The sequence below is a fragment of the Gopherus evgoodei genome, chromosome 8, assembly GCF_007399415.2.
Source record: "Gopherus evgoodei ecotype Sinaloan lineage chromosome 8, rGopEvg1_v1.p, whole genome shotgun sequence".
NCBI lineage: Eukaryota > Metazoa > Chordata > Testudines > Testudinidae > Gopherus > Gopherus evgoodei.
Window position 1 is genome coordinate 110,502,439 of NC_044329.1, and position 69,646 is coordinate 110,572,084.

The window sequence follows — 69,646 nt, forward strand, 5'->3', positions numbered from 1 at the left end:
AGGATGAAATGAGACAGGGGAGAGAGCAAGGGCTGTGCGGGAGATGGAGCAGCAGGGCCGCCCAAAGGGGGGACAAGTGGGGCAATTTGACCCCGGGACTCACAGGGGCCCCCACAAGAATATAGTATTCTATAGTATTGCAACTTTTTTTTATGGAAAGGCCCCCCAAAATTGCTTTGTCCCAGACCCCCTCAATCCTCTGGGCAGCCCTGTGGAGCAGTGGGTGGCAGGGAGTTAATTCCTTCCTTCCTCCAAGGGCACCAGGCTCTGGGAACTGAGACGTCCCAGGACACCAGGGAAAGGAGCGGTCTAGGCTGGCGTTAACCCTCTGTGGAGAGACGTACTGGCCCCAGGAAGGAATGGCGGAGTTACGGGGAACATTTCATTAACATTCACTCAGCCTCAGCACTGGAAGGCCAAGCAGGTTCACTGGACACACCCCAAACCTGCAGCCCTCTCCTGGGGAACCGACCAGCTCCCAAGGGGACCTGCGCCAGCGTGGCCTGGATCTCCCATAACCCTCAGGCTGGATTCTCCCCTAGCTCCCACAGCTTCAGTGGGTGCAAAGATCTGAGTGGGGACAGGGGGAAGAAAGGGGTGCAAGATGCTGACTCCAACTGGCCTTATCAGCCATACCAGCACTAGAGGTAAGGCAGGGCTGTGAGATGAGAAATATCCAAGGAGCACGTGCTCAGAAATCTCCGCTTGGCAAGGAGCTCCCATCCCATAGGTTGTTGCTTTGTTTTGATTTGAGCATTTATTTATATCCCATCAATGCTTTCCTCCAGGGGTTTACTTCAGGGTAAGTCTGAAACACGCAGCAGCAAACTAGTGATTACTCAGCACCAAGGCATGATCAATATCCAACAGGGTGTGGAAGTGAGAGGGATTAGAACAGCAGAGATGATTGGGCGATACAGTTTCCTTCCAGAAGGGTTTGAGGAACAGAAGAGTCTTTTAAACCACAGCACCTGGATAGCTCAGCCTCTTCCCCTGCCCACCTCACGGAAGTAAAAAATGGTTAACAAGATAATGCATTTAGTTTTCTCAATGCCAGTTAAATATAAGACCCGCAGGGGCTGCAGAAAATATACTTAATCTGCATATGTAAATTAAACAAAGAAATTGCACATCAGGCTTTAATGGGATCTAACACGTTTCAAAATATCTTCATTAACATGTACTGACTAGCAGGTCCATACCCCGAGGGCGATCCGTGAGGATTCCAGCAGGAAATGCAGCTGGAGGACACATCCAGGCAGGAAGGTGAGAGCATTACCGGGACATGGATGCCACGCTAGAAAGCAAACCCCAGAAAGCTCCTGGGATGGCTGGACATTCTTTGTGCATCTGCCTGCAGCTGCAGTGCTGGTCATCCTAGCTTGACATGTTAGGTTTCCACCAGGCCTGCTTCATTACACTGTGTTTTGTTATTCCCCCCTGGCAGAGAGAGAGCATTGTGACTAGTTTAGCAGTGTGGTATCCTCACTCAAGAGGCTGGAAACTATTTTACATTCCATTTCAACTTTCCTTTTTAATCTCAGGGGGCGTTAGTTCAAATCCACCGTGCTGAGAGAAACGGGCTTCTTCCTGGCATTGAACAAACATGGTCACTTTCCCCCAAAGGGCACTCAACTCAGTCATTCAATAAAGACGTGCTTGAGGGATGCCAAACTTGTCAGAGTCTCAAAGGCAGAATGGGTGTCTGAACAGAGCAGCCACTTCATGGGCTGAAGTCACTCTGCTGGCACCCTGCCTTGGTTTCCCCACTTTTGGGGCTCACTCACTCACTCAAGCTACTCAACAAACTCTTCTCTGGTTCAGCTACTGCCCTGCTCCCCAGCCTGGGTTTTTTAAAAGAACAAAACCATTTCCCAAAACAAAGTTTCTTAAAATCCCCATTAAGTCTGCACTCCCCATCTTTTCTATGATGACAGGGGTGACAGGGTGTCACCTAGGCTATCCCTGTCTGCAGCCTCTTTCTGAAGACTCAGGACTCCCTGCGGGGAGCCTACTCACTGCCCCCACCCTAGTTCTCTCTCCCTGGGCAGCCCCCTCTGTGCAGTTCCCTGCTGTTCTTTATCGGGAAACCAGCCCCTCCTGACTCAGCTGGTTTTACTGATTAATCTCCACACCCCAGCCCAGGTGTGACAGGCAGGGCTAATTAGATGAGTTATACAGGCCTGGTCCAGCTCTTAAAGGGCCAGACTGCCCCAGCACAGTGCAGAAGAATTCAATGCCTTCAGGGTTGCCGGGTAGAGAAGTGGAAAGGTTGGCTGGAGTTTTTCTCCTGTGTTCAGTGAAGCGAAGGGAGGTGAATTGGGATCACCAAAAATCATGAGATTGGCTTTAAAATCATGAGATTATGTAAAAATAATTGATTTGGGGTTTGTTTTATTTGCCTTCTGCTTTTTGAGCCTTTAGGGTGTGCTGGGGGTCACATTTTGAAGCTTTCTCCTCAGCCACGAGGGCTAAAAAGTTACTTTTTCTTAAAGAATGGAGGCGGAAACCATCATAGATCCCCCTGACTCCAGGCGCTGGGTCTTTAAGGAAAACAAGAATTGTCATGAGACTCCTGACAAAATCATGGGAGTTGGCAACGCTGAGGAAGAATATGCCCTAGTGCTTTAGTGCTAACGCTGTGGATGCTGCTAGCATGTTTTCTCTCTCTAGGGCCTTGTCGGTTTAGCTGAGCTCATTTTTAAGCCATGTGTGGACACAATTACTTCAGTATAAGAGGGACTTATTTTGCTTTTGCTTATTCCTGTTCACACTTGAATTAAACTGATACAGCAGTTCTCTGGCTGTGGGTTGGGACCCCAAAGTGGGTCACTCATGACCCCATTTTAATGGGGGTGCCAGGGCTGACATTAGACTTGCTGGGGCTCAGGGCCAAGCCCCACTGCCCGGGGCCAAAGCCCAGCCTGAGGACTTCAGCCCGTGGTGGCGGGGCTTAGGGTTACAGGCCCCCTGCCTGGGGCTGAAGCCCATGGGCTATGGTTTTGCGCCCACCCCCCTCTGGGGTGGTGGGGCTTGGGCTTTGGCTCTGGCCCCCCTGCCCAGGGAGGGCTCAGGCTTCGGTCCCCACCTCCTGGGGTCATGTAGTGATTTTTGTTGTCAGAAAGGGGGTGCAGTGCAGTGAAGTTTGAGAACCCCTGAGCTAATACAAAAAACAAACAGCAACAACCACAAGACGGTTGGCCTGGAATAAGAGGTTTGTACTAGTTGAATGAAATCAATTGAAATTCTCAGTTTAGGTTATACTGGCACAATTTTAAATCATTGCTTAAAACCAGGGTTCAGCGTAGGGTGGAAATTGGGCTGGTCACCTATTCCAGCTCTGCTCCTAACCCCAAAATCCACCACAGCCCCAGAGGAGCTGGATGCTTCGGCTACAATAGTCAGCAATGAAAGTGTTAATGTTCCAATGTTCACTGTTGTTAGGCTCCAGAATAAACCCACATTCACACCCTTAGAACCATTGTCTCTGTCTCCTTGCAGAATGGAGGGGGTGTCAGGTTACCTTCACAAGGTTTCTTTGCAACAAGAAAGGCTAGAAACTTTATTTAAAAAAACAATCCAAATCTTAAATTCTGCTGAATCTTATGGGAGCAAAGAGTGGCACAGAGCAGCAGCCTGATCTCTCTCTGCATGACCCTGCTTGGAAAGCCTTGAGCATGCACTAAATGCACACCACGGCCTGCCACACACGCAATCAAAACCAGGCATTTTCCAGGGCTGGGTTCCCTATAACCAGAGCCATCTGCCCGGGTTCCCTCCAGCACGGATGGAAGCTACAAGCATTGCCTCTGCATTAGGATCAGTTGGTCCTCCCAACGCCATCCCACAGTGCAGCATTTCATGTGTGGAAATGATGCAGAGGCCCCTGCTCCTGGCAGCAATGCCTGGCGCTACTGGGGGGAGTTGAGCAGGAAGCCCAGGATGCATCTGTGCATGGATCTCTCCTGAATCTCTGCTACAAGAGGAGTTAGCAGGCAATGCCCATTTGATGTTAGTGACCATGTGCCGTGCACCAGGCAGGCGCGTGAGGACAGCAGGATGATCTGGGACTGTTGTGAGGCAGAGTGCTGGCTACACCTCACCAGAGGGACTCTTAAATTCAGGACACAACTCTACAGCTGGAAGAGGCATGGCTGGTGTGACCCTCCCTGTGAGTTCCCTGTTCTCTGCCTGGCGATAACCCCCAATCCATCACCCTGAGGAATGCGGTTTATGAGCCATGGGGAAGTATTTAAAGGGAGAACATAAAGGCTCTGCCGCTGCCTGCACGCTGGTGGGACAAAAAGGGACAGGCTGGACTCCTGGTGCAGGTAAGAGGTTCTCCCATCAAGGGGAGCAGCAACTGGTGTGGGTAGGAGCGGGGGTCAGAGGACTGTTCGTTTGTGAATGTCACCCTTGAAGTAGTTCTGGACTAGCAGTGTCTTGTAGGGGAGCGTGTGGGAGAATCAGCTGTTACTACTAACCGGCTCTTGGAACAGAAACAAATAGTCTGTATTCTCCATGCTAGTGTCAGAGCCGAAGCTGCACTGTTTTCCTTAAATGGTTTTAAGAGGGACTCTGCGAAGCAAGGTGGGAAGGTGGAGGGATCACCCCCTTGTTTGGGCTGCATCCCCTTCCCTGAATACTGCTAAACCATCCTAGGCAGGGGCTGACTTTTACCCTGCCTGAAGAGCAGGTGCTCACCCAACTGCACGATACGGCATGGGTATTCCCCAGAGCGAGACCCCCCCAAGTAGGGGCTTCTGTGCCCGCCAGCCTCCCTCCAAACCAGGCCCTGCACCAGCTGTGGGTTTACATGTGAAGCAGGGAGAGTGTCACTTCAATAATGGCCAGGCTGCAGCCTAGAGCTATCTATTATAGCCGTGTTACGTGGGACAGTGCGAATCCAGACCTGGGGTGTGTGGCTGTAACTCCGCTGAGCACAGCCCAGTTGTATCTGATCACAGCTGGGCTGAACTGGAACCAATCTGTACTAATAAAACTGGCCTTATGAAGAGACGCATCTGCTCAGCTGGTACTGTCTGCTAACAACAGGTCCTGCCGTGCAGGTGTGTGCACTCACCTGGGTATCGATCAGCTGGTGCCATCTAGTAACGGTGCTCTGGGTGTGCATGCTCTTGCATGTGTATGGTTTCCCCACCAACATCATGGTGGGTCATCACGAGGGATGGAACACAGGACCCTCAGCATACCTCTACCAGCTGAGCTAAAAGATGTAGTAGATTCTTAGCCTCTTACGTGGAACAACGACTAGAGGGCGACAGAGACGTGTGCACCTAGCGTGGCTTACATGTGCACCACCCACTATATGGGATGTATCGGGTGGTGTGCATCGAGGCGCACGCCTGCCCCTTGGTGGCTGAACGAGCATGGGCTCGCAGTTGGCTGACGAGTGTGGTGTCTGCGGCCATGGATGATTATGAGGCCTGCACTGGAGATGTGTGCTGGCTGCTGGATCCCAGCCTGATGGCCCGAAGTGGGCTCAGTCTCGGTCTGTGACCTCCAGCCATGGCACTTGAGACAACAGAGCTTCCTACTCACAAGTGGAGCTCCAGCGAGGCGGAGGGGAAAGCTCACTCTAATGCTGTCTCTCCCTGCTGCAGCCCAGAGGGGGTGGAGGCAGGCAGCCATGACAGTCTCCTACACGCTGAAGGTGGCCAACGCCCAGTTTGGGGGCTTCTCCAAGCTGCTCTTCAGGTGGAAGGGGAGCATCTACAAACTGCTCTACAAGGAGTTCTTTGTCTTTGTCATGCTGTACGCGATGCTGAGCATCACTTACCGGTGAGTATGTGGACTTCCCCATGTGGGCTGTCCGCGCTCCAGGGACAGAACCCAGGACCTATGGAGGATAGATTTCATGAGCCAGCAGCAGTAGTAGGCTGTTCCTTCTCGTGCAGCAGTCAGTCTGTTTCACTTGCACACGGACTTGCTGGAAATACCCGTGTCCTTTACCCACTTGCTGTTGCTGATTCTCTTCTATTAACCCCGTTTCTGCTGATGGACAGTGCCTGCCATTAGAGTATCCATCCACTTAACTGGAAAACATCTGGAAATATTAGTCTCAGGGAAAACCGGTCACTGGGAGATCCTGCAGGGCCCCATCAGTGAAAGATCCCTGGCTTGGCACATGACAGCCGGAGTGGAAATAAACCACAGAGAGCCATCCATCACAGGCTGGCGGGGGTGGGGGTGTCACTTGGGGAGCGAGAGAGCAGGGAGGAGGCAGGGCTCCTGTGAAGGGGCAGTGAGAGGAAGGGGAATCTAAAGATGAGCACAGAGGAGTTGGAGGCTCCAGGCAATAACGCACACCGGGGTGAGCGCCTGATCCCGGCTCTTTGTGTCCCCGCAGGCGGCTGCTGACTGAAGAGCAGAAGCGGGTCTATGTGAAAGTGGCTCAGTACTGCAACCGCTCCACGGACCTCATCCCATGTCCTTCGTCTTGGGTAAAGTGCCCCCTCCTGGGTCTCCCTCTTTCTTTTCCATCCTTAGTGCCCAGTTAAGGCTGGAGCGAATGGATCAGATGGGCCAGGGCATGGCTCGTGGAAGGGACCCTGATTCTTTGGCTCCAGGCCCCAGAAACACATGGGCAGTTAGCCCAGTTCCAGTCCAGGTGACAATAATCATTTGCACCTTTCACCCCAGGATCTCAAAGCACCGGCCACAGGAGGGGCAGCACTATCATCCCATTATATTATAGACCAGCAAACCGAGCGCCCGGCACAGCATATCAGAGGCAGACCCAGGGCTAGAACCCAGGCATCCTGCCTCCAGCCACTTGACCACACTTCCTCCCACTACAGTCCATTCGGCCTCTCTAGTCCCCCTGCAGCATTCTCTTTCACATGCTCTGCTGAGCTGTTACGTAGCACTGCTGTTCTGCCCCAGAGGTGGCTGCATTTCAGCGACCCCTGTGGATAAGTGCAGCACATTTAGGATCCTCTGGGGAAGAGAAGTCCTGCAAAAACGTGAGAGACGGTTGTATGTGTGAGCAGAGGGCACGGATAGAAGGGAGGGGTGGGAGAGGGCACCGAGCAGGAGTGGGGAAACTGGAGAACGGGAGCGAGGGGTTAATGATTAGACAGTTACCGGATAAAACAAGCCCTCACCCAGCCAAAGCTTCCCCTGCTGGGAGATGTTTGTGGGAATGCAGTGGTGCCCCTGAACAGCTCTCCCCACCCCGCTGTGCCTTGGGAACGGTCTTATCTCTGACATGACTGGCACATTATTTAGTGCCCGCGCCCCTCCCTTGTGCAGGAGAAATGAGGAACTTCTTTGCTGCTTTCTGAGAGGTGACTCCTGCAGCTGCTAACCTGATGAGCTTGGGTGGCTGCCTGCCCTCGGGCTGCCCCCGGGTGCCCAGGGCTGATATTCACCCCTGTGCAGAGAGCTGGCTGGCACAGGGTGTGCACACCAACAGGGTGAATTACTTTCACCCTGTCTGAGCATCCCTGAAAGGGATCAGCTGATGGATCTACCAGCTGTTCCCTCAGGGATTCCGGTCTTTTCACTGCTCTTTACAAAATCTCTTCTAAGGAATTCAGCCAGAGTCTGGCTAAATCCTTGAGCCGTTCATTCGAGCCCAGCTGTAGGTTATCGGATGTCAGTCCTGAGCCTTCCGCTATTGCCAGGGGAAATGAGTCAAAGGAAAAGCACAATGTCCCTCCAAACAGCTCAGCTCCTCTTTATCTCTCCTGCCACAGAGAAATCCGTCTCCTACAGAAACCAGACAAACATGGTGACCGGGTGTCTTCCCACTCCTGTCTCTTTTCTAGCCACGAACCGCTCGGAGCCCGTCTTCTGGTTACCTACCTTGTGCAATTTATATACAGCGCTCTCCCCACCAACCTTACAAACTTGTGCAGCTCTGTACTTACAGCTGCATGCAACCCTTAGTGCACACAGCCATGGAGGCGGGAGACAGAAGGTTTCTGAGAGGCAGAGGGCTCTGGCTCTGAGAGTGGGTAGGTGGGTGGGTCAGTCATGTTGCTTCTCTCGGCTCTAGTCTATCCCCCTGCTCTTCCTTCCCAGGCCTCTTCTACTTTCTGTGCTCATGGGTTAATTAGCCTTGTCGTGATCTCCTGCCCCTCCTCCGTTAGGCCCAGCTTTGCCACAGCAATGGAATTAATTGGTGATCCAGTGATCAGAGTGCTGGTACAGTTAGTCACAGGTGGAAACTGACAGGTCTCCTGCCTGCCGAGGGGAAAATCTGTCTCTTCTTTACAGTGTGTAGAAAGGGTGGAGCATTCCTGGCCCTGCCCCCAAACACCAGCTTTGTTTTTGCATTGGGAATATGAGCTATGCGAGGTCTGCTTTGCCCTGGCTTCCGTGTGGACCTTTTGGTTCTTACGTGAAGGGGGAACAAAGAGAGTTTTCGCCCTGCTGTTGCTCAGGCTTGGCTTAAACTTGGATTCGAAGGGCTGATGTTAACATGCGGGCCGACACCTTCCAACTAATGCATTGGAGAAGTCTTCTAGGGTGAAGGCCTCAGACATGCTGAACAGGTCACGTTAAGGCCAGTGGAGGAGGGATAGGTTTTCACTCACCCAGTTTAGCAGATGTTGAAGGCAATGGGACAGATTTTCAAAGAGCTTGAGAGAGGGACCTAGTGGGATTTTCAGAAGAACTTGTCAGTCTCTAGGTGCCTAGATTCCTTTGGAAATGGGGCTCCATGAGCCTTATCTGCACTTGTTTTTTAAAACCTGTCCGTTAGCACACGTGAGCTCCCGCACACTCACATCCCATCTAGACAAGGCAACACAGCAACGTCCCCCACTGCAGCTCTGCTGGCCCCTCACGCTCAGCACAACCTGCACGTCATCAGATGCCATCCCTAGTTAACGAACCCATTTGCTCCTGTCTCTCTCATTGCTGGGCCTCCCCAGCTAGTAACCGTGCCCCCGTGGGCTGTCTCCTTGGGCAGGTTTTTACGTCACGCTGATCGTGAACCGGTGGTGGGCTCAGTACACTAGCATCCCGCTGCCTGACCAGCTGATGTGCGTCATCTCCAGCACCGTCCATGGGAAGGATGAAAAGGGGAGGATCCTGCGGCGCTCGCTCATCCGTTACGCCAACTTATCCTCCGTGCTCATCCTGCGCTCTGTCAGCACCAGGGTGCTCAAGAGGTTTCCAACCATGGACCATTTGGTAGAAGCAGGTGAGCTCATCTCAGGGCCTGAGCAGAGCACTGATGCATTGGTTAGTTTCCAGGCTACAGCCAGCAACTATCTGCTAAGGAGCAGCCAAGGCTGGAGTTAAGATCAGTGTGCAGGGAAAGCCTAACTTGGCAGGGTGTTTTCTTGCACAGACAATTTCCTGCCCCCTCCCATCCCAAGGGACCCACTTCTCCCTCTGCTTTGTACCCTCATGAGGCCTGATTTTACTCCTGCCAGCAACCTGGAGCAGCGCAAGGCAGTCTGTGGCAGCTGCAGACTCGAAGCAAGCAAGGACTGTAAGCTGAACCCAGTGCCCCCCGTGGCTGAGCAGAATGCTAGCCACAGGGGCACCCTGCCCCTGTTAGCCCAGGGAGCAATGGGGAGGGGGTGGGGCCTGGCAGAAGTTTATGGCAAAACTAGCCTTGACTTCCACGGGGCCAGGATTTCAGGGTGGGATTGGAAATCTCGGTGCTCCTGCTGGGAATCAACCTCCCATGTTACAGTCCCATCTGAGGCCATGCTGCCTGTTCTCCACCAGGAATAAGAGCGCGGTCACTCCTGAGCCTATCCCAGCAGCAGGCCATGACATGCTCAGTGGTGGCCTTGGAGTCTCCTACTCCTGCCACTGAACGTAGACTCTAGGGAACATTTCTCCAGGGGTCTGGAATCTGTGACCCTGGAGCGACTCCTTCCTGGGCAACTAGGAGGCCAGGTTAATAGTGAAACCACATCTAGTTCATCACCAGTTACTGAGGCAGAGGGATGGAACTGGTTCCAGAGGATCCCCATGGCTGGCTGAGTCACAGAAAGAGGGCTGGACAGCTCTGGGGGTGGTGCTGGGAGGCAGAGCTCAGATCCAGCCCAAGTCCGTAGTAACTGGGAGTTGCTATCAGCTGATGGCTGCCTGGTGGCCTGTGTGAAATGAGCTTTGGTCTCAGTCCACTTCCTGATAAGAACAGGGGTGCCCATCACAAAGCCCACCCCACAGCCAACTCCCTTGCTGGCAGGGAGATCAAGATTTTTACGTCACGCTGATGGTGACCCAGTGGTGGGCCCAGTACACCAGCATCCGACTGAGAGATCAAGGACTGAGTGGGTCATGGAGACTGATCTGCCTCCTGGAGAGGGTGTCCCCCATCTCAAGATGAGTACACCTTGATTGGGGACTGTGTGGGGAGCTTGCCCAGCTGCTGCCCGTGCCGTATCTGTTCTGAGGATTGAGGGCTGCTGCAACCAGGCCAGACAGTCTGGGCCCTCTCACCAGTGCTGAGCAGGGGCCAAGAAAGGGGTTGAAAAATCTCTATCTTACCTGCCATCTCCCACACTGCAGGCTTCATGACACAGGAAGAGCGCAAGAAGTTTGAGAGCCTCCACTCGGACTTTAACAAGTACTGGATCCCCTGCGTGTGGTTCACCAACCTGGCTGCCCAGGCGAGGCGAGATGGGCGGGTCAGGGATGACGTGGCCCTCCGCTTACTCATAGATGTAAGTTTCGGGGGACTGGAAGGTCAAGGGATGGGAGAGGTGTGGCTCTGGGGGTTTGTTGCTGGGATCTGGGGAGTCACCTGCTGGTGGGGGGAGCTTGTCCAAGGCTGCTGTTACCCAGGTGATAACCCCCCCCTTTCCCCTCTCTGCATAGGAGCTGAATCTGTACCGTGCCAAATGCAGCATGTTGTTCCACTATGATTGGATCAGCATCCCACTGGTGTACACACAGGTCAGTGAATGCCTGGCCTTCAGCTGACCCTCCATTCCCAACCCTCCACTGGGATCTGGAGGTGGGAACCACATGGCCCATGGAAAATGGCCCCTCCAGCCTGCCACATCTCAGCAAGGCAATCAAAGCGACAGCTCCCTTCCCTGCCAGCCAAACACCCTTCACATGTAAGCCGCTTCAGGCTAGTTCTACAAGGTAGAGATGACCTTTTACATGCAGCATCTTCAGAGCACTTGTGGGGTCCTGGGGGCTGACCCATGGTGAGGTAGATCTATGTCTTCCTAGATACAACTTGAATTTCTCTATCACTTTTCTTCCCAAAGCACTTGGCGCTTCACCCACCACTACACTGCATCCACCTCTGGGGTGGGGTGCAGCAGCTGTTTAACAGCACACAGCAACATTGGACAAGCGGGGGTTCAAACAGGGAGGGAAGAAGGATCCTGTTTCCTAATGAAACTGTAGGAAGAGTGTAGAGTGGCAGCATGGAATCACCCCGAGTCGGAATTTGGCCAGGACACCAACTTACATAGCACAGCTACTCTTGTGAGACGTGCCACAGACTCTTTCACACTCACCAGTGGTGGGATCTGAGTGTTACTGTCATCTATCTCCGTCTGTCAAACTCTATCTAGTCTCATTTTCCAAAGCAGTAGTTCCAGCTTTAGGATTTCCCATGTGCACTGGGAGTAGCCAGTGGCTCCTCCCCACCCGGCTCTGGCTAACGAAGTGCCTCTGCTGCAGGTAGTCACAATCGCTGTCTATTCCTTCTTCGCCTTCTGTGTGATCGGGCGGCAGTTTCTGGAGCCCCTGGACCCAGAGCAAGATCAGGACCAGGATCTGGATCTGTACGTCCCTCTGACCACCCTCCTGCAGTTCTTCTTCTATGCCGGCTGGCTGAAGGTGAGCACATTCCTGGCGCAGAACCCTGCTGGGCACCAGCTTGGTGGGAGATCTGACCTTGACCCCGGTTGTCAGACTCCCATGCAGCCCCTGTCCCCCCTGTGAACATGACATGGGGCACTGGGGGATGTCAGGGGAATCAATGAGGGGCACTTCATTTCTAGGTCACTGTGACGCTCCCAGGGGCACCCACTGCCTGCCCTTAGCATGAAGCAGTTTTGTCTGTCTCTGCCGGGGTTCAGCTCCCTGAAACCAACAACCTCTGGCCCCACAAGCCCCTGCTTCTGGGACTCTGCAGACTCACCCTCTCTGTGCAGGCTAGTGCTAGGTTACACACAGCCACCCCCAAGTCCTCACGGCGCTCCTTGCAGTGTGCAGCACCGGCCAGTGTGCAGCACCTGCCCCTGGACGCTTCTAGGCACCAGGTTCACTGTCCCGGAAAGAGAACAGTGCGCACGTCACCTCGATGAATCCAGTGAGCAGTCGCACTTCACTTAACACTATGAGTTATTTCTAACACAAATACGTTTATTGGCAAAGAGCCGAGGTCCAAAGAGCCAAATGAATCATGAGCAAGAATAGCAGCAGAACTTTTACGTGGAAAACAGCAGGATAACAGCCTTAGCAGAGTCAAAATTTAACTTTAACAGCTCACATCCTTGTCTAAAGTAGTTTCTCATCTTCAGCGATATTTCCCAGCGTGCCCAGGTCAGATATTCAGTATATAGGCACAATGATTAAAATCGCATCAGTGTATGCATTTCACAACGATATGAATGACCAACATGATCCTGGCTTTCACTGGAGACCTTGCAAGGCCCCAGGGATGTCCTTAGGCACATGCAGCTGCGTAGGGCACCACTGCCCCAAATTTCATGGTGCCCTAGGCAGCTGCATGCTGCATATGCGGCAGCACCAGCCCCAGCGACCAGCCCTATCCCTCGGCCGGCCCGCCCCTGCAAGGGGCAGGGCCATCCCTAGGGGGATGTGGGGCCCTGGACAACTCCCTCCGTCCTGTCTCTTACCTGGTCCCCCGCTAATCCTCTGGGCCAGTGGGGCCCCCAAAAGTTGCCCCCACAGCTCCTGCCTCCCAGACTTTGGGGGGCAGGGTTGGGGGCTGCATAGGGCACCCAAATGGCTAGGGACGGCCCTGCAAGGCCCGTGGTTTAGGGATAAAGCCTATGAAAGCGATCTGTTAGGCGCAGCGAGTGTTTCAGCCCTTAGGAGCTGCTGACACTGAGCTGTGAACCCTTTGCCAACTGCCAGCAATGAGCCTGTGCCTCACAGTCACAGGTGTGGATACAACCCAGGTGAGTGAGTCTTTCCGATCCGATGGACTCAGTGAGAGATGAATTGGGATCTTGGCCCAAACCTCGTGAGAGAAGTGTCCCCCTCACGCAACTTAATTCTCTCTGACTGGCCCCCTCGTATGGACCCTTTGAGCAATGACAGAATGGGCCCCTGGGACTGAGCTCCCCTCTCTGCCCTAGAAGGGGTCTCTCCAGCTCAGGGCAGATGTCTCTCAGCATCAGGGAAGATTACAGCATTGCTTCCCATCTGTACCTCTTCTGCGGGCAAGCAGAGGCCTCCAGGGCTGCGAATCCCTGCTTAAGAGGCTCCTTTTCGATAAAGCCTTCAAGTGAAAATCCACCACCGAAATGAGAGGAGAAACAGAAAAGACCAGAAAGCAAGTGCCCATGGCTCTGAGACTGGCCCTTCAGCTGGACTTGCACTGTGTGCGTTCAGATGCATAGTCCACATCCTCATCCACATTTGTACTATGATCTCTTTGTGGAAGGGACAGGGTATGTACAGACTACGCAGCCCCTAATGCGCCAGTGGCCATTCATAGTAACAGCTGTCAGCACAGTGCGTTTCACAAGCATCAGAGACCCCTTAGCCTGGTGTCTCATGGGGTTTTCTGCCTTCATCCTCCAGGTCGCAGAACAGATCATTAACCCATTTGGAGAGGACGACGATGACTTTGAAACTAACAAGCTGATCGACAGGAACTTGCAGGTGTGTCCGTCCCTCCAAAGAGGCTGTGGTGTAGAGACAGGTGTGCTGGCCGGGAGCACATCTTCGACGCCTCAGGGGCTGTTCCATCAAACTGGAATAATCAGGGCTGCACAGAGATGCTACAGGCCAGGATTAGGGGCTGGACAGGGGGCCTTTTGCCTCCAAGTCAGATTCAAATCCAGCCCTTGTATAGGCGTTCCGAGGTTCCTAGATCCAGCGAACTGGGGCTCTCAGCAGGCAGATGTCCACATCACAAAACTGACATCACAAGTGATCCTCATTGACATTGCAGTGGAGAAGACACAGAATGAATGGGCTGTATCTGAACTTCAGCTTTGGAGTCTCTCCAGAACAGGGATGAAGCTGAGCCCCAGGGGATGGCGCCCGTGTGACAGGGAGAAGCTAGCGCTGCTAACACCCATCTGGTGGGTGGCAGACATGAGCCTTTGGGATTAATTAGGCTGGTACCATGCACCAGCCATAAAAAAATCCACAGGATAAATGGAAACAAATAAAGGAGAAACACTAGGAAAGTGTGGAGCCGGAGGATTGTTCCGTCACAGAACGCTTCTCCCTAGTGCCCAGTTCTGCCCCCATTGCATTTGGCTGGAGTGGGTACAGGATGAGACCCTATGCGAATGCAGCCTCCAGGTCTAACTCTATACTCAGGCAACATCCTCACTGGAGTGAGGGAGAGTTTCGCCTTCGATGCACAAAACATGTGTCAGGGTCAGCCTCGTGGCTGCCTTCTCTCGCAGCACCCCTGCATGGGCACTGCTAACAAACAGACAATAGTCCCAAGGGGTACGCAAAATAGAAGGGTCTCTGCCCCTCCTGCGATCCCCTTCCGCCTGCTCTCTGAGTGCTGACCCTCCCCGCTTCCTCCCGGGATACCCAGCTCCTACCTGAGCTGCTGTTCCTCAGGGATCCCTCCCTGGAGTCTTTCCCCCAATCTAGATCCTTATTCCCAGTCTCTCTCCAGGCCACCTGCCTAGGGTTTGGCCCACTCCCAGGCCTGCCACAGCAGCCTCTTTCCCTCCTGCTACCCTCTTCCCTCAGAGCCAGTCACAGAGGACAATCTCCCCCCGACCCCCCAAGCCCTTTCTGGAAATCAACGAATGCTTCTCCAGCTGGCTCTGAAAAGTGAATTGAAACCCCTGATGCCAGAGCATCAGATCAGCTGATCCCTCACAGGCAAGACCACGTCCCACTCCCCTTAAAGACCCAACCAGCCTGTGGCATGCTCTGTTCCTCCTTTTGAAGCTGAGCCTGCCCTTTGCCACCCTTAGGTGTCCCTGCTCTCCGTAGATGACATGTACCAGAACCTGCCTCTAACAGGGAAGGACAAATACTGGAATGAATCCACAGCTCAGCCACCTTACACCATCGCCACAGCTGCCGAGACCTTGAAGCCCTCCTTCCTGGGATCCACCTTCGATATGCGGTAAAGGCAGCGGGATCATTCCGAACAAAAACAGCAGCTTTCCTGAAGCAGCAGCTATGGCCAAGAGCCTCTGGGATTGCTCTGAAGGGGGGTTTGGACCTGAAAAGCCACTCTGAAAAGGGCCGTGCGGGCTCCCCTTTCTTGCCTCTCAGTCATACCAGATCAGATTTACTCAGTTTACAAGTAGGAAGGTGATTTTTCTGATAACTGCTTGTGTCACAAACTGATCCTGGAATCTAAGAGGCAAGCTGGGGGGTGGGGAGTTCTAGCTTGTTCCTCATCCATTTATAAAGATCTGCAGGTCAAATTCTGCCCTTAGTTACACCTAAATGAACCCGTTGTCTGCAGGGGTAACTGAGGGCAGAACATGAAGACAATTGGGTGCACTAGGGTAAGTGAGGGAAGACTCTGGCCTGAATAATCTGAATTATTTACCAAGCTGCATGAACTGGGAAGAACCCAGCCTGCAGTAAGATTGCAGGGCTTGTAGTCAGGGAAAACATCTCTTACGTTACCAAGCAAATTTGGTGCAGAATCATCTGGTTCTGCATGAGCCAAAAGAGACTCCAGCTCCCTCGGCGCTGAGCTAACAGGAGTAAAAACCGTCGCGAGGCAGCAGCTCTGGCTCCAGGATGCACAGGAGCAGGGCTGTGAGGGAGACAGGGCTACTTCGAGTAACAATTTTTCTTACACTAACCCCATTCAATTGTGTTCGGGAACTTGGTTTGTGAGGCGAGGGGCGACAGCAGCCCTCGCACCAGTTGCCAAAGCCAAGCTTGGATATTAAAGCAGGGGATGCTGATGCACTGGCCACGTTTTAGTCAGGGACACTTCAGCCCCCTTGCTGAGGCAAAGCTCCCAGGAGCGTCCAGGGCAGCTTGGTTGAAGGTCGGTGCTGGGTGGGGCCTTGTGATCCCAGGAGCCTGTCCCCGGCACGTCACATGCTTTGGCCAGCAGCTTGTCCCCAGAGCGCACTTTTGACACTGATCTGAAGCCCTTTCAGATCAATGGGGCCTTTTCCCCTGCCTCTTGACTCAGACCTCGTGCCCTAATCCCATGCTCCTTCCCCAGGATGAGTGATGACCCGGAGCAAAGCCAGCAGGGAGGCCTCACCCAGCCTGCCCCGCATGCACACACCCTTGCTCAACCGCTTCCTGACTGCAGCCGCCTCCCCCGCTGTCAGCCTGAAGAATTTCGGGAGGAGCAACCGGGCCCACCACCACCTTTTGCGCCTGAGGGGAGGGCGGCTTCCCCTCTCCCAACCCCCGCTGCGGCGAGGGCCCCGAATTAGTGGGCCGCATCGAGGAGGAAGAGACAGAAGATGAGGCCAGCGAGCCCCCCACGCCTGGCACCCGCCTCAAGGCACCCAACCGGCTGGAAGCCTCACAGGGGCCGCGGAAGGAGAACCCCAGATCCGAGTGAGGCAGCCCTCCGACGAGAGCATCGACATTGACCAGTCGGCTGCCTAGAGGCAGCAAGCTCAGCATGCCGTGTCACGCCACTCTCAGTGCGAGCTGCGCCCCCGGGCCCTGTCCTCTAGGCCTGGCAGCTCATGTGATGGTGCCGCCAGCTAAGGGCCTGATCCAAAACCCACTGAAACGAAGGGAAAGACTCCCCCCGGCTCAGTAGGCATTGGAGCAGGCCCCTAGGGCCGGAAGCCAGACTCTAGTGATCAGCTTCAAATGCTGCAAAGGGTTCGATAAGGATCATGCTCTACAGAAAGCCCCGTCGCCAGTTCCCCGTCACAATCCTTCTGGTTGCCACAGCCCAGCTGTTTTTCACCCACTGAATCTAAGAACCAAACTGAGGGACACAGGAGAAATATTCATACCAGAAACTTAAAATGCTGTGAGACGCCTCCCATGAGGGTAAATAAATTTCTCCCTAGCCTCAGCTGTGTGATCCTTATTGCGGATGTCAGTCGCTTTCAACAATACAAACTCAGGGACATCACATGTGTGTGGCACACGAGGGAGCAGTGAGGCTAAAATAAGACAGGGAAGGAGGGATTCTCGTCTTAATCATTCAGTCTTTCAGCTAGAGCCATCATTTGACTGACTTGCGCCTCCCTCACGCCTGCCTATGCAGTTGTTAGGTTTGAGAGGGTAAAGTCAGAAGGGACCACTATCTAGCATGACACCTGGCCCGCCCACTAGCCTCACAACCAAAACGAGACCAACGATTACAGCCCATAGATTTAAAACAATTTAAAATTTAAATTTAAAACAAACTTTTAACCTGGTTTAAGCGATTTTGTGTTTTTGTAATGGGGTGATGCAGTGATCAGAACAAGGTTCCATGAAAACACACAGTGATCACGGATGAGAAATCAAGCCTTCAAAATTTGGAAATGCAAAGTTCAGGATGAAAATCCTCCCCCGCTTAAAAGGAGCTATTTTTCTAGCATGGAATACCCACCCCCCAAACCACATATCACTACACGGGTGATATGGCAGAATCTTCAAATAGGATTTTGTAAAGTCTCAATGAAATCTACAAAAGACAAAGCCACGTTTGAAGAAAACTGGCTCATTCATTTAAAAGCTACAAACATTTAAAGGTACAAGAGAAAATATTTCCATTTGGTTCCTAGTATAGAGCATTTCAGGGCAGCTGTCTTTTCCCAGGCTTTGTGTACATGTACAGGGCTATTTCAAGGCTCTGTTATTAATAAACTAGCATCCCCTACAGTTTGCAACAGGGTACACACATTGTGTGACTTTGGGAACCGCATAGGTAGTGTGCCCCCTACAGCCTGCTGCTACAATAGCAACCTCAGCCTGGTCCCTTCCAAATTTCCAAGCCCCAGCCTCTTTGGAGACTTGTAAGCCCACATGTTGGATCAGGTCTCTCCTGTATACCCTCCTATCACGGAGTGTGGGGGAGTCAGGGCCCTGCAGCCCGGCTTCCTGTGATTCACCCTGACTCTCAGCCAGCCAGTAATCAGGTTTATTTAGACGACAGGAACACCAGTCCAAGACAGGCCTTGCCACTACATACAACAGGACCCCCTCAGTTAGGTCCATCTTGGGGTCCCAGCCCCAGGAGCACCACAACCCCCTTGGGGGTCAGAGCCCTGTCTGTGCTTCCCTCCATTCCCCAGCCACCTCCTGAAACCCTCTCACTCTCCAGCCTTTGTTCAGCTTCCCGGGCAGAAGTGTCACCTGGCCTCCAACCCCTTCCTGGGTTCTCACATTACATGCTCAGGCATTTTCCCTCCAGCCAGTCTCCCATCCCCCAGTGCAGATCGTCCTCCCAGGCCAACACCCCCCACTTAGCATTCACAGACCACAGTCCCAGTTCGTCAACACCTTCCATCTCAGTGAATGAAGAGACCAGTTAATCAAGTGCCAACTTCACATTAATTCAGAGATTGCAAGGCCAGCAGGGACCATTGTGATCCACTAGCACAATGGTTCTCAAACGGTGGGTCAGGACCCCAAAGTAGGTTGCGAACCCCATTGTAATGGAGTCACCAGGCCTCGCATTAGACTTGCTGGGACCCGGACTGAAGTCAAAGCCCAAGGGCTTCAGCCTTGGGTAAACCCTTGGTAAATTGTTCCAATGGTTTATTATTCTTACCGTCAAATATGTAAATCGTATCTCCAGTCTGAATTTGTCTAGCTTCAACTTCCAGCCATTGGACCATGATAGACCTTTCTCTGCTAGACTGAAAAGCCCATTAATATTTGCTCCCCCTGGAGACAGGTTGTAATCAAGTCACTGCTTAAATCTTCTCTGTTAGACTCAAAAGAGCTCAATTTATTTAGCCTATCACTACCAGACAGGTTTTCTAACCCTTTAAACATTCTCATGGCTCTTCTCTGAACCGCTCCAATTTATCAGCATCATTCTTGAATTGTGGGCACCTGAACTGGACACAAGAGTCCAGCAGTGATCACACCAGTGCCAAAGAGAGAAAACAACTAACCTCTCTGCTCCTATTCAAGATTCCCATTTATACATCTCAGGATCACATTAGCTCTTTTGGCCACAGCATCACACTGGGAGTTCATGATCAGCTGACTATCCACAACTGTCAAATCTTTTCCAGAGCCACTTCTTCCCAGCAGTCCCCCCATTCTGTACACATGGCCAACAATCAAATGGGCTGTGTCAGTGCAGCCCTCTCCAGCATGTTTCAGACCGGGAAATAAGCAGAGGAATGAAGTGAAGCGCTGTGGGGGTATTGTGGGCAGATGAATTGCTGTGTGATCTTAAACAAATCGTTGCCTGTTTCCCCATCTGTGCAATAGGGAATATCCCATGAATGTTCTGACCCATTTGCACTTGCATAGAAAAGAGATGGGGTACTGGCGCTGACATTTTTCCAGGATGCCTTTTATTACCTTAAGCCCACCTCTGGCATTTCTTTGGTGGGGGGAAGGTGATTCATGCAATATGCTGAAGAGTGCTTGTGTAAACTGTATGGCAAACCTGTAGGCCAAGTTCAGGTCTGCTGTAGGCAGGCACAAGTCCCACTAACTTCACAGGAGAGGTACCCAGTTACCTCAACAGTAAATTTGATCCTCCATTGCCTGCCACGTCTCAGACAGCTGCAGCTAAGGGAAAGATGGCCGAATATGCTGTCCTACTAGAGTTTAGACACACCAAACCAGCTGCACTTCTTATTCTCTCACATAGCAGACAGTAGCAGGCTGGGGTTTACATGAGACACAGTCACTTCTTTTGCACATACACTAAGTCAGAATCCTTTTTCCTTCCACACAACAGGACTTGGTTCTTGTGCACCTAAAAGGACTCTAGAGAAATAAGTTGTACAAACACCTTTTATACTGCATTAAAAAGCAACATCTTAAGCACATACACAAACGTTTTTGGTTTTAAAAATACAGGTGGTTTAAGCCCAGTGTATACATTTGCACCTATTCCAAAGAAAAATCTGTGTAGAGAGAATTAGTAGTTCTCTGAACTAATTCAACCTTTGAAAGGGAAAATAATGTAACCAAGGACTAGTCTACTGAAAAACAAGCTGGGGTGTGAATTTAAAGGGCAATAGCTTTCTAGGCTATTTCCCCATGTAGACAAGCCCTAATTTCTTGAGGGTATGCAAGTGGTTACTCCACTCTTCTCTGCCACTATTTCCAACTGGATTTGAGGACACTCTTCACTGCCAGCAGTTTCCTCTACAAGCTATCTGGGCATCCTCTGTTAGAACAGCTCAGCCCTGCTCGTGACTGTCCACTCCCTCCTAGTTAAAAGTATTACTTCTCATTTTGTGGATGGCCGAGCTACATTTGCAATCCTGACCTTCAGGGTTTAGCAATAAGGACGTATGTGCTCCATGCTATGGGGTGCTCCCAGTGCTAACAGAGGTTTGTACAAAGACCAAGAGCGTTGTTATAGTTTATAGGTAAAAAATAAGAAAGTGATGCCAGTAACTGTTTATATGGCCATGTTCACATGCAGTTATTCCCTCTGTGTACATATGTTACTGCAGTGGTCCCCGACATGGCGCCCGTGGGGGCATCTTAATGCACCCGCATCCTGGTCCCCAGGAGAGCACCGGCCAAGATGTCGCCGAATTTCAGCAGCATTTCGGCTGTGATGCCTCTCGATGATGCCACTTGCCCTCGACAAGCGGCGTCATCGAGAGGCGTCGCTACCAAAATGCTGAAATTTTGCGGCATTTCGGGGGTGCTCCACCACCGCAGTGGGGGCACCAGATGAAAAGGTTGGGGCCACTTCATTACTGTAACTAGCTACACAACTAACATGGGGGAGTTATATGAAGATCTGCGATGTCCGGTATCACATTGAGACAAAGATAAAATACCTCCTTGAGAGGAATAAAGCCAGAGCCCATCTTAGAGCTGTTTCAGCTTGTCTGCAAGCAGGAAAACAATACAAGCAAGCTACACTGGTTTAGTAGCTTCTCTAGCCACAGGGGCTGTGACTTCTGGCACATGGGCTAAATAAAAGCTTTATGTAGCCCAGACATTTGACACCAGATGTGCGCCTTCTCCACTGCCCCTTAGTGGATGGAATAGCTCACCACCAAGAAGGTGGTGGTCACCTTGTTAGGACACAAGAGCAAACCCAAGAAATAAGGAGAAAGAAACAGACTTGCAAAGCATAAAACACTTGTTGGGTGAATTCCAGTGATGTATCAAAGAAGTCTGCACCTTTCTTCAATTCAAACACTGAGTTGCATTTCCAGCCTGATAACCTACAGAAGACTTAGACAAGCTCAAGCAGACGACTTGTTTAGTTTGATGCAGATGAGAATCTTGTGTCTCACATTGTTGTTTCTTCAGCCAAATGACCTTATTAGGGAATGAAAACCAACAGGCAGGGGTGCATCTTTTCACCATGGAGAAGTGACACCAGGGCACCCTGAGGATCTGTACCGGGACCAGTGGTATTCAACATACTGACAAGTGATCTGAAAAAGGGGGTGAACTCCGAGGTGGCAAATCTGCAGACAATATGAAATTACTCAAGACAGTTAAGTTGAAAGCTGACTGCAAAGAATTACAAAGCAGTCTCACTAAACTCGAGACTGGATAACAAAATGGCAGATGGAATTCAATGTGGTAAGTGCAAAGTAATGCACATTGGAAAATATCCCAAGTATACATCAAAACGATGTGGCCTAAATTAGCTGTTTCCACTCAAGAAAGAGACCATGTGTGGATATCCACAAGTCATATTGCATATTTCTCTGAAAACATCCACTCAATGTGCAGCAGCAGTGAAAAAAGCTAACTATGTTAGGAACCACTAGGAAAAGAACAGATAAAAACAGAATATTGTAATGCCAATATAGAAACCATGATACGCCCAAGCCTTGGATACTTTGTCCAGTTCTGATAACCAATATCAGAAAAGATGTTAGAATTGAAACAGGTAAAGAAGGGCAACAAGCGACTGGGTAGGAACAGTTTCCATACAAGGAGAAATTAAAGGCTGGACCTTTACGTTTAGAAAAGAGACAGCTAAGGAAGGATACGACAGAAGTCTATAAAATCACTTTCTCTACGCCATTCATGAATAGGGGTGTGTTATTTACCACTTCACATAACACAAGAACCAAAGGTCACCCAATGAAATTAATAAGCAGCACACACAAAGAAAAGTACTTCTTCACACAACACAGTCAAGCCTGTGGAAGTCATTGCCTGGGGATGTTTGAAGGCCAAAAGTATAACCAGATTTTTAAAAGAATTAGGTAAGGTCACAGAGGATAGATCCCTCAATGGCTACAAGCCATGAGGTCAGGGATGCCACCCCATGCTCTGGGTGTCCCTAAGTTTCCAGGTGTCCCTAAGCCTCCAACTGCCTGAAATGGGACTGGATGACAGGGAATGGTCACTTGAAATTGCCCTGTTCTGTTCATTCCCTCTGAATCATCTGGCATCAGCCACTGTCAGAAGACAGGCTACTGGGGTAGATGGACCATTGGCCTAACCCAGTACAGACATTTGTACGTTGGAAAATAATTTTGTTCAATCATGTTCAGAGTCTGGCACCTCAGATGCACAATTGACAGCAACCTCCTCCTGCCCACTGGATGGTAGGCGAAGGGAAGTTTGTACCCAACTATCTAAAGAGACAGACCACTGAAATAGTCTGGCCCCTCTGCTAGAAGGGAGTTCATCTTGCACTGTAATGAGACTCAGGTCAAGGAGGAGACCAACCAGCCACTCAGCAGTGCAGCACCAGCTCTAACCCAAAGGCTAACTTGAAATAGAACCAACGAAATTGCAGAGTAACTTCTCAACCAAGCAGGAAACCGTAAATGTTGGTTAAATGTACTAGTTCAAAAATATGTACTGGGTGTGCGGCGTTCGGAGGAGCACTACAGAGCACTTACAGCTGCAGAATATTGAGTGAAACAGCTGAGTAAGATTTTTAAAAGTTACATTTGAGAGTTCTGTGGCACCTTATAGATTAACAGAAGTTTTGGAGCATGAGCTTTTGTGGGTGAATATCTGACGAAGTGGGTATTCACCCACGAAAGCTCATGCTCCAAAACTTCTGTTAATCTATAAGGTGCCATAGAACTCTCTGCTCCTTTTACAGCTCCAGACTAACACGGCTACTCCTCTGCTACAACTGAAGTTACAATTTCCAGATAACAGTGATGGGGGTAGAGAAAAAAAAAAAAAAAAGGATGCCTGGCTATCGATTCTCATGTCGCAGTGTCTAAGCTGTTCCACAAACGGATGTCTGAAAGGAAAACAAGTCAGCAGGTCTCTCTTAAATAAACCCTGTTAGCCAAAGCTCTCTGTATAAAATGTAAATCAATGTACAGATCGGAACCAGTGTCCAAAATGGGAAATGTTTCCAAATGGAGATTTTCCCAGCACCCAGTAAAAAGATCCCATTGGTGCCGTATTGGGTTAGCAGCTACAGGTTATTAACACCTCCTGCAACGAATCAAGTCCAGGAGACAGAACAGACTAGATAGACCACAGGTCTGCTCCAGTCCAGCAATCCCCATTTACAGCAAACATACCCGTGTATCAGAAACACCCCTTTACATCAGCAATCTACAACAGCTAGAATTACATCAATGGTGCAGACTACGAGCTGCTGCACAAACCAAGCCACTAACAATACCCCTTTCTCCACACTTGTGTTTGCCCCATTAAGTCGCTCCTACACATTTCCTGCTAGGTGCTATCTTAGCCATTAAGTCGCTCCTACACATTTCCTGCTAGGTGCTCTCTTAGCACTGGGGCTTGCAGGTTCGCGCTTTCCTAGGGCTGAAAGCATGGAGCAGGCAGAAAGTCCTGATTATAGCCCCTTTGCTTTCAAGTCTTTGCAAGGGAAAGGAGCTTCCCAAGCCCTGCCTCGCTCCACACACAAATAAGCACACTACCCTTTTATAACAAGACTCAGGGGGTTTTATTCGGTCTTTCAGTTGTGTATCGTACATTCATTTGCCTTTCCTGGCCCTGATCTTCCTCAGGTAGAATTCTAGTTCCTTGCCTTCCAGAATATAGCCGTCTGCTCGGCCACACTGTCCAGGTCTGGAGGAGATGCAAGCTGCAATGAGAAGTCAGTCATTAGGTCAGGGGAAAAAAAACCAGGAGCTACATACATTGCTACAGACTCTCACATCACAGTGTCCATTCAAACAAACTGGACTCTTTCTTACCCTCTACGGTCAACCTTTCTTGGCCTCTTCAAACAATTCAATGTGTTAGTGAGCATCTCCCTGAAAGGATCCTACTCAGGCACAGCTGTGGGGCTATGCAAGTGTGAGGGGAAGATATGCACCAGTGAAGTCCTCTTCAGATTTCCAATTGTCATCATTTAAATTCAGTAGCAGAACTGGACAGTGTTCTCATCACCAGAAGACTTCAGAACACCAGGCCACCCATGCACAACAGCAGATGGGCTTAACAAGCAACACCTTTCACCCAAGAAAGCTGCTCACCGCAGAGAGGATGCGCAAGCAGCCTTCGGCCTTGTCTTCAGCACAGTACTGAAGACACTACTAAGCCAAAGGAGAGCTTCTCCCATTGACTTAGCACTGTCTACCCCGGGGTTACATTGGTATAGATTTTTCACACCCCTGAGCGACATAGTTAGAACGATACAGGTCTGCAGTGCAGACTCGGCCTTAGGCTTTTCACAACCCTGGCAAGTCTGACCAGAGAAAGGCTTATAGAGAATGACCACCAGCCAGGGCTGAGCAATTCCAGGAGCTGAACAAACATGCCAGCTGTGATGTGGGAAATTTTTCCTTTCCGCCAAGGCCAAAACTGCTGGACCCTCCAGAATCCAGACACACGAAAGGAAAGCTGTGGCTAATATCCAGTAAAAACATTTTACAGCTAGGCGTGGAAGGATTTGTGTTTTTAAAATCAGTAGATGTCCATTTCACCATACAAGCACAAGCTGATGAAACAAACATTTCCAGCGACATTTCCAGCTAGTGCTATTTTAGAACTCTTAACAGTTTGATTTAAAGATATTTACTTGGTAGATTTTGACACATGATGCTCATAATTTGTGTTTTAATGAATCTCACCATCTACAGTCATTAAATAATTACTACTGGCTAACACCCCCATAATTTCCTGCAACTGTGAAAAATTTAAAATAGATAAAAATACTTAAAAACAAACACAGATAACTCAAAATTATAAAAGTCGAGTTCTGCCAAGCCTACTTACAACAGATGAACTCCCCCATCACTTTCAATCTGCACCTCTGCATGGCTTTATCAGGCTGCTAATTCAGACAGGATTTCAGAAACACTAAGAAGAACAGCTTCTGCTCTGGCACCTTCTCTTTATGCCTGCATAGTCCACCGAGTTCTCCCTCCCTGGGGACTTACCAAGCAGCTTTCCCTGCTGGAATTGTTCCTCCAGGAGGCCGCTGATCTTGGCGTTCTTCTTCCGCTCATCATATTTCTTCTGGATCTTCTTTGAACGCTTTTTGTTTAAGATTTCCTCCTCTTCAGGAGTCTGAAACAAAGCCAAAGAAAGGACTGAGAATAGGCTGTGTTTAACTGTATAGCTGTCCACCTTTTTGTTGGAGGCCTCCCACTGTATTCCCCTTTTCTGCTCAGTGGCATAATCTGTATGTTCCTTCCAAGTTCAGAAAGGTTTATGCAGGAAAAGGTATGATTTTAGAGCACAGTATTCAATTGTCACGTCAGACAGAAGCCATTTGTATTGCCAGTACCACTTTGGTGAAGACTACAGTGCAATAACCTTGGTTACAGTCCTAGCCCAAAACATGCCTGATCACGTATGGAGAACACAGGATAGGAGAGGTGGCTACTGACAGTGAATGAGTGAAAGCAACTGTCCCCCGTCTCCCAGCAATGACTGCTGTTAGTCATTGTCCGTGCACATAGAACAGGCAACCTCTGCTAGCCAAAACCCTTAGATACGAGGCATGAATGCAACTACAACTCCATCCAGCCTTTGCAGTTTGACAACAGGGCCAAGGATCAGGCTCCACAAGGAATATGCTCTACACAGGCACATGAAACTCTTTCTACAGTTTGTCCTTTTGGAAGTCTGAACTACCCTCCTCCCCAAAAATCAACTTAATCTCCCTTCCCCCAATCACACAGACTGAAGTAATGATCTGAATGTGTCTCCAAACAATCAGACAATGAGAACAGGCCAACCTTCACCCACTATCCAACAATAAACTGAACAGTCCAAACTCCCCCCTTCCCCCCCCAAAAACCAACCCTCCGTTGCAGGCAGGACCCAAATTCCTATGTAACTGACTAACACGCAGGAATCTGCTCTAGAAGCAGAAGCTTGTTCCCTGCAGCGAGGACCCAACTTGCCCCTGCAAAGTCTTCTTCAGCATCACAAGTTGTCATCGCTCTCCATTCAGCAGCAGAACTGGACAAAGTTATCATCATCAGAAGACCAAGGAAGCTCTCAGGGGCAGATCCCTCCACTAATCTAACTCTGCCAGGTGCAAAATCTATGGGATGGCTCTGTGGAACAACGGTTTTAAGGAACCAACATTCCGTTTGGAACGGCCATGTGACTCCAAATGAGAACATCTCAAAGGCTAGAATTGGTGGAATGCGATTCTGAGATATTTTGTATAAAATCGCTAAGGAGAACGGACAGCAGTGACTGGTATTAAGCAAGGCAGGAGCACAGTGCAGACTCTGCAATCCCTGCCCAGCAGGCAGACTGGCATGATTCACATAGCATCAAGAACAGATTTCTCAGCCCAGCACGTACCAGTTTAGCGCCCTTCTTGCGTCCGAGAGGCAAGGCATAGTGGGATTCATACCACTGTCGGAATGGGGTACTGTCAATGAGAATGATGCAGTTCTTCACCAGGGTCTTTGTCCGCACCAGCTCATTGTTGGAAGCATTGTAGACCACATCAATGATTCTGGTTTTGCGGGTGCAGCCTTGGAAAACAAAGGAATTAAACTCCACACAAGCCAGACAAGCTTTTACACTGGATGCATCATAAACATGCAAAGCAGACAACATGGCATCTTCAGTGCTCAGCCCATGCTGGGAGCCACACCTATTCAGAAGTTTATCCTCCAACTACTTGGCAAGTATTTTCAGTATATCCTTTCCTCTCCCAGTGTAGCCTATATGGGTTCAGGGAAGAGACCTGCAAACGGAAGGCTTAAATAAAGCACTAGATCAGGGGTCTGCAACCTTTCAGAAGCAGTGTGCCGAGTCTTCATTTATTCACTCTAATTTAAGGTTCCACGTGCTGGTCATACATTTTAACCTTTTTTAGAAGGTCTCAGTCTATATATTATATAACTAGACTAGTGTTGTATTGTAAAATAAACAAAGGTTTTCAAAATGTTTAAGAAGCTTCATTTAAAATGAAATTAAAATGTTGATCTTATGCTGCCAGCCCGCGCAGCCCGCTGCTGTCGGGGGTTCTGTTCACCTAGGCCAGCAGCGGGCTGAGTGAGGCCTGTGGCCAGGATGCCAGCTGGCAAGGGTCCGGCAGCCAGAATCCCAGACCAGCAGCAGGCACAAGCAAAAGACTTTGCCTCCAGGAGTACTGATGACTGTAGTAGAGGGGTTGTGTATCATCCTCCTCTCACCTTAATGCCTTACTCCTTTTTAAAACCTCTTCCCCACTCTCCAACCCTATTGCAGGGCATTCTCCTTCAAAACCACCTGTTCCAGCAAACCATCAAGGACCTCACGCTCTCCTTTCTCCTTGACTGTTTTATCTTACTTTATTTAGATAACAAACACTTGGAACAGGGAGCACTTTCTGCTGAAAGCTGTAAATCTACACCAATGATTTGACAATCATCATTTGTTTTTAACGTGAAAACTCCATGATAGCTGCTCCCTGCCTGAGAGGAAAGCAATGCACTCAGTGTAACTATGACATTCCTATCACTGTGAGCTTTACAGAGGCCTCCGAGACATCCAATAAGCCCACCTAAGGTCAAAGCTATCATCATCATTCACACTGCTTCAGAACCAAACACTGTACAGACAACCACATTGCTGAAGATCAGCATCCAAGCTGTTTGCTTGTATCATTCCTCCAATCCAGCAGTAGCACAGACGGCTGACACAGCGAGAAAGAGACACGGTCACTTTCGAGATGCAAAAGGCCCGTGTTCTTATCTTTCTACTTACACTCAGAGCCCCAAGCGAAGTTGCCAACATCCAAGCGCAGAGCACGATATTTCTTATTACCACCACGAACCCTCACTGTGTGAATTCGGCGTGGGCCAATCTGTAACAACAGCAAAAACAGAGCTGCTAACAAAACAATAGCCTCAGGGGAGAGCGGACAGTGAGTTTCAGGTTGAAAGGCAATATGGTCAGTGTAACTATGACAGATCCTAGCATTGGCAGGTGCCGTAATTGCGACCAAAACGGTCCATAGTACCCACCTAAGGTGAAGTTCTCATCACTCCAATTGCCGACTAACCCACTAACACTCTGAACTGATGTAATGCTGAAATCCCACAAGCAGGGGGGAAGTGCCACTGCTCAGAGGAGCACAGGCAGAAATTAAGAGTACTGACTGAGAAAGCAGGGCATTTTCACAAGCCCTTATCACTGCAGTATGCAACCAGAAACTAACACAGCATTTTCTATGCTGGCCAGGGCAGCAACATCCAGTTATCCCCAACGGCCAAATCCCCCACCTTGGTGTTGGCGGGAGGTCGCCCCAACTCATACTTCCTCTTCTTGTGGTAGGGCTTCCTTTTGCCCCCAGTCTTGCGACGCTTGTGCCAGTTGTCCCTAGAGATACCTGGGTTAAACCAAAAAGCAGCAGGTGAGATAGGCAGATGAGCCCGCCCGACTGTACATCAGCAAGGCTCTGAGTACTCAGCTCTCCAAGGTTGATTTCCACATGGTGCATTCGGTCTAATGCAGCAATTAGAGAAGCTTCATCACGGATACTCAAGAGCCCCCCCTCCCCGCAGCGTTCAGCAAACCCAGCACATGGCAATAAAGGAAACTGCCCCATCCCAGACTGGGGCCTCTGCGACCACGAGCCCTGCACCCCAGCCCGCGCTCACACCCGCCTGGGTGCAGGGCGAGCCAGGCTGCGCTGAGGCCTCACGCCGGGGGACGGCGGCGGCTCCAGACCCGCAAGGCCGCACAGCCAGAGGGGGCCGGGGGGGAGCTCGGGGGCTGCAGCCCCACGCGCAGGAGGAGACAGCGGGCCCGCCCCAGCCCCCGCCGCGCTAGACCCCAGCACCCTCCTTCCTCCCGCGCCGCGCCCGGTCCCGCGCCGCCGGCCCTGCGGGCGGATGGCGGCGGATGGCGGCAGGCCCGGAGCCGCGGCCCTACTCACCCATCCCGAGCGGCGCCGGCTGCAAAGAGGGGCCGCAAAGGCTCACGGGGCGGTTTGTGGGGCCGAGATCTCGCGAGACACATACGTCAGGCCGCCGAACCCGGGAGGGCCACTGACTTACGACTTCCCCGGCGACACGCGCACGTGCGGCTGACGTAATGGCTCGGGGACTACGTAGGCTCCGGGGGGGGGAGCGTAGGCAGCGGTAACTCCCCCCTCGGGCACGGCGCTCCCCTGGGCACAGACCCCCCCCAGGCCCGGGGGATGGACCCGCCCAGACCCCCCTCGCCCCGGGCCAGGGCGTGACCCTCGAGCGATGGATCTGGGCCTGCCCCTTGCCACAGTGCGGGCCCCGGCTCCGCCCCGGGACCCCCGTCTGCAGCGACTGCCCCCTAGAGAACAGCCCCGGGATAGCCCCCCCCTCCAACAACTGCCCCCCTAGACAGACACCCCCGGGAACAGCCCCCCCCTCCAACAACTGCCCCCTAGAGAACAGCCCCCCCTCCAACAACTGCCCCCTAGACAGACACCCCCGGGAACAGCCCCCCCCCTCCGACAACTGCCCCCTAGACAGACACCCCCGGGAACAGCCCCCCCATAACTGCCCCCTAGAGAGACACCCCCGGGATAGCCCCCCCCTCCGACAACTGCCCCCTAGAGAACAGCCCCCCCTCCGACAACTGCCCCCTAGAGAGACACCCCCGGGAACAGCCCCCCCCTCCGACAACTGCCCCCTAGAGAGACACCCCCGGGCACAGCCCCCCCCATAACTGCCCCCTAGAGAGACACCCCCGGGATAGCCCCCCCCTCCAACAACTGCTCCTTCGACAGACACCCCGGGAACAGCCCCCCCCTCCAACAACTGCCCCCTAGACAGACACCCCTGGGAACAGCCCCCCCTCCAACAACTGCCCCTTCGACAGACACCCCCGGGAACAGCCCCCCCTCCAACAACTGCCCCCTAGAGAACAGCCCCCCCTCCAACAACTGCCCCCTAGACAGACACCCCCGGGAACAGCCCCCCCCTCCAACAACTGCCCCCTAGACAGACACCCCGGGGAACAGCCCCCCCTCCAACAACTGCCCCCTAGACAGACACCCCCGGGAACAGCCCCCCCTCCAACAACTGCCCCCTAGACAGACACCCCCGGGAACAGCCCCCCCCCAACAACTGTCCCCTCGATAGACACCCCCGGGAACAGCCCCCCCAACAACTGCCCCTTCGACAGACACCCCCGGGAACAGCCCCCCCTCCAACAACTGCCCCTTCGACAGACACCCCCGGGAACAGCCCCCCCCTCCAACAACTGCCCCCTAGAGAACAGCCCCCCCTCCGACAACTGCCCCCTAGAGAGACACCCCCGGGAACAGCCCCCCCTCCAACAACTGCCCCTTCGACAGACACCCCCGGGAACAGCCCCCCCCCTCCAACAACTGCCCCCTAGACAGACACCCCCGGGAACAGCCCCCCCTCCAACAACTGCCCCTTCGACAGACACCCCCGGGAACAGCCCCCCCAATAACTGCCCCCTAGACAGACACCCGAGGGAACAGCCCCCCCTCCAACAACTGCCCCCTAGAGAACAGCCCCCCCTCCAACAACTGCCCCCTAGACAGACACCCCCGGGAACAGCCCCCCCCCCTCCAACAACTGCCCCCTAGACAGACACCCCGGGGAACAGCCCCCCCTCCAACAACTGCCCCCTAGACAGACACCCCCGGGAACAGCCCCCCCTCCAACAACTGCCCCCTAGACAGACACCCCCGGGAACAGCCCCCCCTCCAACAACTGCCCCCTAGACAGACACCCCCGGGAACAGCCCCCCCCCCCAACAACTGTCCCTTCGATAGACACCCCTGGGAACAGCCCCCCCCAACAACTGCCCCTTCGACAGACACCCCCGGGAACAGCCCCCCCTCCAACAACTGCCCCTTCGACAGACACCCCCGGGAACAGCCCCCCCCCTCCAACAACTGCCCCTTCGACAGACACCCCCGGGAACAGCCCCCCCAATAACTGCCCCCTAGACAGACACCCCCGGGAACAGCCCCCCCTCCAACAACTGCCCCCTAGAGAACAGCCCCCCCTCCAACAACTGCCCCCTAGACAGACACCCCCGGGATAGCCCCCCCCCTCCGACAACTGCCCCTAGAGAGACACCCCGGGGAACAGCCCCCCCTCCAACAACTGCCCCCTAGACAGACACCCCCGGGAACAGCCCCCCCTCCAACAACTGCCCCCTAGACAGACACCCCCGGGAACAGCCCCCCCTCCAACAACTGCCCCTAGACAGACACCCCCGGGAACAGCCCCCCCCAACAACTGTCCCTTCGATAGACACCCCCGGGAACAGCCCCCCCCCAACAACTGCCCCTTCGACAGACCCCCCCGGGAACAGCCCCCCTCCAACAACTGCCCCTTCGACAGCCCCCCCCGGGAACAGCCCCCCCCTCCAACAACTGCCCCTTCAACAGACACCCCCGGGAACAGCCCCCCCCAACAACTGCCCCTTCGACAGACACCCCCGGGAACAGCCCCCCCCCTCCAACAACTGCCCCTTCGACAGACACCCCCGGGAACAGCCCCCCCTCCAACAACTGCCCCTTTGACAGACACCCCCGGGAACAGCCCCCCCAATAACTGCCCCTTCGACAGACACCCCCGGGAACAGCCCCCCCCCTCCAACAACTGCACCTTCGACAGACACCGCCGGGAACAGCCCCCCCCCCCCAACAACTGCCCCTTCGACAGACACCCCCGGGAACAGCCCCCCCCTCCAACAACTGCCCCTTCGACAGACACCCCCGGGAACAGCCCCCCCCTCCAACAACTGCCCCCTAGAGAACAGCCCCCCCTCCGACAACTGCCCCCTAGAGAGACACCCCCGGGAACAGCCCCCCCTCCAACAACTGCTCCTTCGACAGACACCCCCGGGAACAGCCCCCCCCTCCAACAACTGACCCCTAGACAGACACCCCCGGGAACAGCCCCCCCTCCAACAACTGCCCCTTTGACAGACACCCCCGGGAACAGCCCCCCCAATAACTGCCCCTTCGACAGACACCCCAGGGAACAGCCCCCCCTCCTACAACTGCCCCTTCGACAGACACCCCCGGGATAGCCCCCCCTCCAACAACTGCCCCTTCGACAGACACCCCCGGGAACAGCCCCCCCTCCAATAACTGCCCCTTCGATAGACACCCCCGCGTGCCCTGGGAACAGCATCCACTGAATAACTGCCCCCTTCGACAGACACCCCCGGGAACAGCCCCCCCCTCCAACAACTGCCCCTTCGACAGACACCCCCGGGAACAGCCCCCCCTCCAATAACTGCCCCTTCGATAGACACCCCCGCGTGCCCTGGGAACAGCATCCACTGAATAACTGCCCCTTCGACAGACACCCTTGCATGCCCTGGGAACAGCCCCCCCTGCAATAACTGCACCATAGACAGACACCCTGGGAACAGCCCCCCTTCCAATAACTGCCCCATAAACAGACACCCCTGCATGCCCTGGGAACAGCCCCCCTCCAGTAACTGCCCCTTTGATGGACACCCCTGTGCCCTGGGAACAGCCCCTCCAATAACTGCCCCCTTCAGCAGACACCCCTGCATGTCCCAGGAACAGCCCCCCCTCTCCAATAACTGCCCCTTCAACAGACACCCCCGCATGCCCCGGGAACAGCCCCCTCCTCCAATAACTGCCCCTTCAACAGACACTCCCGCATGCCCCGGGAACAGCCCCCTCCTCCAATAACTGCCCCTTCGACAGACACCCCCGCGTGCCCGGAGAACAGCCCAGACTAGGCCTGGCTCCCCCCAAGGCAGCAAGAACAGCCCCATGCACAAACATTGTCCTCCAGGCCTTGATAGCAACCCTGTGTCATGCCCCAGGAACAGTCCCACCTCGGGAATATCTTTACACACCCCAGGGAAACTCCTGCTAATAGCCTGCCACACTCCCTCCGTGAGCAAAAATCTCACAGGAACAGTTGACAGCCCCAGATGCTAACAGCAGGAAAGGCCAGGACAGGTTCTAATCTCCAAGGCTGTGTATGGCCCTTTCTCAGGGAGTGAGGGCTGAGCATGGAGCAGCACTGTCTGAAGAGTCACAGCTTCAGCAGGATCTGTGTTGCTTTTACACGAATTGAAGGTGAAATGTTCTTTCTAGTCCCCCATCTTTTCTGGTCTAGCACTTTGCATGAGAGGCTCGTATGAAAGTGGCTGAGAGGCCTGTGTGACCTGGGGCCATGGCTACACTGGCACTTTACAGCGCTGCAACTTTCACTCTCAGGGGGGTGAAAAAACACCCCCCTGAGCGCTGCAAGATACAGCGCTGTAAAGCCTCAGTGTAATCAGTGCCGCCCCAGCGCTGCAAGCTACACCCGTAAGGGATGTGGTTTACGTGCAGCGCTGGGAGAGCTCTCTCCCAGCGCTGCCGCTCCGACTACACTCACACTTCAAGTGTAGCCATAGCCACAGTTGTAGAATAGAGTGAAATAGGCTGAGGGAACTGGGATTATTTAGTCTGCAGAAGAGAAGAATGAGGGGGGATTTGATAGCTGCTTTCAACTACCTGAAAGGGGGTTCCAAAGAGGATGAGTCTAGACTGTTCTCAGTGGTACCAGGTGACGGAACAAGGAGCAATGGTCTCAAGCTGCAGTGGGGGAGGTTTAGGTTGGATATTAGGAAACCCTTTTTCACTAGGAGGGTGGTGAAGCACTGGAATGGGTTCCCTAGGGAGGTGGTGGAATCTCCTTCCTTAAGGTTTTTAAGGTCAGGCTTGAGAAAGCCCTGGCTGGGATGATTTAGTTGGGATTGGTCCTGCTGCACACGTCCACACTACAAGGCACTTTAAATCGATTTTAAGGGCTATTAAAATCGATTTCTGTACTCCTCCCCAACGAGAGGAGTAACCCTAAAATTGATATTACTATATCGATTTAGGGTTAGTATGAATGGAAATTGAAGTTATTGGTCTCATTCTTTTACTGAGCTACCGAGAGTGCACCGCTCCGGAAATCGATGGTAGCCTAGGACCATGGACGCACACCACCGAATTAATGTGCCCTAGTGTGGACGCGAAAAAATCGATTTTATAAAACCAGTTTTATAAAACCGGTTTTAATAATTTCGATTTTATGCTGTAGTGTAGACGTGGCCTAAACCTAAATCGATATAGTAATATCGATTTTAGGGTTACTCCTCTCGTTGGGGAGGAGTACAGAAATCGATTTTAAGATTTCTGATTTAAGATTTAAGAGCCCTTAAAATCGATTTAAAGTGCCTTGTAGTGTGGACGGGTACAGCGTTAAATCGATTTAACGCTATTTAAATCGATTTAACGCTGTAGTGTGGACAGGGCCTGGGCATCAGCGGGACTGTCTCTGGAGAGTAGCTTCCCCACCCCCGGGGCATCCCAATCTCCCCCCAGCTGCGGAAGGAGCAGAGGCAGCCCAGACAAAAGCCTCCTTTGAGCGAGGAGGAGCTGGAGAATCTTATTTGCATACCCACAGTGCACTGCGCGCAGGGAAGCGAGTCCCTGGTCAAGGGCTGGTTTTGCTCCCTGTGTCTCCGGTTCCCATGATCAAAGTCGGGATGTCAATAGGTTCAGTTCCATTTTCTCTAAAGGTCGAGGTTTAGCGGGCCGTGAGGTAGTCACCCTGAGCTACTAAGCACACGCGTTTGCCTTCAGTCTCTTCTGCAGAGCAGTAGCTATACTCTGGTTTCTCTTCATATCGCATAAATCTTTCGCCTTTTACTAAAGATTTCCGTGGAGAGGAACAGTGAAGAGTTTTTACTCAATTTTTCGAGGCTTCACTTCGGTGAAGCTACGTCTTTTTGTTAAAAAACAGATTATTGTTTTGAAGGAAAATTGTTGGTTTTTTGTTCTGTTCAATGTGTTAGTGGTTTTAAGGGTTCTATGGCGCGTTAGGGAAAGTGAAACTTATGTTTGGCTTTTTAACTTCGCTGTTTAGTACAGCTGTTTCTGTTTTTATTTAGTTCCTAATTATTTGCCCACACAAGATCTGTAAGGAGTTATTTTATTAAAGTTTTTCTAACAGTTCTTTGGGTCTTGTCGGTTTATTCGTGTATTCGTTCATTTTCAGATTAAGGATTCAGAACATTAACCAATCCTCAATCGCGGTTCTTTTGACGCACGCTCGCTACCTTGATCTACAGATTTTCTGTTATGATACAAAAGCAGAGCAGTGGTATAGTGTGTATGGTTGTTCTAAATGAAGTAAACCAAATAATTCGCTTGCAGCTAGTGGCATTTTCCCCAATGTTTTTCTATATTTGTGGTAATTCATTCATCATTTTAGGTTTGTAACTCCAATTTGTAGCTGAAAAGATGTAAATGGAAGCAGTCCTGTTAAAATAACCACTGCTTTTCCTTTTTAGGTCCTAACTTCTTTTTGATTATTTTGCGGCAGGTTTTTGTGCTTGGAACCGGACCTGACAGGCTCCTTCATTTTGATGTACAGTTCCCTGACTCGTTCAGCGCTATCTCGCGTCACCCTGCTTTCAAAACGTAGTGCTTTAAGCCCCGGTGGTGTTTTTGGAGGCACCTTATTGATACTCTGTTTCAGATACAAATATTTTGCTTTTTGTTAAAGTTTTCTGTAGAGAAAAATATTTTTGCGTTTCTTTCTGTTTTTTTTCAAGCTTAATTTTGATGAAATTGCTCCTTGTTATGTGCAGGAAAAAAAGTTGAATGTAACACACGCTAAATTTTTTTGTTATAATTTCTATCATCAAAATTGGTTGGCTTCTGTGTTAATTTTTTTTATGGGGAAGTTCGAATGAACATTGAGGTCGCTTTTTATTGGGGTCTCTGTTTGCCTTCAGGGAGCTGAAGCCTATAGGGGGTGGAGACTGAGATGGGGTGTTTGAACAGACGAAGCAGCCGGGTGCAATGCTAGACTGCACCCCGGCAGGGCTTTCCTCTGACGTGGGAGGACTGCGTATTGTCGGTGCTCCCCAGCTCTCCCCCGGGTCTCCGCTGGTGGGTTAATGAGCGGTGCGGTGGCTGCAGGCTAGCGAAGCCCAGCCCCGGGGGCGGTTGGGGCAAGCCGCCCGCTCTTTGCTGCCCCCAGGCAGGCTGCTCTAACCACAGGGGGTGGGGCGAGATCCCCTGCAGGCTCCGGGCAGTGGCCAGTCCGGCCCCGACATCTGCCCAGGGCGGCTCAGCGGCCCTTGCAACGGCCCTTTCCCGCGGGCACCCCGGAGTGGCCAGCGCCCCGAGCCCGCCTGCACCGCCCGAAGTGCAGAGCCCGGCACCAGCAGGCTCCGGGCCCGGGGTCGTCTCCTGCGTGGCCCTGGGTAACCAATGCGCAGACCTGCTCCCGGAGCAGCTGCGGGGATCCCGGGAGCCGCATTCCAGGCGCTGCAGCTGCAGCTCAGGCGCCCGGGCTCCCCTGTGCTCTCAGACCTACACTGGATGCTTATTTGAATACCCATAATGCATTGCGCCTCGTGCCCTGCGTCCCTCGTTCGTGGGCTGGGTTTGCGCCCAGAGATCCTGGTTCCGATGTAAAACTCGGGCTTCAAGCCGGCCAGTGCAATAGGCTGTAGAAGGGGGAGGATTTATTCAAGCATGGGAACCAACTTCACTAACAACTCTTGATGGACCTAGTCTCTGTTAACTTATCTCATTCTCTGTGGAAGCTAGTTATACTTTTTGCTCTCACAACATACCATGGTAGGGAGTTCTGCATGTTAATTTCATCAGGTGGGTCCCTCCCACACCTTTACTGTATTCTGGGAGAGGGTAACTAGCACTTCATTTTTCACTTCATCCACATCATTCAGGGTTTTAGAGACCTCTATCCTAGTGATTCTCAACCTTATTTTACCAGAGGTCCCTAAAATTAAATACTCAGCCCTGCAGATCCCCCAACCAGAGGTGAAGCGGGAAGGGGGGGCATGGGGTCACACACACACCCAGCATTCTCCCTTCCATTTTGCCATGCTCCCTGAAATGCTAATAGAGCAGAGCAGAGCAATGACATGTCCCCTTGGCTAGCTGCTGCCTGCTCATGGAGTCAGTGGTTGTGAGGCAACCCTTACTGATGGCAGGGGGAGATCTCTCTTCTGCAGTGATACTGCAATTTTTTGTTTTGACCCTCCCTCTGCCCCAGGTTTCTTGTGGCACACACCCGGCTGAGAATCAGTGCTGTATCATATCCCTCCTTAGTCATCTTGTCTAAACTTTGGAAGCCTGCTATTTCTGGTGGGGAGAGAGAGAAGTAAGATGCAGGCTGCACTCCTTCCCCAGCAGAAGGTGATCCACAATACTATTTACCTTGTCTTGATATCCTGGATTCCTGGCACCGGACCTGGCTACAATTTATAGGGCATGCAACAGCCAGGGCTGGCCAGGGGAGAGCACCAGGGCTGGACAGGCAGGGGAGGAGCCCGACTGGAGGTGCGGATGGTAGTGGTACAGTCCTTGTAGAGGATGTAGGATCTGGATGAAGGTTTCTGGCATCCCGAACTCTCCCAGGGTGGCAAAGATGTGATGGTGGGACATGGACCCAAAGATGTTGGTCAGGTCAAGCTATGCTACGGTGCACTGCCTCTTGGACCTCCTGGCCTCCTGGATGTCCGTCTGAAGGAGGAAGTTGTGCTCATAGCATCCCTCGCAGGACATGAAACCCTTCTGCACTGAATTGATGGTGCCCCGCACACTGACCAGTCTGTGATCCTTGCCGCGAGGCAGCTGGCATATGGCTTGTAGATGGTGGAACCGAGGGAGATGGGCCTCCAATTGCCGAGGTTGTCTCGTTCACCTTTTTTGTGGATGAGCACAGTCATGGACTTTTTCCAGGCGTGGGGAACATGGTGGAACTGCTTGCATTTGTTGAAGATGGCAGCAAGCACCAAGCAGCCAGGGTCTCGCTTCTTCAGCAGGTGGTAGCAGATGCCATCTTTTCCGGGGGGGGGGGAGTGTTTTTGGTCCTCGTCAGACTCGCCTGCACCTCCTGCAGGGGAAAATCTCACTCCAGGTCCTCCAGGAGGTCAGTCTGGGGTAGCAGGAGAAGGCATTCTGGGCGTCACAAGTTGGTCTGAGCCTCGTGATCAAACACATCCTTGAAGTAGGACTAGAGCTTCTCAGGCTGGATAGCACAGTAGGAGGAGGTCCCATCAAGGAGCTCGCTCAGGGCTTTTGTCTGGTTCTTCCTGTAAAGTTTCTGAATACAGGACACAGCCACTGGATCTTAGCAGCAGCCAATATCCCCTTTCCTACCTTCCCTGGCACTGTTGTTACAGCTCAGCATGGGTACTGATTTTTCATCCTTGCTGGTGGTTCAGATCTTCTATGAGGCACCGAGGGTGGTCTTCACAATAAGCTCCTGCTGAGCTTTCTGAAAAGTAGCGAATGCAGGAGCAGCAGCAGCCAACGAGAGTGTAGCTGAGGGTGAGAAAGAATTTTCTTCCAAAGTAGCAGCAGTGGAGTATATCTTCAAGGCAGCAGCAATTTTTAAAAAATGGCAGCAGGAGACTCCATCTTCAGAACAGGTGTTGTAAATGTTCATCAGAAGAAATTAAACTGAACTTATACTTAAGCTGGTCCATATCTCCTCATCATTTTTGTTGCCCTTTTCTGAATCTTTCCCATTCCAATATATCTTTTTGAGATGGAGTGACAACATCAGCACGCAGTCTTCAGGATGTGGGCATAACATAGATTGATATTGAGGCCTCAGCCTCTCCTCAAAAGTCATGACTTCCAGCCCCTTAATCATTTTTGTTGCCCTATGATGGACTCTTGCCAATTTTTCCACATCCTTCTTCTAGTGTGGGGCCCAAAACTGGACATAGTACTCCAGTTGAGGCCTCACCAGTGCCAAATAGAGGGGAATGATCACATCCCTAGATCTGCTGGCAATGCCCCTACGTATACAGTCCAAAATGCCGTTAGCCTTCTTGGCAACAGGGGCACACTATTAACTCATATCCAGCTTCTCGTCCACTGTAACCCCTAGGTCCTTTTCTGCAGAACTCCTGCCTAGCCACTAGGTCCCTAGTCTGGAGCAGCGCATGGGATTCTTACGTCCTAAGTGCAGGACTGGGCACTTGTCCTTGTTGAACCTCATCAGGTTTCTTTCGGCCCAATCCTCTAATTGTCTAGGTCCCTCGGTATCCTATTCCTACCCTCCAGCGTATCGACCGCTCCTCCCAGGTTAGTGTCATCTGCAAACTTGCTGAGAGTGCAGTCCACGCCATCCTCCAGATCATTAATGAAGATATTGAACACAACCGGCCCCAGGACCGACCCTTGGGCCACTCCGCTTGATACCGGCTGCCAACTAGAAATGGAGTCATTGATCACTGCCCATTGAACCCGATGACCTAGGTAGCTTTCTATCCACCTTATAGTCCATTCATCCAGCTCATACTTCTTGAACTTGCTGACAAGAATACTGAGGAAGATCATATCAAAAGTGGGTTGGCTATGCTTGGTCCACTGCGAAGCTGTATCGTTGACTTTAATGAAAGCAGTTTTTCTCCCATACCTCTGTGACTGCTCTTTTCCACAGGCCCCGTAGTTCTTGGCACCTTTGTCATTCCTCCTGGTGATGGGGCAAACAGAGAAAAAGCAAAGCTCAACTCTGAAACTTTACTGTGGCTTATAAGGCTTACCACTTACCTCAGCAGCTCCCTGGAGGCTGAGGTAAGTGGAGGCTGAGAGCATGGGGGGTCGGTCGAAGCTCGTGAGTTGCTGCATGCATTATTCTCACCTATAATAGCCGTAGCCCATGTTGTAAGGTGATAGATAAGCATTGGCACTAAAGCTGTAAACCCCCTTGCCACCACCCCGCCACCAGTCAAGAGAGAAGCATTACCAAGTGTGAAATGCTAGTTTACCAGAAGAGGTGTCATCTCCTTTCCAGCAAGAGAAGGCCCTGACTGAGACATCAGACAAACCACTGAGAATCATTCCTGGACAAAAGACTTGGTTGATTGCTCCCCCTCACACACCCACGAGAAGGCAGAGACCTGCACAAACACTTGCCCCCATCAGCATTGAGCTCTGGGAGAATGGAATAAAACTCCCTGTCAGGAAGAAACTGTTGTGCCCCCGATGCTGCTTGGACTTCAGGGAACCGGCACGCCTTCTAAGCATAAGCAAGGGATCCCAGCTGTTTGGCTGGAGTTAGCCCTAAAGGACATACAGAGCTTGTGTGTTACAGCAGCTTCTGCTACACCTGGGTGTGACTCTATGTTCAGGCTGTTCTATGCCTGGAGGAATTCACACTTGATACTTGGTGGGTGAGATCAAAGTGTGGAACACACAACCGTGAGGAGCCCCACTGCTTGCCAGCCCCAGGCGAAGGAGGCTCCTGCTCTCTGGGGCTCTGGCTGCACTAGAAAGGTAAGTTTCTAGCTTGCCTGGTTCAGAAAACCAGAAGGGAAAGAAAGAGAACCCACATTACATTTTTTTAAAAAAGAATCCTAGTGATTTGTAAGCCACTGTCGTGATTTTGGGGATTTTCCAATAGTGAGGGTGGCAACAATGAGAAGTTAAGGGTTATTATTTAGCATTTAGATTACAGTAGCTTGGGGGGTGGGAGGAATCAGGATTGTGGCCCCGGTGTGCCGGGTGCAGCACGACATCTAGTGCCTTGTCTTGAGTTTACGAACCAAGATACATAGAACGTAGGCTGGGTGGGGAAAAGTCTGTGTAACTCATGCAGTTGTTGATATACACGTAACCTCAAATATTACCAACCACCCCCTCCCACCCCAAAACATACAAACAAACAAAAAACAAAAAGAAAAAACCAGCCATCTCCCCAACAGACCCAAAGTCTGGAAAGCTTTTGTTCCTCATACTGTTGAAAAGACTCACAACAGAAAGGAGTCCAACTTCTTAAATAATTCTCTAGCAAGACAAAATAGAACCTATCACATCTACAGACTCTCAAAACACTTCTAAAAAACTCTAACTGTAGCATGTTTACCCTAAAAAAACAATAATGCTAGAAACACCGAGTTATTCTAGTACTTCAAAAAAAATTGCTTTAAAGAAAGACTGTCACAGTTTCAACTATTTTCTGTTTTTCTAACCAAAAGATTCTCCCCTAAGGGAGATACACCGTTCCTGGAGACAGTGCAATACCAGGTCGATGCATGGGGCAGACAAAGCAAGCTTCTCTTCTGACCCCCTCATTTCAAAAATCGAGCTAACATACAGTCCTCACATCAAGGACATATCAGAGATTAAGCTGATAAGAACAGAGACTACACTTTGATCTTAGCTCCAAAGAGCCGAAAAGCGATACTGAGACTCTGCCACGCACGCATACCCCCCCTGCGCCCACCCATTTCTATCTCACCAGGACGAGCTCCCAGACACGCCACAAACACCATCACTAGGGAACTCTACGTGAGAATCACTTCCCCGAAATGACTCCAGTGGAAGAATTCAAAGCAAGAACCCTTCACGCACAATTCTGGTCTAAGACAGACAAGCCTTGCAGATGCCTTCCTCTCGCTGCTTTCCCCTCTACACTCCTAATTTCCATAAACTGACCTGTGACTACCAATCGCTCAGTGTTAACTCTCACAGCAAAGCAGGGCAAAGAAAGCCTATGCAAGTGCCTATGCAAGTGCTGTTCCGCAGCCCCGATGCTCTTTTCTGCTCCTTCCCACAGAACTATCTCAATTGCATCAAAGCAATTCCTCGCTATTTGGGGCATTGGTGCCCCTCAGTCCGTCTGAGGTGATGGGCTGGTTCCTTCTGGCCGTAAACGCTAGGGATCTGACTCAAAGGGCCACAACCTTCCTCCTCTTTTGCTCCTATGAAATGCTCGACATCACCAGCCAAGCCGCCGAGCGGACGGGCCTGCGTTTCAGCCCCCAAAAGTGCACCTCCCTCCATGTCGACGGTGGCACCAGAGCGCTGGTCTGGCCTATGCGGTTCCTTATCCAGGGCAAATCCATGACCTCCCTTCAAGTATCAGAGGGTAGCCGTGTTAGTCTGGATCTGTAAAAGCAGCAAAGAATCCTGTGGCACCTTATAGACTAACAGAGGTTTTGGAGCATGAGCTTTCGTGGGTGAATACCCACTTCTTCAGATGCATGTAATGGAAATATCCAGGGGCAGGTATATATATGTGTGCTAGCAAGCAAGCTAGAGATAACGAGGTCAGTTCAATCAGGGAGGATGAGGCCCTGTTCTAGCAGTTGAGGTGTGAAAACCAAGAGAGGAGAAACTGGTTCTGTAATTGGCAAGCCATTCACAGTCTTTGTTCAATCCTGAGCTGATGGTGTCAAATTTGCAGATGAACTGAAGCTCAGCAGTTTCTCTTTGAAGTCTGGTCCTGAAGTTTTTTTGCTGCAGGATGGCCACCTTAAGGTCTGCTATAGTGTGGCCAGGGAGGTTGAAGTGCTCTCCTACAGGTTTTTGTATATTGCCATTCCTAATGTCTGATTTGTGTCCATTTATCCTTTTCCGTAGAGACTGTCCAGTTTGGCCGATGTACATAGCAGAGGGGCATTGCTGGCATATGATGGCGTATATTACATTGGTGGATGTGCAGGTGAATGAACCAGTGATGGTGTGGCTGATCTGGTTAGGTCCTGTGATGGTGTCGCTGGTGTAGATATGTGGGCAGAGTTGGCATCGAGGTTTGTTGCATGGATTGGTTCCTGAGCTAGAGTTATTATGGTGTGGTGTGCAGTTACTGGTGAGAATATGTTTCAGGTTGGCAGGTTGTCTGTGGGCAAGGATTGGCCTGCCACCCAAGGCCTGTGAAAGTGTGGGATCATTGTCCAGGATGGGTTGTAGATCCTTGATGATGCGCTGGAGGGGTTTTAGCTGGGGGCTGTATGTGATGGCCAGTGGAGTCCTGTTGGTTTCTCTCTTGGGTTTGTCTTGCAGTAGGAGGCTTCTGGGTACACGTCTGGCTCTGTTGATCTGTCTCCTTATTTCCTCATGCGGGTATTGTAGTTTTGAGAATGCTTGGTGGAGATTTTGTAGGTGTTGGTCTCTGTCTGAGGGGTTAGAGCAGATGCGGTTGTACCTCAGTGCTTGGCTGTAGACAATGGATCGTGTGATGTGCCCGGGATGGAAGCTGGAGGCATGAAGGTAGGCATAGCTTCCATCCCGGGCACATCACACGATCCATTGTCTACAGCCAAGCACTGAGGTACAACCGCATCTGCTCTAACCCCTCAGACAGAGACCAACACCTACAAAATCTCCACCAAGCATTCTCAAAACTACAATACCCGCATGAGGAAATAAGGAGACAGATCAACAGAGCCAGACGTGTACCCAGAAGCCTCCTACTGCAAGACAAACCCAAGAGAGAAACCAACAGGACTCCACTGGCCATCACATACAGCCCCCAGCTAAAACCCCTCCAGCGCATCATCAAGGATCTACAACCCATCCTGGACAATGATCCCACACTTTCACAGGCCTTGGGTGGCAGGCCAATCCTTGCCCACAGACAACCTGCCAACCTGAAACATATTCTCACCAGTAACTGCACACCACACCATAATAACTCTAGCTCAGGAACCAATCCATGCAACAAACCTCGATGCCAACTCTGCCCACATATCTACACCAGCGACACCATCACAGGACCTAACCAGATCAGCCACACCATCACTGGTTCATTCACCTGCACATCCACCAATGTAATATACGCCATCATATGCCAGCAATGCCCCTCTGCTATGTACATCGGCCAAACTGGACAGTCTCTACGGAAAAGGATAAATGGACACAAATCAGACATTAGGAATGGCAATATACAAAAACCTGTAGGAGAGCACTTCAACCTCCCTGGCCACACTATAGCAGACCTTAAGGTGGCCATCCTGCAGCAAAAAAACTTCAGGACCAGACTTCAAAGAGAAACTGCTGAGCTTCAGTTCATCTGCAAATTTGACACCATCAGCTCAGGATTGAACAAAGACTGTGAATGGCTTGCCAATTACAGAACCAGTTTCTCCTCTCTTGGTTTTCACACCTCAACTGCTAGAACAGGGCCTCATCCTCCCTGATTGAACTGACCTCGTTATCTCTAGCTTGCTTGCTAGCACACATATATATACCTGCCCCTGGATATTTCCATTACATGCATCTGAAGAAGTGGGTATTCACCCACGAAAGCTCATGCTCCAAAACCTCTGTTAGTCTATAAGGTGCCACAGGATTCTTTGCTGCTTTTACAGACCTCCCTTCAAGAGGGAGAGATATACCAGCACCTCGGCATACCCACAGGAGTCTGCGTCCAGCAGACCCCCGAAGACACCATCGCAGAGATCCTGCCAGACACGGCCCAAATCGACTCCTCCCTACTCGCCCCCTGGCAAAAGATCAATGCCCTCAATGCCCTCCTGATCCGCCGCATCTCCTTTGTCCTCAGGGGATCGGCTGAGGCCAAAGTGCCCCTGAACAAGGCCGACAGCACCATCAGACAGCTGGTGAAGGAATGGCTCCCCCTTCCCCAGAGGGTGTGCACGGACATCGTTTACATTTCCCACATACAGGGCGGTGCCAACATACCTCGGATGGGTGACCTGTGCGATGTGGCGGTGATGACCCACGCCTTCCGCCTCCTGACGTGCCCGGACCCAACAGTGAGCAGCATTGCACAGGAGTCTGTACGGGGTGTGGTCTGGAAACGCATCACCAGGGCCCCCTCCGAGCGGGACGTTGCCACTTACCTCAGCGGCTCCCTGGAGGCTGAGTTTGGGAGAGATCGGGGAAACCAATCCTCTCTCTGGTCCTGCACCCGCAACGCCTCAAGATGCCTGGGTAAGAGGATCAGCTGCTGCTGGAAGTGGCGCGAGGAATGCCGGGAACTGGGAATACCGGTGCCACGCGTAAAGACTCCGGACCACACCATCCTCACCCTGACCGCCAAAGCCATGCTAGAAAGGTCCCTGAAAGACGCCATCCGCTACCACTACACTGAGAACCTCAAGCGGAAGCCAGACCAGGGCAAGGTGTTCGAGGTGTCTAGCAAGTGGGATGCCAGTGACCACTTCCTCCCCCGGGGGCAGCTTCCCCATGTTCGCCAACTGGCGGTTCATCCACAGGGCACGACTCAACTGCGTTCCCCTCAACGGAGCCATCCGCCACGGCGGCCGAGACAAGCTCTGTAGGAAGTGCGGCTACGTGAACAAGACCCTGCCGCACGTCCTGTGTGAATGCAAGCAACACTCCAGGACCAGGCAGCACTGCCACAGCACCATCCAGAACTGACTAGTGAAAGCCATCCCACAGTCCCTGGGGAAGATCACTGTCAACTCCGCCATCCCCGGGACAGACAGCCGACTGCGACCCGACATCGTCGTGACGGACGCAGAAAAGAAGAAGGTCCTCCAGGTAGACGTCACAGTGCTTTCTGAAAACCGGTCCCCTGCATTCCACGAGGTCTGAGCACGGAAGGAGTAGAAGTGTGCCTTGCTGGCTGAGACCCTGAGAGCCCAGGGCTACGAAGTACAGGTACGCGCCCTGATCGTGGCAGCCCTGGGCTCATGGGACCCCCGCAACGAGCCGGTTCTGAGAGCATGTGGGGTCAGTCAATGCTGCGCCCGGCTCATGAGACAGCTCATGGTGTCCGACACCATCAGGTGGTCCAGAGACATTTATACCGAACACATCACCGGACACCGCCAATACCGCACTGAGGCTACGTCTAGACTACCTGCCGTATCAGCGGTTAAAATCGATTGCTCGGGGATCGATATATCGCGTCTCATCTAGACACGATATATCATTCCCCGAGCGCACTTATATCTATTCCGGAACTCCACCAACCCCAACAGAGTTGCGGAATCGACAGGGGGAGCCGCGGACATCGATCCCGCGCAGTGAGGATGAGTGAGTAATCCGATCTTAGATATTCGACTTCAGCTACATTGTTCACGTAGCTGAAGTTGCGTATCTAAGATCGATTTCCCCCCATAGTGTAGACCAGCCCTGAGTAATTGAGACAGCCGACCAGGGAAATAATCCACTTCCTTCCCTGAGGGACCAAGGGACGCACCCCACCCATGTACCTATCCGTTCCACCGATACTGACTTGGACTCCTTATTCATTCCATGGGTGGTGAACCTGAACCTACTTATTCACTGACACTTTAAAAGACCCTTGCACCCCAATCTGGGTCTGTGCGGGTTATGCGATATGTATGTATCTTTTCATCCTTTCATCCCCCATAACTCAAGCCTGACCCCAGATGTACAGTGCCTTCCCTCTCAACCTGTGTCTATTTCATTTCAAACATTTCCTTTAATAAATTTTTTAAATCCCTCATCTGGGCAAAAGGTTTACCGTTTCCTAAGTTAAAACACTGGTGTTTTCCCAACAGGAAAGGGATGGACAATTTCTCTTCTGTGGGGAGACGAGGGAAACCATGCAATCATCTTCTGGAAGGTATAAGGAGGGCAGCGTAAGAACCCTCACGGACTAGATTAAGAAAGCAGCTCTTTGACTGACCTTCCAGCAATGACAAACTAAAACTGCAAGAGCAGCCTTTCAACTCAGGGGACAATAATAAGCTGTTACCAACAACTAACCAAAAAGTTACAAATGACTCCAAACCACACACTCTTCGGACAAACCAGACGTTAACACAAACAATAATGCATTTCTTTGCTGCTCTTCAATCATGATAACCAAAAACATACAAAATCAAAGAGCCAGTGGAATACACATCACAAAACAGGCCCTTGCTAGCTAGGAAACCATCTCACTAACAAGATGAGCTCAAAAAAGCCCGAAAGTCCCAAACAGTCATTTTCAGAGCTCTGAGTTGTTTTCATACTACAGAAAAGCTTCAGCCACTGACACCATTTCAGGCAGCACCTTCCTCTTTTTTTCCCCCACAGGGAACAATCTCACTAAAACAAAGCCATAAAAATTTTGGGTACAGATTCAGAAATGTTCCTCTCCACAGAAATCTTCAGTAAAAACCAAAAGAATTATAGGAACTGAAGAAAAAGCAGAGTATGTAGAACACACACCCATCGGTGCTGCCGGGGCAAACGCCTAGGCTACCAAAAGTCAGGGTGACTACTCTCGCAGCCCGCTAAACCGCCAGCTTTTAGAGGAAATGGAATCGAACCGATTGACAGCCCGAGTTGGATCATCGGAACCGGGGACACAGGGAGCAAAACCAGCCCCTTGACCAGGGACTCGCTTGGCTGCGCGCAGTGCACTGTGGGTATGCAAATAAGATGCTCCTGCTGTCTCGGCGCTCAAAGGAGGCTTTTGTCTGGGCTGCCTCTGCTCCTTCCGCAGCTGGGCGGAGATTGGCATGTGGCAGCTGCTCTCCTGAGACAGTCCCGCTGATGCCCAGGCGCATGGAGGACGAGCCCGGACGAGAAGCCAGAAGGCACTTGGCCCACAGCTAAAACCCGGAGTAAAAGCACACACTTTGCAAAGTAACAGGAGCCGGGATCTCGGACATGAGATTCTAGCTGCCGGCCGGGGTGTCACCCTACATTGTACCTGCTGCTTGGTCTGCCTCTGCTGCAAAGTAGCTTGCCTCACTCAGATCTTTGGGGTTCGCTGAGCTGCGGCTCACCTTGATACACGGGAACAGCTTAAAATCATGGACTATCAGGGTTGGAAGGGACCTCAGGAGGTCATCTAGTCCAACCCAATCCCCAACTAAATCATCCCAGCCAAGGCTTTGTCAAGGCTGACCTTAAAAACCTCTAAGGAAGGAGATTCCACCACCTCCCTAGGGAACCCACTCCAGTGCTTCACGACCCTCCTCGTGAAAAAGGCTTTGCCTAATATCCAACCTAAACCTTCCCCACTGCAACTTGGGACCATTCCTCCTTGTTCTGTCATCTGGTACCACTGACAACAGTCTAGATCCATCCTCTTTGGAGCCCCCTTTCAGGTAGTTGCAGGCAGCGATCAAATCTCCCCTCATTCTTCTCTTCTGCAGACTAAACAAGCCCAGTTCCCTCAGCCTCTCCTCATAAGTCATGTGCTCCAGCCCCCTAATAATTTTTGTTGCCCTATGATGGACTCCTTTCAGTTTTTCCACATCCTTCTTGTAGGGCGGGGCCCAAAACTGGGCACGGTACTCCAGATGAGGCCTCACCAACATCGAATAGGAGGGAACGACCACGTCCCTCCATCTGCTGGCAATGCCCCTACTTATACAGTCCAAAATGCCGTTAGCCTTCTTGGCAACAGGGGCACACTATTAACTCATATCCAGCTTCTCATCCACTGTAACCCCTAGGTCCTTTTCTGCAGAGCTGCTGCCTAGCCATTCGGTCCCTAGACTGGAGCAATGCATGGGATTCTTACATCCTAAAGTGCAGGACTGGGCAGTTGTCCTTGTTGAACCTTGTCAGGTTTCTTTCGGCCCAATCCTCTAATTTGTCTAGGTCCCTCTGTACCTTATCCCTACCCTCCAGCGTATCGACCGCTCCTCCCAGTTTAGTGTCATCTGCAAACTTGCTGAGAGTGCAGTCCACACCATCCTCCAGATCATTAATGAAGATATTGAACAAAATCGGCCCCAGGACCGACCCTCGGGGCACACCGCTTGATACCGGCTGCCAATTAGACATGGAGCCGTTGGTCACTAACCGTTGAGCCCAATGACCTAGCCAGCTTTCTATCAACCTTACAGTCCATTCATCCAGCCCATACTTGTTGAACTTGCCGACAAAAATACTGTGGGAGATCGTATCAGAAGCTTTGATAAAGTCAAGGAATAACACGTCCATTGCTTTCCCCTCATCCCCAGACCCAGTTATCTCCTCACAGAAGGCAATTAGGTTAGTCAGGTGTGACTTGCCCTTGGTGAATCCATGCTGACTGCTCCTGATCACTTGCCTCTCCTCTAAGTGCTTCAGAATTGATTCCTTGAGGACCTGCTCCATGATTTCTTCCAGGGACTGAGGTGAGTCTGACTGGCCTGTAGTTCCCCGGATCCTCCTCCTTTCTTCCCTTTTTTAAAGATGGGCACTACATTAGCCTTTTTCCAGTCATCCGAGACCTCCCCCAATCACCATGAGTTTTCAAAGATAATAGCCAATGGCCCTGCAATTACACTCGCCAATTCTTTAGCACCCTCGGATGCAGCGCATCTGGCCCCATGGATTCGTGCTCATCCAGCTTTTCTAAATAGTCCCAAAGCATTTCTTTCTCCACAGGGGGCTGGTCACCTCCTCCCCATGCTGTGCTGTTGTCATGGTATAATTACCAACTCTGAACCTTAGCATCCAAAAGATGGGGTACCAGCATGAATTCCTCTAAGCTCAATTACCAGCTTAGAACCTGTAGCGCTGCCACCAACCAGGAATTCCAGTGCCTGGTACACTCTGGTCCCCCAAAAACCTTGCCCAGGGACCCCCAAGACCCAGACCCTCTGGATCGTAACACAAGGAAAGTAAACCCTTTCCCTCACTGTTGCCTCTCCCAGGCTTCCCCTCCCTGGGTTACCCTGGAAGATTACTGTGATTCAAACTCCTTGAATCTTAAACAGAGAGGAAAATCCACCTTCCCCCCTCCTTCTCTCTCCCCCTCCCAGACTCTCCCTGAGAGGGAAAGTAATCCTAACACAGAGAGAAATTAACCTTTCTCTTCCCCTTCCCTCCTTTCTCCCCACCAATTCCCTGGTGGATCCAGTCCCAGTCCCTTGGGGTCTCACCAGAATAAAAAAAAAAGCAATCAGGTTCTTAAACAAGAAAAGCTTTTAATTAAAGAAAGAAAAACAGTAAAAATTATCTTTGTAAATTTAAAATGGAATAGGTACAGGGTCTTTCAGCTGTAGACACTGGGAATACCCTCCCAGCCTAAGTATACAAGTAGAAATTAAAATCCTTTCAGCAAAATACAAATTTGAACTCCTTCCAGCCAAATACACATTTGCAAATAAAGAAAACAAACATAAGCCTAGCTCCCCTTACCTACCTAGTACTCACTATTCTGAACTTATAAGAGCCTGTATCGGAGAGATTGGAGAGAAACCTGGTTGCACGTCTGATCCCTCTGAGCCCCCAGAGTGAACAACCAAAAAACTAACAGCACACACAAAAACTTCCCTCCCTCAAGATTTGAAAGTATCCTGTCCCCTGATTGGTCCTCTGGTCAGATGACAGCCAGGCTCACTGAACTTGTTAACCCTTTACAGTCAAAAGAGATATGAAGTACTTCTATTAACTCTTACTTATCTGTTTATGGCATCTGTCCAGCGCAGCAGTCTGGGAGCCGATTTTGTTGGTGAAGGCGGGGGCAGAGGGGAAGCATTGAGTACATTAGCTTTTTCCACATCCTCTGTCACTAGGTTGCCTCCCTCATTCACTAAGGGGCCCACACTTTCCTTGACTTTCTTCTTCTTGCTAATATACCTGAAGAAACCCTTCTTGTTGTTCCTCTTAACATCTCTTGCTAGCTGCAACTCCGAGCATGAGTTGTCCTTCCCGATTTCACTCCTGCCTGCCTGAGCAATATTTTTATACTCCTCCCTGGTCATTTGTCCAATCTTCCACTTCTTCAACAGGCGCTGCCTGCCAGTGCACTCAGCCTCACTTGGCAGGGAACAAAAGGGATCGAGTGGCCTTCCAGTTTCTGGAGAGTGGCTGACAACACCCGACTTTCTGCACTGAGGAGAAACTGACATGAGACAAGGCAGGGGAGGTCGTTCTTGTATTGGACCAACTTCCGGTGGGGAGAGAGAGAGAGAAGCAAAATGCAAGCTGCACTCTTTCCCCAGCAGCAGGTGGTCCACGTCGTCTCTCTGATAGCCTGGATGCCGGGGACGGGACAAGTGGCAGGACCTCCTGCCACCTCTGGAGGGTGAGGAGCCCCGGTGGGCCAGCCTCTACTCTACCCTGGTCCCGAGGCCTGCCGGGGATGTCAGTTGGCGGTTCCTTCATGGGGCCGTGAGCGCAGGCATGTATTTGGCATGGTTTACCCCTGTCCCAGACACCTGCCCCTTCTGCGGCATGAGGGAGACCCTGGCGCACGTTTACTTCGAGTGCGCCAGGTTGCAGCCCTTAGACCGGCTCCTCACCAATATCCTGTTATATTTCTGGCTGCACTTTCCCCCTCACCTCCTTCTCTATGCACTCCCTATCCGTGGCCCCACAAAGTCGCGGGACCTCCTGGTCAACCTCCTCCTCGCCCTGGCTAAAATGGCCATCTACACAACCAGGAAGAGGAGGTTGGCCGACGGAGACTCCGGTGACTGTAGGGCTTGTTTCCGATCCTTAGTCCGTTCATGTATCCGGGCGGAGTTCCTCTGGGTGGCGTCCACTGGCTCCCTTGATGCCTTTGAGGAGCAGTGGGCACCGTCCGGGGTTCTCTGCTCAGGGTACGTCTACACTACAGGATAATTTCGAATTAACTTAAACTGGTTTTATTAAACAGATATTATAGAGTTGATTGCACGCATCCACACTAGGCACATTAATTTGGCAATGTGCGTCCATGGTCCGAGGCTAGCGTCAATTTCTGGAGCGTTGCACTGTGTGTAGCTATCACTATAACTATCCGACCAATAACTTTGATTTGCGGCCACACTAACCCTAAATCGATATGTTAATATCGATTTTAGCATTACTCTCGTTGGGGAGGAGTACAGAAATCGATTTAAAGAGCCCTTTAAATCGATTTAAAGTTCATTGTAGTGTGGACGGGTACAGCGTTAAATCAATTTAACGCTGTTAAATTCGGTTTAACAGTGTAGTGTGGACCAGGCCTTAGTGTCCCTGTCAGGCTCCCTTCTTATGACGCTTTGACCTAACTCCTGTCCCTGTTCTTTAATTAGTTGTCCCCTGGAATCAGTTGGGTTCTGAGGTCCTGCAGATCCTCCCCTCAGGCTGGGGGGGGGGAACCGTTAGCAATGGGTGGGCTTCCGCCCACCCAGTTCCTGGAGCCCAATAGGTACAACCACAGGGCACGCAAGAGCACCAGCCCGGGCAGATGGGGGAGGGGCCTGACTGGAGGGGCGGAGCCCCGTGAGCACATATGCAGATCTGTGTGCGAGCAGAGCATTGTGGGAGCGGAGGCGGGCTGCCCAGCAGGGCCCGACTTTGGCCCCGGGAGCTCGGCGTGGAGAAGGGAGGCGCCTCGCGGACGCGTCGGGGCAGCTGTCGGCAGTGGGGGCCGGCGTGGGCGAGGCCGGCGGTCGGGGCGCGGCGGTCCGCCCCGTGTGTTATAAGTGTGGGGCGAGCGAGGGCGGGCGGCGGCCGGGCGGCCGGAGCTCATACTTACCTGGCAGGGGAGATACCATGATCACGAAGGTGGTTTTCCCAGGGTGAGGCTCATCCATTGCACTGCGGGTGTGCTGACCCCTGCGATTTCCCCAAATGCGGGAAACTCGACTGCATATTTTGTGGTAGTGGGGGACTGCGTTCGCGCTCTCCCCTGGCGAGCGGTGCCAAAAACAGACAAACCCGGGCTGGACCGGGACCTTTCGTAGCGCTTTGGTTTATTAGTCCTTTTAGTTGCCGGTTAGTGGGTTTTTAGTGTTCTTCCGTCATCGCTCTGTTTCACTGCAGTTCCGTTGTTCTCTCGCTGTGCCCTTTGCTGCGTACGGTCCAATAAGCCCCGTTTCTTTTTTTTGGGCTCTTTTTTTTCCCACAGCAAAGCTCTCTTCACGACCTGCTTCTCGGATGCTCTCTAACCTTTTCAGTCGGACAGACCCGGGGCTGGCCCCACCCTGTGGGGGAGAAGGTAATTCCATGGCTTTAGGCCCACTCCCTTCCCATATACCGTTTGCTGCACTGGATCTGCTCACTGCTGGGGGCCCACCTTCCCCCCAACACACCCAGCTGCGGGGCTGCCCCGACCCACTCAAGTGCTCAGCTGCACCAGGCAGACGGGCTCAGTGATGGCACCTGCAGTCCCCGCGGGGCTCCTGCCTCCCTTCCTGGCCCTGGGGGGACATTCATTCTCTCCTGCCTTGGGGCTGGGCTGGGTGTGTCGTGAACACCTCGCCCCAGCTCTGGGGCCGAGCGGCCCAAACTCATTGCACGGCCGGTGCCCTTAGCCAGCAGGAAATGACCCTGTGTGTGCCCCCTGCCATCAGAGCATGGCGGGAAAGGAGACCTGAAATCCCACCCCAGTTCAGTCCTCTCAGCTGTGCACAGGGGCCTGCCACCCCCACTCCTCCATCTGAAAGAGACCAGCCCCTCACTATTGGGTCCGGCCACGCGAGCGACGCCAGGCACCAGCCTTGTTATGTTTTTTTAAACAAGCCCCTTTGCATTTGCTGCCTCGCAATGAGCTCCCCATAAACATCCCAGAGCGCTACCGTGGTGGCCCCTTTGGGCGCCACTCCAGGCAGAAGCGGCTCCGCCGACCCCACGATCCTGGGGGCTGTACATGTGCTGTTAATATAAGCTGCCTGGGTGCAGGGCAGCAGTTGGACTGAAGAGGCTCATGCCCCCTCCCCCTAGTCAGGGCCGGCTCCAGGCCACAGCGTGCCAAGCGCGTGCTTGTGCCAGCACACTGCAGGGGGCGCTCTGCCGGCTGCTGGGAGGGCGGCAGGTGGTTCTGGTGTTGCTGCCGCAGGCATGGCTGCGGACGGTCCGCTGGTCCTGCAGCTCTGGCGGACCTGCCGCAGACACACCTGCTGGAGGTCCACCGGAGCTGCAGGACCGGCGAGTGGCAGAGTGCCCCCCGCGACGTGCCACTGTGCTTGGGGCGGCGAAATGCTAGAGCCAGCCCTGCCCCCAGTTCATTTGGCTGGGTCCCGGCTCCACTAGCACTTTGCAAAGCTGACAGTGGCTTTGGCGCTAGCGAATGGGCGCCGTGTCAATGCAGAGCCGGACGAGTCCTTTGGCCCAAGCACTGGGTAGGGGCGGGCCTGACTTGGCAGCACGTGGCAGGTGCCAGACCGAGCTGAGTGCCAGACGGCAGGTCCACAGGACTCCTTTCTGTACCGTACGGCTTGGCTCAGAATCATAGATTATCAGGGTTGGAAGGGACCTCAGGAGATATCTAGTCAAACCCCCTGCTCAAAGCAGGACCAACCCCAACTAAATCATCCCAGCCAGGGCTTTGTCAAGTCTGACCTTAAAAGCCTCTAAGCAGGGCCGTCTTTAGCCATTTCGCTACCCCAAGAACGGCAGCATGCCGCGGGGGGCGCTCTGCCGCTCGCCGGTCCCTTGGTTCCAGTGGATCTCCGGCAGATGTGGCTGCGGAGGGTCCGCTGGTCTCGCAACTCCGGTGGGCCTCCCGCAGGCATGCCTGCGGATGTTCCACCGGAACCGCGGGACCAACGGACCCTCCGCAGTCACGCCTGCGGGAGGTCCACCAGAGCTGCCTGCCGCCCTCCCAGCAACCGGCAGAATGCCCCCCGCGGCATGCTGCCCCAAGCATGCACTTGGTGTGCTGGGGCCTGGAGCCGGCCCTGCCTCTAAGGAAGGAGATTCCACCATCTCCCTAGGGAACCCATTCCAGTGCTTCACCACCCTCCTCATGAAAAAGGTTTTCCTAATATCCAGCCTAAACCTCTCCCACTGCAGCTTGAGACCATTACTCCTTGTTCTGTCATCTGCCACCACTGAGAACAGTCTACATCCATCCTCCTTGGAACCCCCTTTCAGGTAGTTGAAAGCAGCGATCAAATCCCCCCTCATTCTTCTCTTCTGCAGACTAAATAATCATGTGCTCTGGCCCTCTAATCATGTTTGTTGCCCTCCGCAGGACTCTTTCCAATTTATGAACATTGAGGTAACTTTTTATTAGGGGTCTCTGTTTGCCTTCAGGGAGCTGAAGCCTATAGGGGGTGGAGACTGAGATGAGGTGTTTGAACAGACGAAGCAGCCGGGTGCAATGGTAGACTGCACCCCTGCAGGGCTTTCCTCTGACGTGGGAGGACTGCGTATTGTCGGTGCTCCCCAGCTCTCCCCCGGGTCTCCGCTGGTGGGTTAACGAGCGGTGCGGCGGCTGCAGGCTAGCGAAGCCCAGCCCCGGGGGCGGCTGGGGCAAGCCGCCCGCTCTTTGTTGCCCCCAGGCAGGCTGCTCTAACCACAGGGGGTGGGGCGAGATCCCCTGCAGGCTCCGGGCAGTGGCCAGTCCGGCCCCGACATCTGCCCAGGGTGGCTCAGCGGCCCTTGCAACGGCCCTTTCCCGCGGGCACCCCGGAGTGGCCAGCGCCCCGAGCCCGCCTGCACCGCCCGAAGTGCAGAGCCCGGCACCAGCAGGCTCCGGGCCCGGGGTCGTCTCCTGCGTGGCCCTGGGTAACCAATGCGCGGAGCTGCTCCCGGAGCAGCTGCGGGGATCCCGGGAGCCGCATTCCAGGCGCTGCAGCTGCAGCTCAGGCGCCCGGGCTCCCCTGTGCTCTCAGACCTACACTGGATGCTTATTTGAATACCCATAATGCATTGCGCCTCGTGCCCTGCGTCCCTGGTTCGTGGGCTGGGTTTGCTCCCAGAGATCCTGGTTCCAATGTAAAACTCGGGCTTCAAGCCGGCCAGTGCAATAGGCTGTAGAAGGGGGAGGATTTGCGGCCTGCCCCTTTGAGCTTATATTGTGAAAAAAAACCAGAGTGCTGGTGATTCATTAATTGAGGTTGTGGTAATGGTTACATTTCTCAGACATCTCTACTGGTTCTTTACATGCAACTTCTCTCAAGAACAAATACTTCTCGGCTCTCAGCGAGCTAAGATCAAGTGTCAGTGTCTTTTGGCTTTTCCAAGGCCGCGATCAAGTGTCTTGATGTTTTTGGTCTTTTAGCCTCTAGATGAAAACCTTGTCTGTGTTTCTGGGACCTTGAAGTAAAAATATTATCTAAGTTATATTTAGAGCTCGGAGTATTAGTGAGATGTTCTTCCAACAGGGGGCTAGTGTGTGTCCTGTATTCAGCTTGCTGTTTGGTTTCATATGTTTTTAGTACTAGAGATTTGCTGAGACCTTGCATACTATAGAAAATAACTTTCAGGTATGTATTCACGTCTCATGTTTTTCATGCATGATCTCATTTCCAAAGGAATGAATTTGAATAACTAATCCCCATGGTTTCAATGTTAACATTTAATACTACACAAAGGTTATTCATACGGGCCTACCTGGTTATTCTAGATGACCTTATGCAGAAGAGCTCATTAGCAATTTCACCCCCATGATTTCATGTCACAAGGCTGGAGTGGGTCAGACCAACAGTCCACTTAGCCCAGTGGAGTGTACAGAACAGGAGAATTTGGAGTGATCCACCCACAGCTTCCACTCCTGGTCTCTGTGTAGTCATAGATTTAGGGCTTTCCTCAAGCATGGGAAGCATGGGAACCAACTTCACTAATAACTCTTGATGGACCTAGTCTCTATTAACTTATCTCATTCTCTGTGGAAGCTAGTTATACTTTTTGCTCTCACAACATACCATGGTAGGGAGTTCTGCATGTTAATTTCATCAGGTGGGTCCCTCCCACACCTTTACTGTATTCTGGGAGAGGGTAACTAGCACTTCATTTTTCACTTCATCCACATCATTCACGGTTTTAGAGACCTCTATCCTTATTTTACCAGAGGTCCTTAAAATTAAATACTCAGCCCTGCAGATCCCCAACCAGAGGTGAAGCGGGAAGGGGGGGCATGGGGTCACACACACCCCCAGCATTCTCCCTTCCATTTTGCCATGCTCCCTGAAATGCTAATATAGCAGAGCAGAGCAATGACATGTCCCCTTGGCTAGCTGCTGCCTGCTCATGGAGTCAGTGGTTGTGAGGCAGCCCTTACTGATGGCAGGGGGAGATCTCTCTTCTGCAGTGATACTGCAATTTTTTGTTTTGACCCTCCCTCTGCCCCAGGTTTCTTGTGGCACACACCCGGCTGAGAATCAGTGCTGTATCATATCCCTCCTTAGTCATCTTGTCTAAACTTTGGAAGCCTGCTATTTCTGGTGGGGAGAGAGAGAAGCAAGATGCAGGCTGCACTCCTTCCCCAGCAGAAGGGGATCCACAATACTATTTACCTTGTCTTGATATCCTGGATTCCTGGCACCGGACCTGGCTACAATTTATAGGGCATGCAACAGCCAGGGCTGGCCAGGGGAGAGCACCAGGGCTGGACAGGCAGGGGAGGAGCCCGACTGGAGGTGCGGATGGTAGTGGTACAGTCCTTGTAGAGGATGTAGGATCTGGATGAAGGTTTCTGGCATCCCGAACTCTCCCAGGGTGGCAAAGATGTGATGGTGGGAGATGGACCCAAAGATGTTGGTCAGGTCAAGCTATGCTACGGTGCACTGCCTCTTGGACCTCCTGGCCTCCTGGATGTCCGTCTGAAGGAGGAAGTTGTGCTCATAGCATCCCTCGCAGGACATGAAACCCTTCTGCACTGAATTGATGGTGGGAGAGAGTGTTTTTGGTCCTCGTCAGCCTCGCCTGCACCTCCTGCAGGGGAAAAACTCACTCCAGGTCCTCCGGGAGGTCAATCTGGGGTAGCAGGAGAAGGCATTCTGGGCGTCACAAGTTGGTCTGAGCCTCGTGATCAAACACATCCTTGAAGTAGCACTAGAGCTTCTCAGGCTGGATAGCACAGTAGGAGGAGGTCCCATCAAGGAGCTCGCTCAGGGCTTTTGTCTGGTTCTTCCTGTAAAGTTTCTGAATACAGGACACAGCCACTGGATCTTAGCAGCAGCCAATATCCCCTTTCCTACCTTCCCTGGCACTGTTGTTACAGCTCAGCACGGGTACTGATTTTTTCATCCTTGCTGGTGGTTCAGATCTTCTATGAGGCACCAAGGGTGGTCTTCACAATAAGCTGCTGCTGAGCTTTCTGAAAAGTAGCGAATGCAGGAGCAGCAGCAGCCAACGAGAGTGTAGCTGAGGGTGAGAAAGAATTTTCTTCCAAAGTAGCAGCAGTGGAGTATATCTTCAAGGCAGCAGCAATTTTTAAAAAATGGCAGCAGGAGACTCCATCTTCAGAACAGGTGTTGTAAATGTTCATCAGAAGAAATTAAAATGAACTTATACTTAAGCTAGTCCATATCTCCTCATCATTTTTGTTGCCCTTTTCTGAATCTTTCCCATTCCAATATATCTTTTTGAGATGGAGTGACAACATCAGCACGCAGTCTTCAGGATGTGGGCATAACATAGATTGATATTGAGGCCTCAGCCTCTCCTCAAAAGTCATGACTTCCAGCCCCCCTAATCATTTTTGTTGCCCTATGATGGACTCTTGCCAATTTTTCCACATCCTTCTTCTAGTGTGGGGCCCAAAACTGGACATAGTACTCCAGTTGAGGCCTCACCAGTGCCAAATAGAGGGGAATGATCACATCCCTAGATCTGCTGGCAATGCCCCTACGTATACAGTCCAAAATGCCGTTAGCCTTCTTGGCAACAGGGGCACACTATTAACTCATATCCAGCTTCTCGTCCACTGTAACCCCTAGGTCCTTTTCTGCAGAACTCCTGCCTAGCCACTAGGTCCCTAGTCTGGAGCAGCGCATGGGATTCTTACGTCCTAAGTGCAGGACTGGGCAGTTGTCCTTGTTGAACCTCGTCAGGTTTCTTTCGGCCCAATCCTCTAATTTATCTAGGTCCCTCTGTATCCTATTCCTACCCTCCAGCGTATCGACCGCTCCTCCCAGGTTAGTGTCATCTGCAAACTTGCTGAGAGTGCAGTCCACGCCATCCTCCAGATCATTAATGAAGATATTGAACACAACCGGCCCCAAGACCGACCCTTGGGCCACTCCGCTTGATACTGGCTGCCAACTAGAAATGGAGTCATTGATCACTGCCCGTTGAACCCGATGACCTAGGTAGCTTTCTATCCACCTTATAGTCCATTCATCCAGCTCATACTTCTTGAACTTGCTGACAAGAATACTGAGGAAGACCATATCAAAAGTGGGTTGGCTATGCTTGGGCCACTGCAAAGCTGTATCGTTGACTTTAATGAAAGCAGTTTTTCTCCCATACCTCTGTGACTGCTCTTTTCCGCAGGCCCCGAAGTTCTTGGCACCTTTGTCATTCCTCCTGGTGATGGGGCGAACAGAGAAAAAGCAGAGCTCAACTCTGAAACTTTACTGTGGCTTATAAGGCTTACCACTTACCTCAGCAGCTCCCTGGAGGCTGAGGTAAGTGGAGGCTGAGAGCATGGGGGGTCGGTCGAAGCTCGTGAGTTGCTGCATGCATTATTCTCACCTATAATAGCCGTAGCCCATGTTGTAAGGTGATAGATAAGCATTGGCACTAAAGCTGTAAACCCCCTTGCCACCACCCCGCCACCAGTCAAGAGAGAAGCATTACCAAGTGTGAAATGCTAGTTTACCAGAAGAGGTGTCATCTCCTTTCCAGCAAGAGAAGGCCCTGACTGAGACATCAGACAAACCACTGAGAATCATTCCTGGACAAAAGACTTGGTTGATTGCTCCCCCTCACACACCCACGAGAAGGCAGAGACCTGCACAAACACTTGCCCCCATCAGCTTGAGCTCTGGGGGAATGGAATAAAACTCCCTGTCAGGAAGAAACTGTTGTGCCCCTGATGCTGCTTGGACTTCAGGGAACCGGCACGCCTTCTAAGCATAAGCAAGGGATCACAGCTGTTTGGCTGGAGTTAGCCCTAAAGGGCATACAGAGCTTGTGTGTTACAGCAGCTTCTGCTACACCTGGGTGTGACTCTATGTTCAGGCTGTTCTATGCCTGCAGGAATTCACACTTGATACTCGGTGGGTGAGATCAAAGTGTGGAACACACAACCGTGAGGAGCCCCACTGCTTGCCAGCCCCAGGCGACGGAGGCTCCTGCTCTCTGGGGCTCTGGCTGCACTAGAAAGGTAAGTTTCTAGCTTGCCTGGTTCAGAAAACCAGAAGGGAAAGAAAGAGAACCCACATTACATTTTTTTTAAAAAGAATCCTAGTGATTTGTAAGCCACTGTCGTGATTTTGGGGATTTTCCAATAGTGAGGGTGGCAACAATGAGAAGTTAAGGGTTATTATTTAGCATTTAGATTACAGTAGGTTGGGGGGTGGGGGGAATCAGGATTGTGGCCCCGGTGTGCCGGGTGCAGCACGACATCTAGTGCCTTGTCTTGATTTTACGAACCAAGATACATAGAACGTAGGCTGGGTGGGGAGAAGTCTGTGTAACTCATGCAGTTGTTGATATACACGTAACCTCAAATATTACCAACCACCCCCCTCCCACCCCAAAACCTACAAACAAACAAAAAACAAAAACCAGCCATCTCCCCAACAGACCCAAAGTCTGGAAAGCTTTTGTCCCTCATACTGTTGAAAAGACTCACAACAGAAAGGAGTCCAACTTCTTTAATAATTCTCTAGCAAGACAAAGAAGAATCTCTCACATCTACAGACTCTCAAAACACTTCTAAAAAACTGTAACTGTAGCATGTTTACGCTAAAGAAACAAAAACGCTAGAAACACCAAGTTATTCTACTACTTCCAAAAAAAAATTGCTTTAAAGAAAGACTGTCACAGTTTCAACTCTTTTCTGTTTTTCTAACCAAAAGATTCTCCCCTAAGGGAGATACACCGTTCCTGGAGACAGTGCAATACCAGGTCGATGCATGGGGCAGACAAAGCAAGCTTCTCTTCTGACCCCCCCATTTAAAAAATTGAGCTAACATACAGTTCTCACATCAAGGACATATCAGAGATCAAGCTGATAAGAACAGATAGAACTTAGATAATATTTTTACTTCAAGGTCTCAGAAACACAGACAAGGTTTTCATCTTGAGGCTAAAAGACCAAAAACATCAAGACACTTGATCACGGCCTTGGATAAGCCAAAAGACTACTACACTTTGATCTTAGCTCCAAAGAGCCGAGAAGCGATGCTGAGACTCTGCCACGCACGCATACCCCCCCTGAGCCCACCCATTTCTATCTCACCAGGACGAGCTCCCAGACACGCCACAAACACCATCACTAGGGAACTCTACGTGAGAATCACTTCCCCGAAATGACTCCAGTGGAAGAATTCAAAGCAAGAACCCTTCACGCTCAATTCTGGTCAAAGACAGACAAGCCTTGCAGATGCCTTCCTCTCGCTGCTTTCCCCTCTACACTCCTAATTTCCATAAACTGACCTGTGACTACCAATCGCTCACTGTTAACTCTCACAGCAAAACAGGGCAAAGAAAGCTTATGCAAGTGCCTATGCAAGTGCTGTTCCGCAGCCCCGATGCTCTTTTCTGCTCCTTCCCACAGTTAACTATCTCAATTGCATCAAAGCAATTCCTCGCTATTTGGGGCATTGGTGCCCCTCAGTCCGTCTGAGGTGATGGGCTGGTTCCTTCTGGCCTTAAACGCTAGGGATCTGACTCAAAGGGCCACAACCTTCCTCCTCTTTTGCTCCTATGAAATGCTCGACATCACCAGCCAAGCCACCGAGTGGACGGGCCTGCGTTTCAGCCCCCAAAAGTGCACCTCCCTCCATGTCGACGATGGCACCAGAGCGCTGGTCCAGCCTTCGCGGTTCCTTATCCAGGGCGAATCCATGACCTCCCTTCAAGAGGGAGAGATATACCAGCACCTCGGCATACCCACAGGAGTCTGCGTCCAGCAGACCCCCGAAGACACCATCGCAGAGATCCTGCCAGACACGGCCCAAATCGACTCCTCCCTACTCGCCCCCTGGCAAAAGATCAATGCCCTCAATGCCCTCCTGATCCCCCGCATCTCCTTTGTCCTCAGGGGATCGACTGAGGCCAAAGTGCCCCTGAACAAGGCCGACAGCACATCAGACAGCTGGTGAAGGAATGGCTCCGCCTTCCCCAGAGGGTGTGCACGGACATCGTTTACATTTCCCACATACAGGGCGGTGCCAACATACCTCGGATGGGTGACCTGTGCGACATGGCGGTGATGACCCACGCCTTCCGCCTCCTGACGTGCCCGGACCCAACAGTGAGCAGCATTGCACAGGAGTCTGTACGGGGTGTGGTCTGGAAACGCATCACCAGGGCCCCCTCCGAGTGGGACGTTGCCACTTACATCAGCGGCTCCCTGGAGGCTGAGTTTGGGAGAGAGCGGGGAAACCAATCCTCTCTCTGGTCCTGCACCCGCAACGCCTCAAGATGCCTGGGTAAGAGGATCAGCTGCTGCTGGAAGTGGCGCGATGAACGCCGGGAACTGGGAATACCGGTGCCACGCGTAAAGACTCTGGACCACACCATCCTCACCCTGATCGCCAGAGCCATGGTAGAAAGGTCCCTGAAAGACGCCATCCGCTACCACTACGCCGAGAACCTCAAGCGGAAGCCAGACCAGGGCAAGGTGTTCGAGGTGTCCAGCAAGTGGGACGCCAGTGACCACTTCCTCCCCCGGGGGCAGCTTCCCCATGTTGGCCGACTGGCGGTTCATCCACAGGGCCCGACTCAACTGCGTTCCCCTCAACGGAGCCATCCGCCACGGCGGCCGCGACAAGCTCTGTAGGAAGTGCGGTTACGTGAACAAGACCCTGCCGCACGTCCTGTGTGAATGCAAGCAGCACTCCAGGACCAGGCGGCACTGCCACAGCACCATCCAGAAATGACTAGTGAAAGCCATCCCACAGTCCCTGGGGAAGATCACTGTCAACTCCGCCATCCCCGGGACAGACAGCCGACTGCGACCCGACATCGTCGTGACGGACGCAGAAAAGAAGAAGGTCCTCCAGGTAGACGTCACAGTGCCTTCTGAAAACCGGTCCCCTGCATTCCACGAGGTCTGAGCACGGAAGGAGTAGAAGTGTGCCTTGCTGGCTGAGACCCTGAGAGCCCAGGGCTACGAAGTACAGGTACGCGCCCTGATCGTGGCAGCCCTGGGCTCATGGGACCCCCGCAACGAGCCGGTTCTGAGAGCATGTGGGGTCGGTCAATGCTGCGCCCGGCTCATGAGACAGCTCATGGTGTCCGACACCATCAGGTGGTCCAGAGACATTTATACCGAACACATCACCGGACACCGCCAATACCGCACTGAGGCTACGTCTAGACTACCTGCCGTATCAGCGGTTAAAATCGATTGCTCGGGGATCGATATATCGCGTCTCATCTAGACACGATATATCGTTCCCCGAGCGCACTTATATCTATTCCGGAACTCCACCAACCCCAACGGAGTTGCGGAATCGACAGGGGGAGCCGCGGACATCGATCCCGCGCAGTGAGGATGGGTGAGTAATCCGATCTTAGATATTCGACTTCAGCTACATTGTTCACGTAGCTGAAGTTGCGTATCTAAGATCGATTTCCCCCCATAGTGTAGACCAGCCCTGAGTAATTGAGACAGCCGACCAGGGAAATAATCCACTTCCTTCCCTGAGGGACCAAGGGATGCACCCCACCCATGTACCTATCCGTTCCACCGATACTGACTTGGACTCCTTATTCATTCCATGGGTGGTGAACCTGAACCTACTTATTCACTGACACTTTAAAAGACCCTTGCACCCCAATCTGGGTCTGTGCGGGTTATGCGATATGTATGTATCTTTTCATCCTTTCATCCCCCATAACTCAAGCCTGACCCCAGATGTACAGTGCCTTCCCTCTGAACCTGTGTCTATTTCATTTCAAACATTTCCTTTAATAAATTTTTTAAATCCCTCATCTGGGCAAAAGGTTTACCGTTTCCTAAGTTAAAACACTGGTGTTTTCCCAACAGGAAAGGGATGGACAATTTCTCTTCTGTGGGGAGACGAGGGAAACCATGCAATCATCTTCTGGAAGGTATAAGGAGGGCAGCGTAACTAGACTAGATTAAGAAAGCAGCTCTTTGACTGACCTTCCAGCAATGACAAACTAAAATCTGCAAGAACAGCCTTTCAACTCAGGGGACGATAATAAGTTGTTACTAACAACTAACCAAAAAGTTACAAATGACTCCAAACCACACACTCTTCGGACAAACCAGACGTTAACACAAACAATAATGCATTTCTTTGCTGCTCTTCAATCATGATAACCAAAAACATACAAAATCAAAGAGCCAGTAGAATACACATCACAAAACAGGCCCTTGCTAGCTAGGAAATCATCTCACTAACAAGATGAGCTCAAAAAAGCCCGAAAGTCCCAAACAGTCATTTTCAGAGCTCTGAGCTGTTTTCATACTACAGAAAAGCTTCAGCCACTGACACCATTTCAGGCAGCACCTTCCTCTTTTTTTCCCCACAGGGAACAATCTCACTAAAACAAAGCCATAAAAATTTTGGGTACAGATTCAGAAATGTTCCTCTCCACAGAAATCTTCAGTAAAAACCAAAAGAATTATAGGAACTGAAGAAAAAGCAGAGTATGTAGAACACACACCCATCGGTGCTGCCGGGGCAAACGCCTAGGCTACCAAAAGTCAGGGTGACTACTCTCGCAGCCCGCTAAACCGCCAGCTTTTAGAGGAAATGGAATCGAACCGATTGACAGCCCGAGTTGGATCATCGGAACCGGGGACACAGGGAGCAAAACCAGCCCCTTGACCAGGGACTCGCTTGGCTGCGCGCAATGCACTGTGGGTATGCAAATAAGATGCTCCTGCTGTCTCGGCGCTCAAAGGAGGCTTTTGTCTGGGCTGCCTCTGCTCCTTCCGCAGCTGGGCGGAGATTGGCATGTGGCAGCTGCTCTCCTGAGACAGTCCCGCTGATGCTCAGGCGCATGGAGGACAGAGCCCGGACGAGAAGCCAGAAGGCACTTGGCCCACAGCTAAAACCCGGAGTAAAAGCACACACTTTGCAAAGTAACAGGAGCCGGGATCTCGGACATGAGATTCTAGCTGCCGGCCGGGGTGTGACCCTACATTGTACCTGCTGCTTGGTCTGCTTCTGCTGCAAAGTAGCTCGCCTCACTCAGATCTTTGGGGTTTGCTGAGCTGTGGCTCACCTTGATACACGGGAACAGCTTAAAATCATGGACTATCAGGGTTGGAAGGGACCTCAGGAGGTCATCTAGTCCAACCCAATCCCCAACTAAATCATCCCAGCCAGGGCTTTGTCAAGGCTGACCTTAAAAACCTCTAAGGAAGGAGATTCCACCACCTCCGTAGGGAACCCATTCCAGTGCTTCACCACCCTCCTCGTGAAAAAGGCTTTGCCTAATATCCAACCTAAACCTTCCCCACCGCAACTTGGGATCATTCCTCCTTGTTCTGTCATCTGGTACCACTGACAACAGTCTAGATCCATCCTCTTTGGAGCCCCCTTTCAGGTAGTTGCAGGCAGCGATCAAATCTCCCCTCATTCTTCTCTTCTGCAGACTAAACAAGCCCAGTTCCCTCAGCCTCTCCTCATAAGTCATGTGCTCCAGCCCCCTAATAATTTTTGTTGCCCTATGATGGACTCCTTTCAGTTTTTCCACATCCTTCTTGTAGGGCGGGGCCCAAAACTGGGCACGGTACTCCAGATGAGGCCTCACCAACATCGAATAGGAGGGAACGACCACGTCCCTCCATCTGCTGGCAATGCCCCTACTTATACAGCCCAAAATGCCATTAGCCTTCTTGGCAACAAGGGCATACTGTCGACTCATGTCCAGCTTCTCATCCACTGTAACCCCTAAGTTCTTTTCTGCAGAGCTGCTGCCTAGCCATTCGGTCCCTAGACTGGAGCAATGCATGGGATTCTTACATCCTAAAGTGCAGGACTGGGCAGTTGTCCTTGTTGAACCTCATCAGGTTTCTTTCGGCCCAATCCTCTAATTTGTCTAGGTCCCTCTGTATCTTATCCCTACCCTCCAGCGTATCGACCGCTCCTCCCAGTTTAGTGTCATCTGCAAACTTGCTGAGAGTGCAGTCCACACCATCCTCCAGATCATTAATGAAGATATTGAACACAATCGGCCCCAGGACCGACCCTCGGGGCACGCCGCTTGATACCGGCTGCCAATTAGACATGGAGCCGTTGATCACTAACTGTTGAGCCCGATGACCTAGCCAGCTTTCTATCCACCTTACAGTCCATTCATCCAGCCCATACTTCTTGAACTTGCCGACAAAAATACTGTGGGAGATCGTATCAAAAGCTTTGATAAAGTCAAGGAATACCATGTCCATTGCTTTCCCCTCATCCCCAGACCCAGTTATCTCCTCACAGAAGGCAATTAGGTTAGTCAGGTGTGACTTGCCCTTGGTGAATCCATGCTGACTGCTCCTGATCACTTGCCTCTCCTCTAAGTGCTTCAGAATTGATTCCTTGAGGACCTGCTCCATGATTTCTTCCAGGGACTGAGGTGAGTCTGACTGGCCTGTAGTTCCCCGGATCCTCCTTCTTTCTTCCCTTTTTTAAAGATGGGCACTACATTAGCCTTTTTCCAGTCATCCGAGACCTCCACCAATCACCATGAGTTTTCAAAGATAATAGCAAATGGCCCTGCAATTACACTCGCCAATTCTTTAGCACCCTCGGATGCAGCGCATCTGGCCCCATGGATTCGTGCTCATCGTGCTTTTCTAAATAGTCCCAAAGCATTTCTTTCTCCACAGGGGGCTGGTCACCTCCTCCCCATGCTGTGCTGTTGTCATGGTATAATTACCGACTCTGAACCTTAGCATCCAAAAGATGGGGTACCAGCATGAATTCCTCTAAGCTCAATTACCAGCTTAGAACCTGTAGCGCTGCCACCAACCAGGAATTCCAGTGCCTGGTACACTCTGGTCCCCCCAAAACCTTGCCCAGGGACCCCCAAGACCCAGACCCTCTGGATCGTAACACAAGGAAAGTAAACCCTTTCCCTCACTGTTGCCTCTCCCAGGCTTCCCCTCCCTGGGTTACCCTGGAAGATTACTGTGATTCAAACTCCTTGAATCTTAAACAGAGAGGAAAATCCACCTTCCCCCCTCCTTCTCTCTCCCCCTCCCAGACTCTCCCTGAGAGGGAAAGTAATCCTAACACAGAGAGAAATTAACCTTTCTCTTCCCCTTCCCTCCTTTCTCCCCACCAATTCCCTGGTGGATCCAGACCCAGTCCCTTGGGGTCTCACCAGAATAAAAAAAAAAAGCAATCAGGTTCTTAAACAAGAAAAGCTTTTAATTAAAGAAAGAAAAACAGTAAAAATTCTCTTTGTAAATTTAAAATGGAATAGGTACAGGGTCTTTCAGCTGTAGACACTGGGAATACCCTCCCAGCCTAAGTATACAAGTAGAAATTAAAATCCTTTCAGCAAAATACAAATTTGAACTCCTTCCAGCCAAATACACATTTGCAAATAAAGAAAACAAACATAAGCCTAGCTCGCCTTACCTACCTAGTACTCACTATTCTGAACTTATAAGAGCCTGTATCGGAGAGATTGGAGAGAAACCTGGTTGCACGTCTGGTCCCTCTGAGCCCCCAGAGTGAACAACCAAAAAACTAACAGCACACACAAAAATTTCCCTCCCTCAAGATTTGAAAGTATCCTGTCCCCTGATTGGTCCTCTGGTCAGATGACAGCCAGGCTCACTGAACTTGTTAACCCTTTACAGTCAAAAGAGATATGAAGTACTTCTATTAACTCTTACTTATCTGTTTATGGCATCTGTCCAGCGCAGCAGTCTGGGAGCCGATTTTGTTGGTGAAGGCGGGGGCAGAGGGGAAGCATTGAGTACATTAGCTTTTTCCACATCCTCTGTCACTAGGTTGCCTCCCTCATTCACTAAGGGGCCCACACTTTCCTTGACTTTCTTCTTGTTGCTAACATACCTGAAGAAACCCTTCTTGTTGTTCCTCTTAACATCTCTTGCTAGCTGCAACTCCAAGCATGAGTTGTCCTTCCCGATTTCACTCCTGCCTGCCTGAGCAATATTTTTATACTCCTCCCTGGTCATTTGTCCAATCTTCCACTTCTTCAACAGGCGCTGCCTGACAGTGCACTCAGCCTCACTTGGCAGGGAACAAAAGGGATCGAGTGGCCTTCCAGTTTCTGGAGAGTGGCTGACAACGCCCGACCTTCTGCACTGAGGAGAAACTGACGTGAGACAAGGCAGGGGAGGTCGTTCTTGTATTGGACCAACTTCCGGTGGGGGGGGGGAGAGAAGGAAAATGCAAGCTGCACTCTTTCCCCAGCAGCAGGTGGTCCACATCGTCTCTCTGATAGCCTGGATGCCTGGGACGGGACAAGTGGCAGGACCTCCTGCCACTTCTGGAGGGTGAGGAGCCCCGGTGGGCCAGCCTCTACTCTACCCTGGTCCCAAGGCCTGCCGGGGATGTCAGTTGGCAGTTCCTTCATGGGGCCGTGAGCGCAGGCGTGTATTTGGTGCAGTTTACCCCTGTCCCAGACACCTGCCCCTTCTGCGGCGTGAGGGAGACCCTGGCGCACGTTTACTTCGAGTGTGCCAGGTTGCAGCCCTTAGACCGGCTCCTCACCAATATCCTGTTACATTTCTGGCTGCACTTTCCCCCTCACCTCCTTCTCTATGCACTCCCTATCCGTGGCCCCACAAAGTCGCGGGACCTCCTGGTCAACCTCCTCCTCGCCCTGGCTAAAATGGCCATCTACGCAACCAGGAAGAGGAGGTTGGCCGACGGAGACTCCGGTGACTGTAGGGCTTGTTTCCGATGCTTAGTCTGTTCATGTATCTGAGCGGAGTTCCTCTGGGCGGCGTCCACTGGCTCCCTTGATGCCTTTGAGGAGCAGTGGGCACCATCCGGGGTTCTCTGCTCAGGGTACGTCTACACTACAGGATAATTTCGAATTAACTTAAACCGGTTTTATTAAACAGATATTATAAAGTTGATTGCACGCATCCACACTAGGCACATTAATTTGGCAGTGTGCGTCCATGGTCCGAGGCTAGCATCAATTTCCGGAGCGTTGCACTGTGTGTAGCTATCACTATAACTATCCGACCAATAACTTTGATTTGCGGCTACTCTAACCCTAAATCGATATGTTAATATCGATTTTAGCATTACTCTCGTTGGGGAGGAGTACAGAAATCGATTTTAAGAGCCCTTTAAATCGATTTAAAGTTCATTGTAGTGTGGACGGGTACAGCGTTAAATCAATTTAATGCTGTTAAATTCGGTTTAACAGCGTAGTGTGGACCAGGCCTTAGTGGCCCTGTCAGGCTCCCTTCTTATGACCCTTTGACCTCACTCCTGTCCCTGTTCTTTAATTAGTTGTCCCCTGGAATCAGTTGGGTTCTGAGGTCCTGCAGATCCTCCCCTTAGGCTGGGGGGGGAACCGTTAGCAATGGGTGGGCTTCCGCCCACCGAGTTCCTGGAGCCC

General features: G+C 51.7%; 2 protein-coding genes, 10 non-coding genes and 1 pseudogene across 12 annotated transcripts; 3 read left to right on the top strand and 10 right to left on the bottom strand.

The window, feature by feature from the left end:
• Positions 1 to 5,297: 5,297 nt before the first annotated feature.
• LOC115656016 (bestrophin-4-like) lies at positions 5,298 to 16,919 on the top strand. Its single transcript, XM_030572206.1, is given in 13 exon segments — positions 5,298 to 5,802; positions 6,371 to 6,441; positions 6,444 to 6,464; positions 8,942 to 9,175; positions 10,504 to 10,658; positions 10,813 to 10,890; positions 11,635 to 11,793; positions 13,732 to 13,812; positions 15,102 to 15,256; positions 16,328 to 16,357; positions 16,359 to 16,490; positions 16,492 to 16,664; positions 16,667 to 16,919. Coding segments are annotated over 13 exon segments (1,548 nt in total). The 5' UTR covers positions 5,298 to 5,602; the 3' UTR covers positions 16,726 to 16,919.
• Positions 16,920 to 22,807: 5,888 nt separating this feature from the next.
• On the bottom strand, positions 22,808 to 22,936 carry LOC115656949. The gene has a single exon (XR_004001822.1). It is a non-coding gene; the product is annotated as a small nucleolar RNA SNORA35 (small nucleolar RNA).
• Positions 22,937 to 24,106: 1,170 nt separating this feature from the next.
• Positions 24,107 to 29,627, bottom strand: LOC115656017 (40S ribosomal protein S8). The gene is made up of 6 exons (XM_030572207.1): positions 29,525 to 29,627; positions 28,869 to 28,975; positions 28,351 to 28,450; positions 26,956 to 27,131; positions 25,572 to 25,701; positions 24,107 to 24,271 (listed from the first exon to the last, which is right to left on the bottom strand). The coding sequence occupies exons 1-6, from the start codon at positions 29,526 to 29,528 to the stop codon at positions 24,162 to 24,164; spliced, it is 627 nt and encodes a 208-aa protein (XP_030428067.1). The 5' UTR covers positions 29,529 to 29,627; the 3' UTR covers positions 24,107 to 24,161.
• On the bottom strand, positions 24,515 to 24,585 carry LOC115656927. The gene has a single exon (XR_004001801.1). It is a non-coding gene; the product is annotated as a small nucleolar RNA SNORD38 (small nucleolar RNA).
• LOC115656924 lies at positions 26,555 to 26,627 on the bottom strand. Its single transcript, XR_004001798.1, has one exon. It is a non-coding gene; the product is annotated as a small nucleolar RNA SNORD38 (small nucleolar RNA).
• On the bottom strand, positions 28,533 to 28,638 carry LOC115656929. The gene has a single exon (XR_004001803.1). It is a non-coding gene; the product is annotated as a small nucleolar RNA SNORD46 (small nucleolar RNA).
• Positions 29,046 to 29,130, bottom strand: LOC115656922. Its single transcript, XR_004001796.1, has one exon. It is a non-coding gene; the product is annotated as a small nucleolar RNA SNORD55/SNORD39 (small nucleolar RNA).
• A 5,616-nt stretch (positions 29,628 to 35,243) lies between the features above and the next one.
• Positions 35,244 to 35,359, top strand: LOC115656980. The gene has a single exon (XR_004001848.1). It is a non-coding gene; the product is annotated as a U5 spliceosomal RNA (small nuclear RNA).
• Positions 35,360 to 41,622: 6,263 nt separating this feature from the next.
• Positions 41,623 to 41,817, bottom strand: LOC115656965. The gene has a single exon (XR_004001838.1). It is a non-coding gene; the product is annotated as a U2 spliceosomal RNA (small nuclear RNA).
• A 5,583-nt stretch (positions 41,818 to 47,400) lies between these two features.
• On the bottom strand, positions 47,401 to 47,517 carry LOC115656989. Its single transcript, XR_004001857.1, has one exon. It is a non-coding gene; the product is annotated as a U5 spliceosomal RNA (small nuclear RNA).
• Positions 47,518 to 52,746: 5,229 nt separating this feature from the next.
• LOC115656954 lies at positions 52,747 to 52,910 on the top strand. The gene has a single exon (XR_004001827.1). It is a non-coding gene; the product is annotated as a U1 spliceosomal RNA (small nuclear RNA).
• An 8,074-nt stretch (positions 52,911 to 60,984) lies between these two features.
• Positions 60,985 to 61,155, bottom strand: LOC115656969 (annotated as a pseudogene).
• Positions 61,156 to 64,629: 3,474 nt separating this feature from the next.
• Positions 64,630 to 64,746, bottom strand: LOC115656990. The gene has a single exon (XR_004001858.1). It is a non-coding gene; the product is annotated as a U5 spliceosomal RNA (small nuclear RNA).
• Between the last annotated feature and the right edge of the window lie 4,900 nt (positions 64,747 to 69,646).

Bases quoted from the DNA above. Each gene is read 5' to 3' on its own strand.
- LOC115656017 (XM_030572207.1), bottom strand. The intron at 28,451-28,868 runs GTGGGGGATTTG...CTGTTGTTACAG, and splicing joins GACCTCCCGCCAACACCAAG to ATTGGCCCACGCCGAATTCA. The intron at 27,132-28,350 runs GTAAGTAGAAAG...TTGTTTTCCAAG, and splicing joins CTTCGCTTGGGGCTCTGAGT to GCTGCACCCGCAAAACCAGA.